Source organism: Podarcis pityusensis (assembly GCF_964106645.2).
Source record: "Podarcis pityusensis genome assembly, chromosome: 8".
NCBI classification, from domain to species: Eukaryota; Metazoa; Chordata; class Lepidosauria; order Squamata; family Lacertidae; genus Podarcis; species Podarcis pityusensis.
The window spans coordinates 21,261,339-21,331,236 of record NC_138033.1 but is presented as its reverse complement, the minus strand read 5'-3'; the positions used below and the strand labels follow the sequence as shown (position 1 = coordinate 21,331,236).

The 69,898-nt window shown below is 45.1% G+C and overlaps 1 protein-coding gene across 3 annotated transcripts; it reads right to left on the bottom strand.

Moving 5' to 3' along the window:
* Nucleotides 1–9,680: 9,680 nt before the first annotated feature.
* NKAIN1 (sodium/potassium transporting ATPase interacting 1) lies at nt 9,681–61,520 on the bottom strand (the record flags this gene model as incomplete). 3 transcript variants are annotated; one of them, XM_081015475.1, is made up of 7 exons in its annotated part: nt 60,701–61,520; nt 24,568–24,705; nt 23,135–23,215; nt 16,988–17,185; nt 13,855–13,915; nt 11,083–11,164; nt 9,681–10,269 (listed from the first exon to the last, which is right to left on the bottom strand). In XM_081015475.1, exons 1-7 carry the CDS (start codon nt 60,752–60,754, stop codon nt 10,260–10,262), a joined length of 624 nt encoding a protein of 207 aa, XP_080871601.1. In that variant the 5' UTR covers nt 60,755–61,520. The 3 variants fall into 3 exon arrangements, 2 of the variants coding, with proteins under 2 accessions (XP_080871601.1, XP_080871602.1); XM_081015476.1 differs by lacking the exon at nt 9,681–10,269 and having other exon boundaries at nt 11,079–11,164; XR_013989249.1 differs by lacking the exon at nt 9,681–10,269 and having other exon boundaries at nt 11,092–11,164; nt 16,912–17,185.
* Between the last annotated feature and the right edge of the window lie 8,378 nt (nt 61,521–69,898).

Here is a 69,898-nt window from a genome sequence, read left to right as displayed (position 1 = left end):
TGGCCCCTGCGAGGTTGCCTAAGAGGGAGTATGGCCCTCAGTCTGGGGAAAAAGTTCATCAACCCTGCCCTATAGATCTCACTGCAGTAACTGAGGCACAAATGGCAGATATGGGCTTAGTGCTGTGTTCTTGTCTTTGCTGCGACTGTATTGTATAATAAATATTTTGTAGGTGGGTGGGTGTGTATAGACAAAGCTATTGCCTTGTATCAGTGGATAGAATTGGCAGAGGCCATTTTTACCTTCCAAGTGCAGCAGGTCCAGAAGCACCATGAGAGGAACTCTTTAGGGAGAGATTAAAATGTAATAAAATCTGAGTAAGTTCAAGCCTGATGGCTAAGTAGCTGCCAGAAATAAGTGACAGAAGGAAGAAGGTGTCCAGAGGTTCCTGCTTCCCTACACGTTTTCCAGGGATAATTCCCCATCTTGGCTACTTTTCACATTGCAAAGATATAGCCAGGATGTCACACTGCAAGTTTGCCATGTCCATCAAAGTCTGGCAGGATCATGTAGATGAGCAGGGCTTTACAGGTACATTCTGCACAACATAAGATTTGTAGTGTTGGAAGGGACCACAAGAGTCATCTAGTGACTAGTCCACCCCTGCAATGCAGGAATCTTTTGCCCAATTTGGGATTCAAATTTGTGACCATGAGATTAAGAGTCTCGTGCTCTACTGACCAGTTTGTGGAACCCAATTGTTCAACAGTAGGCTTCTCCCTGCCCTATCCTGACCCCCTACATATACATTAAATGTGCTTCTAAAACAAAGCAAGCATGGAGTTGGGAAAACCAGAAGTAGATTTTTTGTATGGAAGGACTGAGAACTCATTTCTATGCATGTGGGAACCGATTCTATAACTCTACGAGCACATCTTATTTATTTATATAGAGTGGTACCTCGGGTTAAGTACTTAATTCGTTCCGGAGGTCTGTTCTTAACCTGAAACTGTTCTTAACCTGAAGCACCACTTTAGCTAATGGGGCCTCCTGCTGCTGCCGTGCCGCCGGAGCACAGTTTCTGTTCTCATCCTGAAGTAAAGTTCTTAACCTGAAGCACTATTTCTGGGTTAGCGGATTCTGAAATCTGAAGCGTATGTAACCTGAAGCGTATGTAACCTGAGGTACCACTGTACTTCATTTCTATACTGCCCTTCATCTGAGGATCACAGGGCAGTTTACAATATAAAAACACAAAAATGCAGTTTCCAGCAACTGATATTCAGAAGCACGACTGCTTCAGACTGTGTAGACAAGCCATTTTTGTGACTAGTAGTCATCAATAGCTAATGCATTAATTCATGAGAGGATTAATCCTGAGGCCCTTGAGCCTCAGAGAAAAAAAGGTGTCCCACCCCTTCTTGAATGAGGAAAGATGACCCTGATGAGTGTTCAAAATTAAATTTAAAATCCTGCATTTGGCACAGCTGGAGACAGAAGAATCTGAAGGGGGGAGTGAAAAAAATCACCCATTTTAATCAGTTCAACTGCACAAAATCAGAAAAATACACAAAATTCAAACAGCTATTGTTAAACATATTTGACGTGTTAGAGTTACAGAAGAAAGAGAAAAATAATATTTTGACATTACAAATACAATTTTATTTATTAAAAAAACAAAACAAAAAATGTCCAAGCACCAGTGCCAAAATCTGTGAGGGTATTTTTTTTAAAAAAGGAAAGAGGGAAGAGAGGTCCGTGTGCAAGGGAGAAATGGAGTTACTTTCTACCAAATTTTGAATTGTGGCAATTCCAAAATCATCCTTCAATAAACAAACATACATGCAGATACACATTTTTAACCACAGGAGATAGAGCGCATTTTCATCCAAAAACCCCAAAACAAAAACTGAAAGGATTTTTCACCCATGCTCCAATCTGGTTCTATGATCACAAACGTTCGTATAAACCATTACGGACTTCAGTCTTAGGCTCCACTTATCTGGGACTCCACCCCACCGAAAAAAGCAGGATGAAACATTGTATAGGATTAGGGTGGACTTTATGAAGGAGTTAGGGTACACTTCATGAAGCCTCTTCTTAAGGGTACCCATTTTTCCCCTCCCCCAATCGGGGTGGGGAAGGAAGAATCTCAATTTCTCTCAGTTGTTCATTTTTCCAACCTTAAGCACAGTTGTTCACAATTCTGCATTTTAGCATGAATTTCTCTAGATATTTCTGCAAGAAATTTCCCTAACATAATGCGTTTGTTGTATGTTATTTTCACTATTATATGCACTACCCCCTCAGTTTTGTATGCATTATTTGGTTGGAGAACTACATCGCAAATTTCGGGAAAGGGCGGGTTTCGAAGCACAGCTGCATTTCAATTCACACATTTCTCCGGGACATGCAAATCATGGAGTCATCCAAACCTAATCCCTCCCACATCCCTAGTAGTTTTCGTAAGATTTGCTAGTGTGGATGGGGGATGAATATAGCTCTGTTTCTGGTTATTCATCATTAATTATTATCATCATCAAGTTAAGCACTGAAAGCATACATTTGTGGAACAAGAGCCACTTGAGTCGGTCAGAATCCCAACAGCAATTATTTTTTATATATGAAGTAACTGCAGGAAATTAACAACAGGAAAACACAAGTGCCGGCCCTGTCATTAGGTAGAGTTGGCAAGCCACCTCAGGAAGCAGGTGCTAGGAGGCGAGCATTGGCGTCAGTGTCTGGGAGGGTACAATTACATGTGTCTGCCCTGTCCCTTCTAACTATAGGCCGTTGCCTCCAGATGCAGTAGAGGGCCACTGTCCTGGCACCCATGTTAAACTGATTGAAGTGTCGGAAGTGATTTGACTGACAATCCTGTTGGCTTCTGTATGCAGAATTGGTGGGGCAACCATCTAATTTCTTGCCTCGGGGTGTATAATGTCTTGGGCTGTCCTTAATAAATAACACAGGTCTTTTCGCAATTGCAGGTTCCTCTACAGCTGACCTAGCGCTGTCCTGCTATATTGGAGGGGAGATAAATGACAAATAAAGCCCAAGATGGTCTACATTGGTGATATGAAGCTCTGAAACCATATTGGGTTTGGATCACGGAATCATCTCCCTTGCTAGACTCCAGCTTGGCTTTAGGATGAGCACGGATCCATCCTGGGTTCTGTGTGGTTTTGGCAAGGTGTCCCTAGGCAGAACTCAGCCTGTCCAAGAATCAAGTGCTATCCCTGTGCACAGTTCTGTTGTGTAAAATCGGGGTGGTCAACCTGGAACCCTCCAAATGTTATTAGACTACAACTTCCATCAGTCCCAGCCAGCAGGGCCAATGGTCAAGAATGATGATGAGATGTAGTCCAACAACACCTGGAGGGCATGTTGGTTATCCCCCAATGCACACAAGGGTCTCAAGTTAAAGAATCCTCACATATCCAAAAAGCCAAAAAATATCACCCTCTCATCTTGGGAGCTGATGTATCTCAGTGGTTAGAGTTAGAGACTGCATGCAGAAGGTCCCATGTTTAATCCTTGGCATCTCCAGGTAGGATTGGCAAAGTCTCCTGTCTGAAACCCTGGAAAACCACTGCAAATGTGCATAAATAACATGCACATTCTAAAGGAAACTTCCTATGTTCATATCTTCCCCTGAGGCACTGAATCAGAATAGGCTCTTGGACCATTGTGCAAGTAAACACTGCCTCAGGATCCACTCACTCCCACTCATTCCCGTAACCCTTACAAAGGCACAACCATTGACCTGGCTGTCAGAGAGGAAGAGAGAAAGCAGCTCCATTGAAGTCAGCTTGGACCAATGGCTATTTGTCTCCTTGCCTCCCAGAACTACCTTGCACAGTGGCCACCTTCTGCCTTGTCATTATGGAGCTTTGAGCTAACATTTTGCTTGAAACAGGGCCTGAATTTGCTTAATCTCCTCTTCCTTTCTCAACACATGCTCCTTTTGTATCATGCCTATTAGATTACCAGCTGTCACTTTGAATTGGAAACCGCCTTCAACGTATTAGCAGAAATGGAGTATAAACAAACAGGTAACTTTGCCTTCCCGTAGCTGACACAGCTCTGCTGGCTGAGGCTAATGGAAGCTGTAGACCAGTGATGGCCAAACTTGGCCCTCCAGCTGTTTTGGGACTACAACTCCCACCATTCCTTACTAATAGGACCAGTGGTCAGGGATGATGGGAATTGTAGTCCCAAAAACAGATGGAGGGCCAAGATTGGCCATCACTGCTGTAGACCAAAACTTCTGGAGGGCACCAAGTAAGTAAAGGATTGACTAAAAGGTCTAGATGTACAAATAGTGTGAACCGGTCTAAGGCAGCTTTCTGTTCTCCTAAGGCACTTGGAGCTCTTCAGTGGAAGATTGGGAGACGCACAAGAATCAAACATAATAATACTATAAATATGCTACTGAAACAACCTGGGAAAGTAATGTGAAGGAGATTTAGAAGTCCAGAGAGAGGATATGATTTGCGTGTGGATTTGCAGGGAAATTTTCCTAACTTGAACTGGCTTGCAACGATTTCTATAAGGACTGCAACATTTGCATTAGATTGGGGATGGGAAAACCCATGTCTTTTAATTTATTTATATTATTATTATTATTATTATTATTATTATTATTATTACTATTACTATCATCAACGTCATCATCCCACCCTTCAGCCTAAGGTGAAACACAATGTTAAAAAAGGTTTAACACAACTATCACAGAAGAAAGGTGGGTTCTAACAGTATACAACTCAGGTGTCAAAAGCCAGGGTGAAGAGATGTGTCTCCAGCGATCGTTGTATAATGAGGAGGCCAGATGCACCTCTGTGGGGATGGAGTTCCGCAACTGAGGGGCTGCTGCAGACCACAAACACACACATCCCTGAGCTTCTGAGGTTGGTGGAACCAACAGTACAGCCTAACACCCAAAAGGAGGCACTCTTTCAGGTATTTGGGGCCTCAAGTCATTTCAGGCTTTAAAAACTAATGTGAGCACCTTGAATTGGGCCTAGAAATGAACCAGCAACTACTTTGTTGTTGGGTTCCTAGCATCATCAGCCCCAGTCTACCTCGAAAGAGGTGAGCAGCAGCTCTTCCCAAGCCATGGTTTAGATTGATTAAAAACTTTTGGACCAACTAAAAAACAAGTAGCCCTGATTAACCTGGCAGTTTTGTTTAAAAGAAGTATTATCATCTTTACTTGTTGGTTTCATGCTTGCTTCATTTATATTATGCTCCCTTTCCTCCAAGGAGCTCGAGGTGATGTTCTGTATGTAGTCCCCCCCCCCCCAAAAAAACCCTCCTATTTTATCCTGGCTGCAATAACATGAGGTAGGTTAGGTTGAGAAATAGAGACCAGCCAAACAACCATGGCCAAATGGGAATTTGAACCCTGGGTTCCCCAGTCCTAGGTCAACTGCACATTGACTTTTTAATACAAATACTTCTTGTTGGTGGCAAGAAGAGGCAATCCCTGTTCCTTTCACCCAGAAAGGAAAATCTCTTCTAATACAACAGCTGCATGGATAAAACATGTTTTTCCCCCTGCTTCAGAACTACTATTTTGCCACATATTCAAATTGAATCAACTTATTACTCAATTGACAAAACCTCCTGCTATTAATCAGTTAAGGATGCAAACCTATGCATACTTATTTGGGAGAAAGGCTGCAATCTGAATGAAATAAATGTGGTGCAAGACAGGTGACGGCTCTAATTTATGTCCGCCTTCCTTCCTCCCTGTCACATCATTCCCAGTTGTGAATCCCTTTTGATGTTAAGAAGTTTCAGGGGTGGTGGTTGGAAGAACAAGGTGCACAAGCATTGAAATTTTCAAACTGAAACTTAGCATTATTGCATTACAATTCATCAGTATTTGCTTTTTAAAAAGTAGCCCTCGAAGCTTTAAAAATAAAATTTATAATAAATTGTCCTAAAGTTGTTTCAAAAAGAAAACTACTGAAACGTTGCTTAAAAAATGTTATTTTGTGCATAATTAATGTTGGTTTCAGTATGCCAAAGAAGACAGGGGCTCCTGCACCTTTAATAGTTGCTTATGGAGGAAGCAATTTCAGCAGGTGTAGTTTGCATGGCAAGAAACAACTGCTAACATTGCACGAGCCCTGTTCTCTGTTTGCACCTGATCATCCTAGCTACATGGTGGGGAAACTGCAATAAATTTATCTCGATTATAAAATTCCTTCTCTTTGAGTTGGAGGGTGGGGGCAAGAGTATTTCCTTTTTTTCAGTCCTGAGAATGCTCACCTTGAAACTGATATGAGAAGCTGCTCTGTAACCAAAATTGCTGATAGCCAATAGGGTGAACTCTTCTGCCTCTTCCTTATTTCCATGCTTCACAGTGCAATCTTATGCATGTTTACTCAGCAGGAAGTCCCAGTGGACTCAGTGGGGTTTACTCCCCAGTAACACCTGTGATTGCTGCCTTTTTACAAATCAGATCGGTAGAGAGTGAAGGGACATGAATTGCAAATGAAAGGGAAATGGTTAGCTTGAGATGGGCTTTGGGGAAAACCACAATCTTTCATTCAAAAAGTAAGTCTTACAGCTGCCGCATCTTGCCCCCATATCAGGAGATTCCCACATTCTTTTGTCCAGTTCAGCAGGACAAAATTCTGAGCAGAGTTTTCAGCCAGTGGGGAATATATTACTAGAAGTGATGCTGAAAGCCTGTTCCAGTTGCTCAGCTTGCCCCAGACTGGCTAAGGCAGGATTCACTGCCAAGCATCTTATATCAGGTATATTTGGGTAATGGGGAAAAGAAACTGATGGCACATGGACTTTTCTTCCAGAAATACCAGTTGCAGGCAGGCAAAAGGAGCAGACTTCAGTGTGCGTGCACACACATACTTCGGGTTTATAGGTCCCCATTTATTGTCTCTATGTGCCATGCTCTAGATATGGGAGATATTCAGCATTGCAAAGAAAGGCTGGCAGTCAGCCATATTATTAGGCCACAGTTATGTTTGGTGCAGAATTAACCAGATGAAGTAGACACACCAACTTGGTGGCCTCCAACTCCTTTCAGACCCAGCCAGGACTGTCCACAGTTGGGAATGATGGAAATTGCAGTACGACAGCTTCTGGAGGGTACCAAAAATTGGGGGAAGGCAGGTCTAGAAAAGTATCTAGCCTTGCAGTTTCTAACCCAACTGCTTAGAATCTTTTTCAGTCTGAGGGCAGGCAACTTTATTGGTGTGGGTGTGGGTGGGTGTTGGCAGTGGTGGGTGGGGCATGAGGCCCAAAGTGGGTGAGCAACGGATGGAACGCCTACCTTTGTACAGTATGCTATGTTCCAGCTGCAAAAAAAAAATTATAGGTTCCTACATACCCAGCTCTCCGTCCTGCATTAATGCATTACGGCAGTTCAAGGCATTCCTGAGCAAGTACTGACTGCATTTCTCCCACTGTGGAATGAATAACTATTGCTCACACCATCACAAGTGAGATTAGGGGGGATACCTTCCAGCAATCTTTCTTGACCTGCTGTCCTCCATATGTTGTTGGACTGCGGCTCCCATCATCCCTGACCACTAGTCATACAGCCTGGGGCTAATGTGAGATGGAGTTCAACCACATATGGAGGACATCAGCTTCTGGAAGGCTGGCTTCAGGAGACAGAGCTTCCAGGAAAGGCTAGTGCCACTAGGCATCCTCAAGCCCCAGGCTCATCACTTTCTGGGTCTTAAGCACCTGCCCTATCATTCACAGTGTTTGTTATTTGGCTCCACTGATTTCCTTGAGTGGAAACACTTCTCTGAGAGAGAGGAATGGGCTCTATTTTTATTTAACCACAGGAGGTCACATTTTAGCTGTGTACAAACAAAACCTTACTGGAGTGGCTCAGGATGCACACTTGTGTTGGGGTGAGATGGACAATTCTCATGTGAGAGTTTAGTTCACAATTCAAGTGTGCAGAAGTTGAATGTGCACAGCATGGATTGGCTAGTACTTAAGCTATCGCGAATATATCCTTACTCCAACATCCTCAGAACAGCTTTGATATTTTTGTTTAAAAAAACCCCACTATATTAAAAAAGGAGGCAATGAAGGAACATGTGGCTGAATATGCAGAAATGGTGATATAAACCAAAAAAGGTAGACAGTTCATCCGAAGGGAAGGGGAAACTGATGACTAAATTGGCAGAATGTTTGTATGTCTGTCGGTCTTTTGCATAGTGAAATGGGAAGGAAGTCAGGCGTACGTAGTGGGTATTGAAATAGTATGGGGTGTATCCAATGCTAGTCCTACTCAGAGAAGACCCACTGAAAGTAATGACCATGTCTAAGTTAGGTCCATTAATTTCAATGGGACTGCTCTGTGTATTCAGCTTTACAAGAAAAAGTATGTGTGAAACAATAACTGAGGCTTCCAACCTCAGGATGAGAATTTTTGTAAATAGGAATACATGACTAAAATCGCAACTTTAATGTTGAAGAGCTAAAGGAGGAGAACTTTTTCCTTGGAAGCCCACACCTGGGAATATAATGGCATTATGAACATGGCTTGGTAGTGATGACTTTAGTTTGGAGTGACAAGGACTGGCAATGGTGGTCAGCACATGGTGGGAGTGGTGCTCACCTGACCTTCAGCTTAGCGGGAAGAAGAAGAAGGGCAAGGCGGTGGCAATGCCTGTGTTGTGCAAACACACTACTAGAGTCAATCTGGTGTTCTTTATTGGTGCATTTGCACTGCACCACCCTTACCGTGGCCTATGCCTGGTAAGATATAGTGATGCTGGTGATGGGAGGTGAGGCGAGTGCCACCAGCCACTACTGGGAACGGCCTGGTGTCAGAATGAGGCAACTGCGACCAATTCTGAACAAGCTTTTGTGTGTTTGGGCAGATAGATAGATAGAGGCTATGAAAACTTATGGCAGCCTTCCTCACCCTACCACGCTCTCCAGATGTTGTTAGATCTCCATTTCCACCAGTGGTCCCAGATGATGGGAGTTGTAGGTCAGCAGCATCTAGAGAGCACCAAGTTAGAGAAGGCTGCAGAAGTTATTGACCCTGCAGCGTACAGCACTGAGATGTTGAGAAAGTAGGTCACCTGGAGGGAAGAGGGTCCTGCATCACCAATTTACAGAAAGAAAATAAGAAAGAGAAACCAGCTGATGAGATTCTGGCCCTTTGGAAGGCATTTATCGTGTTCCCGGAAATGGTTCTTGGTACTCTCTTGGAAACAGTATGTCTCCCAGTGGTGGCTGGTACCATTGGGACTGTTAGGACAAGGGGACTAATGGTGGGCAGAGCCAGCCACAGCAGGCAGAGCCAGAGCCAAAGACAGCCACAGGCAACTAATTCTAGGTTTGGCTCCCGTCCCCCTCCTTGCTGAGTTCTACAAGGGGCAATACTGAGACGAAGGAGGGGCTGGCTGAGGGCAGGTTGAGGTTGGTGGGGCACCTCCTCTTTTGGCCTAATGGAATAGCTCCCACTGGATTCTCACATATAAACTTGGAATCATTGGGATGCAATACCAGCTCAGAAATAAACCCACACATTTGTCACAGTACGCATATATTCAATTCTGTCTCCATGATCAAAGAACTATTTTGTCTTCTCCTGCGGTTACCAGGAGTTGGATTTTTAACTGATGCTCATTTAAATAGTGAACGGGATTGGGAAGCCTTGGGTGTACGGGGGCTGGGAGTGGGAAGAACAGATTTCAGACCTAATGAAGCTTCCCCTTTCCAGATGTCAGATATATATCTATCTCACTCTTTATTGCAATGTATGGATTCTCTTGCAGCCTGTGCCACATTGCAAAGCCATTTGCTCAGAAGCAAATGGGACAACAGGAAGTGATCCAGAACAATTAAAAAAAAAAGAGCAACACTTCAAAACCTGAAAAAGGTCTTCCTTAAAAATAGGGCTTTTCCTTGCCCTCTCTGGAACGTAATATTGCCCTTGCTTGATTTTCCTTTTAAAAAAATTCGCTGGAGTTACCAGCACCACTACAAACACTGGCCAGCAGGTGGAGCGTCGAGCTTCTTTTTGGTTCCTCAGTCTTGAGCAGAGAGAACTTGTGCCAGAATCATCTTCCAGGTGCATGAAAACTCTCTGTGGCCACTCAAATGAAGGAGTTAAAGAGAAAGGAGGGGAGGAAATGAACCCAGGAAGAGTCACTGTGTTGTCTCTGGGCAGGATTTCAGGCCACACCAGATCTCCAGAGGAGGTGACTGCCATTTGGCTTTGGAATCATTTTATCATATTCGGCACCCTGCTTGCCTTGCGTTTTTTGCAAACGTCCCCAGGGGCCAGCTCACTGTAGTTAAGGAAACAGTTATCCAGAGCTAAAAGAACAAAACAGAGCAAAGGCATCAGATTTAGTCCAGGGCTGGCAACAAAGCTTCAGCAAACACCATTAAGGGCAGTGAGTTAAATTCAGAACCATTCAAAAAACCTGAATGAAACAGGGCCCATTCAATTTTTTTCATGCATTCATTCATTCTTATTTATGTACAATATTTTTATATTCTACAAAGTTCTAAGCGCTTTACATAAAAACTGTTTAAAAGATACACCCAATGGCATTCAATGCAATTTCCTAAAAACGGTATTAAAAATTAAGTGTCGTATCCAGCGCTAGTCTTGCTTAGAGCAGACCCATCGAAATTAATGGAGAGGACTCTGTTAGGCCTATTGGTTTCAATGGGCCTACTCTTGAGTAAAACTTAAGTTGAATACATCCCTAAGCGTCAGAGCTCAGGACTGTCTGTGTCAATCTATAAGAGGTGCTTAAAGGCTAACTTGTTTACAACATCTGATTTTATCAATAATTTGATATCTTATATACACTGCTTTTGATGATCAAGCAGTATATAAATCCGGTTTAAATAAATTGGGTGGTTGTGTTTACACGTCGCTTAGATTGCAGGTGGTTCAATATCCCACATACATTTCATGAACTGACTGATGTGCATCTCCTCCCCATTGAACATTTCACCCTCATATGGCAGCCCATAGTGCCAGTGGCAGGATAGGTGCAGTGTTTAGCGAAGGGGACACATACGGCTTCTCTCAACATGGAGGGAAGAGGATCTAGGTAAGGGCATTGTCTAGCAGCCCCCATGCATCCCTGATCCCCACAGATGAGAGATACTCACGTATACAAAGGCTGTAGCTGCAAGTGTGACATCTTTTGGGGTGCCTGGTAGCCATATGAATCAAATCCCCCAATGAAATCAACTGCCGGGTGAAAAACGAGGAGTAAGCATTCATATCAAACAGCTCAGGTTCAACAGACCAAACAACAAAAGCAGCAACACACAAAACGTGGCAGCGGAGGCTGCAGACACGCCATGCATTTTTAAAGCGCTTGACCCCTCCCAAAGAATCCTGGGAACTGTAGTTGGTTAAGGGTATTGGAAAGTATAGCTTGGTGAGTGGGGGCAAACTACAGCTCCCAGGATTCTTTGAGGGAAAGCCATGTGCTTTAAATATATGGTGTGTACACAAAGGACGTTACAGAAGTGTCTCTAGAGATTTTTGCTTCTTAACCCAACTCCTTGATTATTATCATCATTTTTGAGGCCCCTTTTCCACCTGGGGAGGTGCATTTGTCTCCCTCATTACTGTCTTTCAAGAGGAATTTAAAAAACATCTGTTTTCTCATGAATTTGATGGCTGAAAGACACTATTTCTGGCAGCCTTGACATTACAGTGGTACCTTGCTACTCAAACGCCGAAAACCTGGAAATAAGTGTTCCGGTTTTTGAACGTTTTTCGGAAGCCGAACGTCCGATGCGGCTGTTGGCTATTGTTTCCAGGGCGCCTGCATCAATCAGAAGCTGCGCCTTGATTTTCGAACATTTCGGAAGTCAAGTGGACTTCCGGAACGGATTAAGTTTGGCACTTTTGTTTTTGCTATTTATTTTGTGTTTTTCGTTTTTGAGACTCTTTTGGTTAATTTGTTTTTGTGACTGTGTGGAACCCAGTTCAGCTACTGATTGATTGATTGATTGATTGATTGTATGACTGCAGAAATAGATAAAAGCCCCCCATCCAAACAATAACGATCATCAGTGCAGGTAAGAAAATAATAATTTAAATTTTTATCATCTACAATACTGTCTTATTTATTTTACAGTCCAGTACAATGATTATTGCTTTCATAATGGTTTTGTTAGATAGTAAAATTCATGTTAAATTGCTGTTTAAGAGGTTGTTTTTAAAAGTCCGGAACGGATTAATCCGTTTTGCATTACTTTCTATGGGAAAGCGCGCCTTGGTTTTGGAACGCTTTGGTTTTGGAACGGACTTCCGGAATGGATTAAGTTTGAGAACCAAGGTACCACTGTACTGTTTTTAAAAATGTTTTGCAATATAGATACATAGATAGAGCAATGATGTCCCCCTTTCCAGCCTGGTCTTCTGACTTTCCATTCCATTTTGTGTGAGAGGCATTCAGAGCTGCTTCTGTTACACTTCTAATATTAATTTTGCCATAGCTGATCTTGAGTCTCTTCTTCTATAATGGACTGTCTGATTAGATTTGGAATTAAATGAATGACTGTCAAAGCCGAGAGCTCTCTCTGAAGTTTGTTAGGAAAGACAAACATGCAGGGAAGGACCAGCTTCCGCCTGTATTCCAAGCTCTGAGTAGGAGGATACGTATAATTTGCTGCTCCCTAAATGGGTTTTTTCATGTGTAAACTTTATTAATAATTTCATTTGTGTCAGATGCAGCCGTTTGGAAGCTATCAGGAGCAAATAAGCCTCTGCCAGCTTCAAATATATTCCAAGCAACTTATTACAATGGCTAGGCAGTGTCCTGTTTTACACAAAAGGTTTTAATTTTCCGCTACATCTATTTAGAATGTTATCTGAACATGAGCCACAGGCTGGCAGGGTGATTTGCTTGCAGAAACATTTTCGAATTAACCGTGCTAGAGGATACATTCATTGTTCTTTTGCAAACTGGGACTCCAGCCTTCCTCCGCAGGCATCGGAGGTGAATGGCATTGAACAGAAGTGGGGAAATCCAGCCCGTAGGGCTAATGTGGCCCCTCAGGATTCTCTGTGTGGCCCCCAGGACTCTCCCCAGGCCCTGCCGTGCTGCCCCAGTGGTTTCGCCTCATTGGAATGTGTCCTTGCTTGTCTGGATGGAGAGAATTGGAAGGGGAGGAATGTAGAAACCTTTAGCTTCTGCTTGCTGGAATGTGGTGTCTTTTTCTCTCTCAAAACCTACCTCACAGGATTGTTGTGGGGAGAGTGTGAGGGGAAAGCACCACAGGCACCATCTTGAGTTTCTTTGAAGGGTAAGTGAAGTATAAATGTAATAAATAAAAGAAGCTTTTATCTCCCTGTTTACGATCAACCCCACACGAATTGGTACCCGCAAAACACAGGGAGTCCATCTAGGGTAGCGGTCAGCAAACTTTTTCAGCAGGGGGCTGGTCCACTGTCCCTCAGACCTTGTGGGGGGCAGGACTATATTTTGAAGGGGGAAAAGTGAACGTGCCCCACAAATAACCCAGAGATGCATTTTAAATAAAAGGACAAGTTCTACTCATGTAAAAACATCAGGCAGGCCCCACAAATAACCCAGAGATGCATTTTAAATAAAAGGACACATTCTACTCATGTAAAAACACGCTGATTCCCGGACCGTCCACAGGCCGGATTTAGAAGGCGATTGGGCCACATCCAGCCCCCGGGCCTTAGTTTGCCTACCCATGGGTTAATAAGTATGCTGGATTTAAATTGGAAAGACCTAGGTTCAAAATCCCTGCTAGGCCACCAAGATGGCATTTGAACCATATTTGATTACTGCGTCATATAAACAGTTTGAGCTACATGCCACACTCCCTCTACCCCTAAATGGAGTACTCCATAGCCAAGTAATCTCCAATTATTTGTAGATGAAAGGTACTTACAGCTGTCTTCTTCCTCCATAAACACTTTGCTGACGTAGCAGGCGTAAACAAATCCGAAGAGCTTCAAAATATAAAATTATTTTTTTTAAAGAAAAGAAAAGGAAGGGGGGGAAAAGGGAGAAAAGCAAATTATTTGAAAGCAAGGAAACAGCAGCGGCAGTTCGGCGAGAATCAGAAATGGTCAAGATGAGGCTGAATAGCTTAATCAAATCACACACGCAGCCACCTTGGCCCTCAAGATCAAAACAAGATCAAGAGCAATACCATGATTGGGCTCAACTTCAAAGTGAAAGAGAAGTGAGCCAGTTTTGGAGTTCATTAGCACTCTTCCTCCGCTGGGTATCAGAAACAAAAGCCAGGGATTGGGGCAAGAAAATGCTGGCTGAGATGTATTGTGCTTACTGGGACCACATGTGGAGAATAAATCCCATTGAACTCAAGGGGGTTTGCTTCTGACTAGGCATGCATAGGATTGCGCTGTTGATCTAGTCCAGGAGAATCTTTTACTTCCATCCACCCACCCCCACCCACCATTTTTGTTGCCATTGTTTGTTTGGGCTTTTTGTTGTTGTTGAATAACCCACACAATGGATGAAGAGCAGTTATCTCCCGTGTGGACTACTGCAATGTGCTCTACATGGGGCTACCTTTGAAGGTGACCCAGATACTACAACTAATCCAGAATGCGGCAGCTAGACTGGTGACTAGGAGTGGCTGCCGGGACCACATAACACCGGTCCTGAAAGACCTACAGTGGCTCCCAGTAAGTTTCTGAGCGCAATTCAAAGTGTTGGTGCTGACCTTTAAAGCCCTAAACGGCCTCAGCCCAGTATATCTGAAGGAGAGTCTTTACCCCCATCGTTCAGCCCAGACACTGAGGTCCAGCTCTGAGGGCCTTCTGGCGGTTCCCTCACTGTGAGAAGTGAGGTTGCATGGAACCAGGCAGGGGCCTTCTTTGTAGTGGTGCCCTCCCTGTGGAAGACCCTCCCATCGGATGTCAAGAAAATAAACAACTAAACAGGCAGCCCTGTTTAGGGAAGTTTTTAATGCGTAATGTTTTATCGTGTTTTTAATATTCTGTTGGGAGCCGCCCAGAGTGGCTGGTGGTGTGTGTGTGTGTGTGTGTGTGTATGTATGTGTTTGTGAGAGAGAGAGAGAGAGAGAGAGAGAGTGTGTGTGTGTGTGTGTGTATGTATGTATGTATATATATATATATATATATATATATATATATATATTCATTGTTATATATTAATACTGTACTGAATTCCGAAGCTTGCTTGCTTCTCTGTGACTTTCCAATCAGCTTTAACAAAGGAATTGACCTGCAGATTACTATTTTGTGTGTGTGCATTAAATAGGCTGATATCCAGGCTCAGCTAAATCCTGTGCATTCCTCCCCACCCCAAACCCGAATCAGGTCTGCAGGCTGAAGGATGCTCCTTGACCTGTTGCTGCTTTTATAAGCTCAGGGGATGGCAACATCTGAGGGTGCCTTTTGCCAGCTATGGCCGGTACACCAGCCCGTGCCTCCCAGCTGATCAGGGACTCTGGCCTTGGGCTTCAGACAAGTTCTGCACAAGCCTGGCGCCAGCTGAGCACCCCTCTGGGCAAGTTAGGCGTCACCAAAATTACCTACGCCTTAAAAAGAGGCCTGGCCTGGTTTACTCTCATGTGCGCTAGAGGTATTGCAATAATCAAGCCTAAGGGTTACTAAAAGAACCTGAAAATTCAATGTCAGTCACAAAAACATTTTAAGTTCTTTCAAACTGTTTTAATATTGTGTAATACTGCATTGTTAAAATTAATGTTGTATTTTAATTGTTGTAACCTGCCCTGGGACCTTAGAGTGACAGGCAGGTAATAATTTGTAACAACAAGAACAATAACCTGATGCAGATCTTAAATGTTTGAGAAAGATAGATGCAGGAAATAATGGTTCTCTTTAAGCATCCTAGTCCCAAGTCATTTTCACCAGCACCCTTGAACTGAGCTCCAAGGTGCACCAGAAGCCACTGCACACTGGTTAAAAACAGGAGCTGTGCACTCATAATTTGGAGGAAAACAGTACGAGAGAGAGGATCAATGGCTCCTCCACCCCACCCCTCTTTCACTGATCAAACAAGGAGCCTCCACAACCGCATTTCGTAAGAGAAACAATATCAATAAAACATCTTCCAGCATAGCTAGCAGTTTGGCCTTAACCTCAAGGTTGAGTTCTGGGTCTGTTGCTTTTCATTCTTGCTTTCCATCCTCTAGGACATATGATTTGCTCTCTCAATACCAATTGTTTTTGCACTATGTTCATTTCCCTGTGTGTGTTTCCCTGTGTCTTTGCCCTCCTTCATTTGTCAAAAAAACCCAAAACCAAAAATCTTCTTGCCTTTGTGCTATTTCTTTTTAAGGATCTCCTTGCTTGTATTTTAAGGAATGTCAGCTCAGAAGGATGCCCCATGGAATACAGCAGACTTACTCCTAGGTAAGTGTGCAGAGAGGACTGCAATCCAATTGTTTATCCCGCAGTCCATTTCTCAACCTTCTGCATCTTTCATTCTAGACAGGATCACTGTTTCCTTTTTTTTCTCATGCGAGGAGTTTAGGAACTGAACTCAACATGACTAATTGGTCTAGAAATGCACTGTCAAGTGTCTGGTGAAGAAATTAATTTTATTTTGATGACTTTTTTTTTCAACTGGGGAATGGGTGGATAGGGCTTGAAGCCCCTCAAATTTATCTACACCTCCAGACTCACCTTCCCAGAGACAGGTTGTTGTTGCTTTTTCATTTCATACAAACTTGCAGGGAGCAAATTGGAGTATGCTAGTAACACAAAGTGCCAGGGAACTGAAATGGAATGCTTGGCTTCTTGGCAGATTTTTTTTTTAAGTCGAAAGTAAACAAATAAATACAGACATTTTAATATGCTCTTCCTAGCCAGAAGACCTCTCTAGCTCCCCGGACAAAAAAAAAAAAAAAAAAGGAATCAGAAGCAAACCCGTTCTATAAATCTAGTGTTTATGGGTGTGAAATTTGTTACACACGAGTGGGCAGAATCACCTTCAGTGTCTCAGTTGTTTTTTAGGGATCAGTGTGGTGGAAGAGTCAGCTGGAGACGGATGCTGGTACCACCTACCGCAAGGAATATCTGCATTGCACTGCTCACCACCTCAATATACTGATAATCAAGCAAGCACCCAGTGACTGTGATGACGTGATGGTCTTCGAGGGCCAGATTGGAGTTCATCACTGGGGTCACCAGGCAACCAGGCCCGTTCTCCATCCACCATGAGCGATGCAGCGATGTGTTAAAGGTCATGATGAAGTCTCGGTCCTAAGGAAGCAGGACACAGGAAAGCAAGCTAATAATAATAATAATAATAATAATAATAATAATAATAATTTATTTCTACCCCACCCATCTGGCTGGGTTTCCCCAGCCACTCTGGGTGGCTCCCAATATAATAATAATAATAATAATAATAATAATAATAATAAAAAGTAGATCAAACATTAAAAACTTCCCTAAACAAGGCTGCCTTCAGATGCCTTCTAAAAGTCAGAAAGCTGTTTATTTCCTTGAGATCTGATGGGAGGGTGCCACTACCGAGAAGGCCCTCTACCTGGTTCTCTGTAACCTCATTTCTCGCAGTGAGGGAACTGCCAGAAGGCCCTCGGAGCTGGACCTCAGTGTCTGGGCTGAACGATGGGGGTGAAGACTCTCCTTCAGGTATACTGGGCCGAGGCCGCTTAAGGCTTTAAAGGTCAGCACCAACACTTTGAATTGTGCTTGGAAACGTACTGGGAGCCAATGTAGGTCTTTCAAGACCGGTGTTATATGGTCTTGGTGGCCACTCCCAGTCACCAGTCTAGCTGCCGCATTCTGGATTAGTTGCGGTTTCCGAGCCACCTTCAAAGGTAGCCCCACATAGAGCGCATTGCAGTAGTCCAAGCGGGAGATAACTAGAGCATGCACCACTCTGGTGACACAGTCTGCGGGCAGGTAGGGTCTCTGCCTGCGTACCAGATGGAGCTGGTAGACAGCTGCCCTGGACACAGAATGGACCTGCTCCTCCATGGACAGCTGAGAGTCCAAAATGACTTCCAGGCTGCGCAGTTGCCCCATTCAGGACCAGGAAGTCCTCCATACCCACCAGCCCTCTGTCCCCCCAAAATAGTATTTCTCAGTACACAGTCTTCAAAACAAGGATCTATGCCACTGCCACCTAGAAACCTGAAATTCTATGCATGTGTAGGAAATGTTCTTCCGAGTTGGCGAGGCTCATTCGACAATATAAATAAGTAGTAGTAGTAGTAGTAGTAATAATAATAATAATAATAAAAACCCTTGTCAGAGCTTCTGTCCCTCCATCCCTAGCAGAACACAATATTGACTGCAGGGCTCTAGTGGCAGAAGGGATTTCTGCCTTGCTTTGTTTACCTGCCAGGACCTTCAATAACCAAGTCAGCCCAGCTTCACAACCAGCCAGCAGAACATATTACGAGACAGCTGTCCCTGTATGGCTGCCTCCTGGCACTGGCCTTTCAGAGGGAGCTTTCAGGGCGAGATGCATTCCATCCATCTGCCACGATTGTCCCGGAGCATTTAACAAAGGCAACAGAGGTTCTCATGACAAGCTGTGATTCCTAACTCCAGACTCCAGAAACTCAGATCAAATTGGCATGGCTGAGGTCGTTCTGACTCTCTGGAGCCACAAGGAAAAGTAGCTGGTGGCGGAAGTCATGGAGCGCATATGGAACAGTTTCCAAGTGCCCACTTACAACACCCAATGCATCACTGCATTCAGCAGTGTTATTTTCTATGGATGCTTTGAGCCTGCCAAAAAAAGAGCAAAAGCTGAATGTTGCATCAAAATTCTAGATGCATGAATGAATGTGCAAGAGACTATGAATGAAGAAACTATTATTCTCCTTGGGTATATTCTATTATTACTACTAGTAGTATTACTATTACCAATTACTATTACTATTGGACGTGAGTGGCACTGTGGTCTAAACCACTGAGCCTCTTGGGCTTGCCAACTGGAAGGTCAGGGGTTTGAATCCGTTCAATGGGATGAGCTCCCGTTGCTCTGTCCCAGCTCCTGCCAACCCAGCAGTTCGAAAGCACACCCGTGCAAGTAGATAAATAGGTACTGCTGTGGCAGGAAGGTAAATGGGCCACAGATTGGATAAGCAAATACACACACAAAACCCTCTTTCTTGCCTCCAGCAAGGCCTGGGGCAACTGTGGCTCCCTGGATGGAATATTACACACACGCACGCACGCGCGCACACACACACACACACACAGAAAGAGAGAGAGAATGTGGGAAAGGCTCGTTCTGAAATATGATAGAGACAGTAGTGCCAGTTTTGGGCTTCCTTCCAGGAACGGCTGGCTCTAATCAATATGTCTGGCCTGTTCGGCAAACTAGAATAGAAAAAAGAAGACGATTCAACAAAGGGCTTTCGTTTCACTTTCAAGAGCTGCTTTCATCACAGATACAGCTCCAGGATAAGCTCCATGTTTGAAATCTCTTCACAAAGGTGATTGTCCTAAAAGCTACAGTCCTTCTAAAGAGCATATGACACAAGCCGCCGCCCCCCCACAATCCAGAGGTGCATTCATGATTATTTGTGCTCATGATAGCACCAGGCTAGTTCTATGCGGTCCTGCTTTCCAAACTGTTGGTGCCTGCAAAGGTTTGGGGGCAGACACCCTGCTTTAATTGAAATCAGTGCATGTAGCTTCCTATTGAAGCCCTGCAACATTTGTTTCAGTGGCAGTGGTGAGTTGCCCCACTTTTCTTGCACTCTAGCGCAAAAAGTGCCCCCTGCAGATGGCAGCAATGCAGTAACACTGGGGAAGCACCACAGCACAACTAATGAATGTCTTGATGGTCCATCGCTAATGCACTATTATTACGTCAGTGGCGTGGTGCAGAATACACTGGTCTGGAGGGGTCCAGGGACTCTCAGAAGTAAGATGTTCCTGGGCACATGATAATCAAAAGTGTTCCAGTGTAGCCTCCCAAGTCACTGCTGCCTCCAGCTCTTGAGGCAGAGCTCAGCCATCATGGCTAATAGCCCTCTCCTCCATGAATTTGTCCTATCTTCTTTTAAAGCCATTCAAGTTGGTGGCCATCCCTGCCTCCTGTGGCAAGGAGTTCCATAGTTTAACTATGCATTGCATGCATGAAGAAGTATTTTCTTTTATCTGTCCTGAAACTTCTGACATTCAGCTTCAATGGGTGTCCACAAGTTCTGGTCTTCTGAAAGAGGGAGGAATTTTCTCTCCCTGTGCCATGCCAAATTTTATTAGCTTCTATTGTGTCACCTTTTCTCTAAACCAGGCATGTCCAAAGTCCATTTCAGGGCCTAGTCGATTTAATCCGGCCCCCATGGCAGTATATGTCCTGGGATAAAATTGTAAAAAAAGCTCAACAACCTTGGTCGGCCCTCAAGCATGTTCACTTCATCAAATCTGGCCCTCTTTGAAAAAAGATTGGGCATCCCTGCAAGTCTAAACTAAAAAATCCCCAACATTGCAGCCTTTCTTCATAGGGGAGTCTCTCCCTCCTCTTAATGATTTTGGTTCCCCTTTTCCGAACCTTTTCCAACTCTACAACGTCCTTTTAAGGCAAGGCAACCAGAACTATACACAGATCCACATTTTTAAGACCTTAAGTCTGCCTTCCCCAACTTTGTGCCTTCCAGAAGTTTGGAATGACAACTCCCATCAGCTGCAACCAGCCGCCACTCCAATCCTGCTAGCGCTTTTGCACCGCACAGCCTCTCTGCCACCTCTTCCTCCTTGTAAGCAACAGCTGCCCACCTTCTGAGAAGATAGTATAGTGTTTCTGTCCCCCACTACAAAGAGAACTGCTTCTGGGTTCAGCATCAGGTTCAGTCCCCAGCATCTCCAGGTGGGATTGGAAATGTAGCCAGTCCAAAATCCTGGATATTATCTGTTGGTCGGTGCAGGCAATTCTGAGCTAGATTGACCAATGTACTCACTTGGTTTAAGGTAGATTCTTATGCTCTTTTGTTGACTGGGGGCCAATTGTCTCCCCCCCTCTTTTATATATAATTTTAATCAAATTTTCTGTTTTACAATTTAGAATATTTATTTAGACGACCTTAATATATCAATGACTTCCATTCTTCTCTTTCCATGGTTCATTTTGCATATCATAGATCCCTGCATATTTTATATAAACTAAACCATTCAGTATTCCATTATTACTTCCATCAAAACTTATTTACACTGTTGAATTTATCTTAATGCTGCCAACATTTTCAAGTGTACACAATTTCCCCCCATATATTCAATAAACATTTTCCAATCTTCTTTAAATGAATGCTCTTCTTGTTCTCTTATTCTATAGGTTAGATCTGCAAGCTGCGCATATTCCAACAGTTTAAGTTGCCATTCTGGCCAAATGCCTTTCTGTGTAGCACTTTAACCTGTTTACAAGCACTGAGGACTGATGTCTGCCACTCCACAAAACATCAACCCTGTTGAAAATGACTTCCTTTTGCCAGCATTAAGTAGGGCAGATGCAACTGACTGTGTGATTCTGCTAAAGATCTAAAACACACAACAACATTTAGATATTTTGCCATCTGCTCAGTAACAAATGCATTGATCCCCTCAAGGAAGATACTCAGAAGGGCTTCTAAAGATTGATCAGGAAACCATCTTACATCCTCTTATTATGTGACTCTGGAGTGGCTACATGGACAGTATGTCTTACGTGGAACAGTGTGGTGTAGTGATTAGTATTGGATTAGGACCTGGGAGACCAGGGTTCAAATCCCCACTCAGTCAAGAAGCTCATAGGGTAACCTTGGGCCAGTTACTCACTCTTAGCCTAAACTACCTTGAGGGCTGTTGTGAGGATACAATGAGGAGGACTATGTACACCAGGCATAGGCAAACTCGGCCCTCCAGATGTTTTTGGGACTACAACTCCCATCATCCCTGACCACTGATCCTGATAGCTAGGGATGATGGGAGTTGTAGTCCCAAAACATCTGGAGGGCTGAGTTTGCCTGTGCCTGGTATATCCCATCTTGAGCTCCTGGGAGGAAAGGTGGGATGCAAATGTAATAATACAGAAAATATCTCTGTCCCATCCATACCCAACTTCCAGTGTGACACACTGGGGGTTTGGACTGGGCCCTAAAATTAATACGTGGTATTAAACTAAGTTTTACTCAGAGTAGACCCATTGAAATGAATAAGCATGACTATGTTAGGTCCATTAATTTCATAATTTACTTGTGTCTACTCTGAAGAAAACTTAGTTGAATTACCACCCAATAAACAGGTATTGATCCAGCACTAAGGTCCAGCAAGATTTTTCCTCCCTTCGACCCACTAGCATTCTCATCCCTTGCAAACCTTCTCAGCTTTCCCCTAAACACAGAGCAATTTGCTAAATAAAAGTGGAAAGTCAGCCGTTCAGCCCCTTTCTGTCTTCCTAGTAGAACAGCATGAGTAGACAAGGACAATAGAGATTTTTAAAAAGACTGGGAACCATTCATGTTGTATTTATGAAACGAATGTAAAGAAATGGACTCACTAGTAGGTTTTGACTAAACACTTATAACTAACACAGTAAATATAGAAACTATAAAGGTGAGTTTAAAATGAGAAGAATATAACAATATTTAATTTAAAGACTATAATATTGAAGCACAGTATTGCAAGCAGGACAAGTTTATATGGGGGAGAAAAAACCAGAAGGGGAAGTTGAGGGAAGTCATGGGGGGGGGGAGTGGGGAAATTAATTTGTTATTATTTGTTATGATATGATTGTGATAAAAATGTAAAAACCAATAAAAATTGTGTTTTTTTAAAAAAAGAACAGCATGAGTATTTTAGACTGGGGATTTAACCATTCATTCCTTGCAGCATGTTCGCATCCCACTAAAAGAAAGTCTTGCTCCTTGGGAAGGAAGGTGCACACGGTGCGAAAATATAAGAAAGAAACTGCCAAACCCCTCGATTTTTACTGCACGGCAACATTTTGGATTTCTCCGTCAGCCTGACAAGTCGATTCTGCTCAGCAACATCAGCACCAGTGAGAGGAGGAATGAATTTCCCCCAAATGGCCGTGGCACTTTCCTGACACGCAAGCCACCTCCTGAACTCCCATCTCTATTTGACTGAGCAATCGCAGCGCAAAAATGATGGATGGAAAAGCCTTGGGTTGTCAGGCGGATCAGTGGTTCGAGAAGGGCGTGCACTCGGTATGATTACAGAGGTAATTACCTGTGAAAGGTGTCCAACTTCCAGGTAAAAGCAGATGATGAATGCATTCCATCCAACCCAAAGCACGAGCCACACTGCATACTGGAGAGAAGGAGAGAAAGGGGCAGAGTGACAGTTAACAATATACTGTGGGGTGAGCTGCTCTAAAGACATGTTCTGGCTCTCCATCAGTCTGGTTTTTCGTGTGTGTTTTTTTCAGGGGGAGCCACCATGGTGTAGTGGTTAGAGCAGGGGTCAGCAAACATTTTCAGCAGGGGGCCGGTCCACTGTCCCTCAGACCTTGTGGGGGGCAGGACTATTTTTTTTTGGGGGGGGAGAACGAATTCCCATGCCCCACAAATAACCCAGAGATGCATTTTAAATAAAAGGACACATTCTACTCATGTAAAAACACGCTGATTCCTAAACCATCTGCAGGCTGGATTTAGAAGGCGATTGGGCCGGATCTGGCCCCCGGGCCTTAGGTTGCCTACCCATGGGTTAGAGTGTTGAACTGAGTCCTGGGAGACTGGGGTTCTAATCCCCACTCAGCTACAAAGCTCAGTGGGTGATCCTCGGGCATTCACTGCCTCTCACCCTAGCCTACCTCACAGGTTTGTAGCAACCGAAGATTGTGAACTTGGATAAGCTCAAGCAAGCCAGACTTCATCCATTAATGAACATCTGCCCCAGCCTTGTGTTGTAAGATCCAATGACCTTTCCCCGCTTCAAATCCCAAGACAGATTATGTTTCTCATGAAGCGGCTATTGGCAAGTTTAAATATTTATCCTATTCCTTCCCTCAGGATCCATTGGTACTTGGAACCAGAACTCAGTGATACTTTCTCTGGAGAGGAGAAACACATTTGTGTGGCTGTCCTCAGCACAGATCATGGGGTGACAGCACCCCCTAAGGAAAAATCTGCAAGGATTTACCGTATTTTTCACTCTATAAGGCACACTTTTTCCCTCCTAAAAAGTAAGGGGAAATGTGTGTGCGTCTTATGGAGCGAATGCAGGCTGCACAGCTATCCCAGAAGCCAGAACAGCAAGAAGGATCACTGCTTTCGCGGCACAGCGATCCCTCTTGCTGTTCTGGCTTCTGGGATTCAGAATATTTTTTTTCTTGTTTTCCTCCTCCAAAAAATAGGTGCATCTTATGGTCCGGTGCATTTTATAGAGCGAAAAATACAGTACTTCCACTTGAATAGTGAAAACTGCAATCCCAACTTTTGATTCCTCAACTTTCTGGGAACTGGAGTCCAAACCACTCTGAGGTTGTTGCTTTCTTTTTTTTTTACAGTCAGGAGATTATATATTTATTTCATAAAATGTATGTAACACCTGTAGCACCACATATTCCCCATCCTTGTTGTTGGGGCTGTTGGAAGTCCAAACAACATCAGTGGGAGTGGGTTCCAAAATGGCTATTCCTGGCTATCCATTGTACTTACCAGTATGAGGTATTTGGATCTGTACTGAATGGTGCCAAAGACGCCCAGGATGACAGCCATGATGTGTAAAAAATTAGCCAGGATGGGCACCCACTGGTAACCCAGAAAGTCGAATATTTGCCTCTCCAGGGCTGCGATCTGTAAGAGAGGGAGAGGGGAAGGGTGAGGACAGAGCAGAGACTTACTCATTCTGCGGCATTTCTCAGAACATGCCCCTACCACATACACACACCAAAAAAAGTAGCAAAGTTACAGGCACATAATTAATGAGAAATCCCACAGACTATTAGTTACAGACAGAGATGTTGGAGTGATTCATTGGCCAGTGTCGAGCAAATACATCACAGCGCAAGAGGATTCATTAGGAATAATCACGGTCTGAAAGGAGGTGTGAGCACAGGAAAGATATAAAAGGGTAAGCAAGATCAAAAGATGAGGGAAGCACTCCAATTACATGGGGAGGAAGGGAAGGAAATAGGGAGCTAATACTTTGTATCTTTTGTGGACCCCCCCCCCCTTAGCAAACGGCTTCAGAAAGCAACAGGGGATATGGCCAAATGAATTTCAGTCATGACAAATGTAAGGTTCTGCACTTAGGCAGGAAGAAGCAGCTGCAAAAATATAAGATGAGGGACACCTGTCTTGCCGGTAGTACATGTGAAAAGAATCTCGGGGTCTTAGTAGACCACAGGCTTAACGTAAGTCAACAGTGTGATGCAGCAATGATGTGTACTAAAGGGGTGTGGTCAGGACCAAATGTCACACAACATAATACAGTGGTACCTTGGGTTACAGACGCTTCAGGTTACAGATTCCACTAACCCAGAAATAGTACCTTGGGTTAAGAACTTTGCTTCAGGATGAGAACAGAAATCGCACGGCGGCGATGCGGCGGCAGTGGGAGGCTCCATTAGCTAAAGTGGTGCTTCAGGTTAAGAACAGTTTCAGATTAAGAACGGACCTCCAGAACGAATTAAGTTCTTAACCCGAGGTACCACTGTACTCACTTCTTCCAAAGACGGCATGGCAAGTTAGCTCAAAGCAGATGATAGCACAGGTTCAATATTTATTTAGTTAACTTGCTCCACTGAACATTTTCACAAATTATCTGTCTTACTGAATAAGATAGAACAGGTTGCATCTGCACTGGATTTGAAATTATTATTTTTACTTCCAGAAGTGTTTTCACTTCTGGAATTGTTTTCACTTACGAAATTGCTTTCAGTTGTATATGATATCTTCTTTATACATGAAATTATGCTATTGTTTTTATCGCTGATCCTTTTATTGTGATATCACTCTGAGATATCTTACAAAAAGCGAATCACAAATGTAATTAAATAAATAACTGAAGTCCAATTCTCTAGTCCTTCATTACAGAGGAAGAACATTACAAAGGAAGAACCAGAGGGCTGACCTTTATTATCCATAAAAGATGAATACGTCAAAACCCAAAATTTATCACATTCCATCGCCTCTACAACCTACCCTGCTTCTTAGTTGAATGGATTTCCAAGCCAGCTAAGGTAAAGGTAAAGGGACCCCTGACCATTAGGTCCAGTCATGGCCAACTCTGGGGTTGTGGCGCTCATCTCGCTTTATTGGCTGAGGGAGCCGGCATACAGCTTCTGGGTCATGTGGCCAGCATGACTAAGCTGCTTCTGGTGAACCAGAGCAGCGCACGGAAATGCTGTTTATCTTCCCGCCAGAACAGTACCTATTTATCTACTAGCACTTTGACGTGCTTTCGAACTGCTAGGTTGGCAGGAGCAGGGTCCGAGCAACGGGAGCTCACCCCGTTGCGGGGATTCGAACCGCCGACCTTCTGATTGGCAAGTCCTAGGCTCTGTGGTTTAACTCACATTGCATTGCCTCTACAACCTACCCTGCTTCTTAACTGAATGGATTTCCAAGCCAGCTAACAATATGATAAAACCATCAATATAAAACGAGCCAGCAAATCAAGAACAAAAACTCAATTCTAGTTCAGTATCACACACCAAACCCCAGACTCCCTAATTCAGCCTGGTAGCTCACTGGATGGCCTGGGACCAGTCAATGTCTCTCAGCCTAACCCACCTCACAGGATTGTTGTGAGGATAAAAGGTGGAGGGGGAGAAATATGCAAGGCCACCTTGAGCTACAAGGAAAAGAAAAGAAAAGCAACAGAAAAGAAGCCTGACAGATGGACAGAAGGGAGGATTTTCAAAGACAAGGTGCCAGGACTGAAAGGTTGCCACCTGCTTCACTTGAGAAGGTGGGGCAACGACAAGCAAGGCCTCCAACACAAGCAAGATGTTTTTGAGGTCCACCAGGGAAGAGATGCTTCAGGCAAAACAAGTCACCAGAGGCCACCCCAGGTCTCAGGTTTGGGTCCTGAAATCTCAAGGTCTTGGATGCTCCTGACCAGGCAACCCTAGGTACAATAATATATTTTAATAATAATAATAAAAAACCTGGGATCTAGTCAATGCACCAACTCTATACTATTTTATGATGGCAGAGACAAAACTGTCTATTTCCTAAGCTGGGTACCATTGTATCTGCTCCCATCATACAAGGAAAAGCAAGTTGAAAATTACATTAAAGAGTTTTATTCCAAAGCTCTGAATGGCTGTGGAGAGGGTGGGGGCATCTGGCATGGAGGTCTGTGTTCAATAGGGCCATTAGGAACCTAATTAGCCTAATCTGGAAGGTGAAGCCGCCTGCACCAGTGATTTATGGCCACTTGTCAAGCTGCTCTCCAGAGGATGGTTGGGTTAGAGGGGAGGGAGGGAGGGTACTTGGGAGATTCTGGTTGTCAAAGTGGCTTAATGCAGTGGGCTGTGATGAACCGATGACAGGGACCCAAGGATCTCCTTTCTGTTTATGGGCAATAATTTTAAGAAGTATCAGAAGAACTAGTAATATACAGAAAATTAAGGGTTGCATCCACTGCAGTGCCAACTGGGTTCTGCTGGCACAATGAGACTTCCGTTTCCTCACCTCCCTGTGCAACCCCCAAAACTGCTGCAGAGGGTCCCCAAACCCTCCAGACATGATTTTGATGGTGTAATGGGGGGCATCCTGGAGTAGATAGGATAGGAGCCCACAGAAGTCCTTTGCACCATTGCTGGATATGGCCAAGCGCTACGTTTGTCTGATAACAGCATCCAGGTCACTTATCCTTTCTAAAGTCTAGGCTGCCACTAGAGAGCAATGTATCTGCTATCTGCCTTCCAGATTTCACATCGACTGCCTGTGTCAGGGCTGAGCCCAGAGTCAGGAATGAAGAGCTAAGTCAGCACCAAAGGGGAAAACAGCAAGGTAAGGTCAAGGTGCATGCCAGACAAGGCTAGCACTAGACTTCAGGAAGCCCTCGCCATGGTGTTTGTTCTGCCAGCTTCCCAACCAGGTCAGGTATAGTCCTACCTCGACAATGGAACTATAAAATCAATACATTTCAAAGTTCTGTGGGCCGGGGCATTACACGTTGAGTAACTTAAGATGGCGGACAGTCACCAAGGATGAGAGCTGAACTTGGCTCCCCTTAAAAAATGGCACTGTTGCCCATTGCTGAAAAGCATCCATGACCCTGACCTAGAGGACAGTAGATTGGGCCTGTCAACTACCCAAACCATTGGTGTGGAGCCATTAAGTCAGAACCAAGGACACTGGCACACACCAGAAATCAGGAAGGCCTTGTTGCTCAGGTGAGGCTAAATTAAAACAGGAAGCCCTCTTAATGCTCCTTCCTGTCCAGAAGGACCCAGGAGGTCTGGTAGGTCCATGACCTGACAACACTTCACTGAGAAGCTGTTTCCTGCAGTTCAAAGGTTCGTCAAACAGTTCAACTGTCCACAGATTCTAGCAGCTCCTGACTGCAGACTTCCTTTGATACACAGCTTTCTACTGGTGGGCTTGTATTAGGACTCACTGTTGATGATCCACAGATGTCACCTTGTATCACCATCATCCTGTTACAAACTTTTGTTTACCGGTGGTCTGATAGCTAGATACAAATAAACGAATCTGATCTACTTGGTTACATTGTTTGTCTTTGGAAGAATCATTGCTCAGTTGAGCCACAATCACACCATGCATTTTAAAGCACTCTGATACCACTTTGAGCAGTTGCAGCTTCCCCCAAAGAATCCTGGGAACTGTAGTTGTTAAGGGTGCTAAAAACTGTTAGGAGACCCATATTCCCTTCACAGCTACAATTCCCAGAGTTCCCTGGGAACAGGGATTGATTGCTAAACTACCCTGGGAACTGTAACTCTGAGAAGCGAATAGGGGCCTCCCAACTCTCAGCACTCTGAACAAACTGCAGCTTCCAGAATTCTTTAGGGGAAGTCATGATTTTTTAAAAGTGGCATCATAGTGCTTTAAATGTATGATGTGACTGTGGCCTTAGTCTATCAATGTTTACATTTATATCTTGCCTTTTTCCCATAGTGGATGTCTGTGGGGTTCCCACTGAGGTGTTGATCAGACCTGCTTAGCTTCAGCAAGATGGCTGTGTCATTGTCCTTTAGACCACACACTGGGACAAGCTTAATACAGCCTTTAGGACAGGAGAGAGTAGAAAGTGGATCAGAATCTCCTGGTACAGCTCTGTGTAGTTTGCAGTACATAGTCAAGAGCTTCTGACCCTCAGTTGTTTAACAGCAGCAATGATAAAAAGCTTCCACCCTCTTTCCTAAATTAGCCTGCTGGAAAAAACATGGAGGGGAAAAACAGGAGTGGATTTCTGTAAAAGAGAACTATAAGCTTGGTTATGGGACTGAAAACTAACTCCTGTGTTGAACATGAGCTCTCATAGACACCATTCTGTAATTCTCTCATCCTTCTTTCTTTCTCTCTCATCCCTCAAGCAACTATTGTGCAGCTGGCTTTGATTGATAGAACTTGAAATTCTAGGGTGGGGGGAGCAAAACCTGCAAGGCCTGAAGTCTGCCTCTCATTGTTTAAGGATGTTGAAATAGACCCGGAGCTTACAACTTCGTAATTCACAATTTCATAAACTAGCAGTTAGCTAGTTTCTGTGCTTTGAAGGCATTTCAGGTCCCTGCAAGTTGACAGCTGATTGCTAAATGCTCCAGAGAGGAGAAGCTTAGCAGTTCTGCTTGGTGTAAATCATTGGTACCAGTATGAAGACGGAAGGTCAAGACAGATGTGAGTGAGTGTGCGATACAGTGGCTTCTACACCTGTCTAATGAGTTGCCCAGGCAGGCAGAAGCTCAGCTCAAACCACAGATTGAAAGAATGCAAAAAGCTCTGAAGTTAAGAGGTGTTTGTGTGTGTGTGTGTGTGTGTGTGTGTGTACATAAGTGTTCTGCTAGATCAAAGCCATTACTGCAACAAACCAGCTTCAGTTTCTGCTTACGACAGTACAAAATGGCCATACAAACAATAATTAGCAGAGTCCTGAGATAACATAGTATTGGCAGTGGGAACAGGGGAGAGTTGTAAACTACAGAAACAGAAACCAAGGGACTTTTAAAACAGTTGTTCACTGCTGGGATGCTTTGCCAATGCATTTCCATAATTTGATTTCCCAACACACCAGTTCTCAATGTTTGAAGACTGGAAGCAACATACATGAATGGAGCCTATGGGGGGGGGGGATGTTAAAGGAAATGCTAGATCCATGGCATATGGACTTTCTACATTATGGGTTGGACACAAAGATTCCCTTCTCCTAATTGAAAAAGGCCTCCTGTCAGATAAAGGAAACCCTCAAATTGCAGGACTCTGTTCTCGTATATATGAGAGTACTCCAAGAACAATGCTACTACAGATGAGCAGTAGAGAAAGAAGATGCGGACATCTCTACTATAGGGTTAAGGAACCTAGTGTTTGCCCTCCAGATGTTGCTGGACTTCAACTCCCAGCAGCCCAACCAGCATGGCCAATGATTAGGAATTATGGGAGTTGCAGCCCAACAGCATGTTGACTCCCTGGTACTGCTCTACAGTTTACCTAACCTGTGTGATTCTCAAGTCATAAGCCTGCCTTTGCATAACAGGCATACATAGGCCTTTGATGGAAGAGCAGCAGCTCATGTTTTGCATGCTAAACTGTACAAGGCCCAGTTTCTGGCATGCCCAGGGATAGCCGAAAAAGACGCCTGTCTGAAACCCCAAGCTTCTGCCAGTCAAAGCCCTTGATGCTGCAATACAGTCAACCAGCCACCTTGTCTAAAACTCCAAGTCCATTTGTTATTCCATGTCCATGCTATCGCTACTGCTCAGCACCAGAGCAACCTTGAGATTAATTGCACCCCAATGGACTATTATCCTTGAGCTGTGCTATTTCATTTGCCATATGCCTTGGGCTCGGTGGGGGATTTCATTTAATTAAACTGCACTGGAACTGACATTTCCAAAGCAACAAACCTTCTGGAGCCACCAAAGAGATGCCATGTGCAGTCTCAGCCCTAAAAACTCTGCTCAACAGGGGTGGCATTAACCCTCAAGCTGCCTCACCGGAGCCCAGCAATCTAACAGGAAGGAAGTTCACTAAGAAGAGATAGAACATGATGATATGCAAGCCCAGCCCTTACCCAGTCCTGTTCAATGTATACATGAGGCTGTTGAGCAAAATGATATGATTTGAAATGAGTTACCAGACTTTTAGAAGACATCTGAAGGCAGCCCTGTTTAGGGAAGCTTTTAATGTTTGATGTATCATAGTATTTTAATATTCTTTTGGAAGCCGCCCAGAGTGGCTGGGGAAACCCAGCCAGATGGGCGGGGTATAAATAATAAATTATTATTATTATTATATTATTACTGTGCTGATACATTGCTTTCCTCCTGAAACATCAGTGTCACACTCTTGGTTCCAGTTCTAAAGCAGCCTTCCCCAACCTAGTGCCCTCCAGATGTTTTGGACTACAACTGCTATCACCCCTGACCATTGGACGTGCTAGTGGGGGCTGATGGGAATCATAGTCCAGGACCTCAACCTGTGATTCCCCAAATGTTGTTGGACTACAACACCCATCATCCCTGAGCCTTGCTAGCTAGGGGTGATGGGAGTTGTAGTTCAACAACATCTGGGGACCCACAGGTTGAGAAAGGCTGGTCCAGGCCATCTGGAGGTCTGCAGGTTGGTAAGATGATGAAAGCTGAAGCTGAAACAAAGATCGTCAGTTCTTATCACAGGAGGCTGGGACTGATATTCATTAATTGACTTGGTTTGGCTTCTTTGAGTTTATCCAACTTCACAATCTGGGGCTGCTGCTAGGGATGAGCAAATCAGTTTTATAATTCTACTTTCATACTGACGTGAACTCTCTCAGCTTTACCACTTTTCACTAATGTTTTGTAAACGCATTTATTACATCTGCATATGATCACTTCATTCAGTACACTAGATGCCACTGTTGTGCATTCTGTGAAACTCTGAATGTACATCACAATATTCAGATGCCCCTTAGCTTATTTTTAATACATTGTGACCCACGCTGAGAACTGGTTTAACTGAGCACTTGGAAATAAACAGAGTAACAGTTCAATGTTCTAATCTGGCTGATATAGGCTTCCCTTTGTCAGCCTTTATAGAGGAGGTGATGTTCAGGAACCTCCAGCAAGAATTGAGGGGGTGAAACTGACCAGAATTCTGCTTTTGGCCAAACCTCTCTGTGACACCCCGAAGAAAATAGGAGGAGATCAGGCAAAACATGCTCACCCTTCATCACTCTTTTGAGTCCCTGTTAGTCAATGCCCCAGCTAAATATATTAAGGTAAAGGTAAAGGGACCCCTGACCATTAGGTCCAGTTGTGACCAACTCTGGGGTTGCGGCGCTCATCTCGCTTTATTGGCCGAGGGAGCCGGCATACAGCTTCCGGGTCATGTGGCCAGCATGACTAAGCAGCTTCTGGCGAACCAGAGCAGCGCACGGAAACACCGTTCACCTTCCCGCCGGAACGGTACCTATTTATCTACTTGCACTTTGATGTGCTTTTGAACTGCTAGGTTTTCAGGAGCAGGGACCGAGCAACGGGAGCTCACCCCGTCGTGGGGATTCGAACCGCTGACCTTCTGATCGGCAAGTCCTAGGCTCAATGGTTTACCCACAGCGCCACCCACGTCCCTGCTAAATATATTATGCTGATGCAAAAATACTTTGGATATTGCTTTTATTATGACACAATTAAAAGGCTGGGGGCTTCATTGTCACCCAAGCAAACGGAGAGTCCACGCATGTACACATGCTGCAAACCAGTTTTCTCAAAGCAGGAAATTAGGTTTGTCTGGCATGATTTGTTCTTAATAAATCTATGCTGGCTACTGATAATAATCCCTCTGTTTCCGCAGGGCGATTACCAGTTAATTGTTTTTATTTGCACTATCATTTTTGCAACGGGGTGTCATACAGCTGGTTCGTACATGGCGTTAAACGATCTTTTAATATAAACTATGCTTTAAGCAGGGACGCGAGTGGAGCTGTGGGTAAAACCTCAGTGCCTAGGACTTGCCGATCGCATGGTCGGCGGTTCGAATCCCCGCGGCGGGGTGAGCTCCCGTCTTTCAGTCCCAGCTCCTGCCCACCTAGCAGTTCGAAAGCACCCCCAAGTGCAAGTAGATAAATAGGTACCACTTTATAGCGGGAAGGTAAACAGCGTTTCCGTGTGCTGCGCTGGTGCTGGCTTGCCAGAGCAGCTTCGTCATGCTGGCCACGTGACCCGGAAGTGTCTCCGGACAGCGCTGGCCCCCGGCCTCTTAAGTGAGATGGGCGCACAACCCTAGAGTCGGACACAACTGGCCCGTATGGGCAGGGGTACCTTTACCTTTACCTATGCTTTAAGCAAGCACGAGCGCTCTGCTTCTCCCTTGGCTCTTGACCGCTTCATGCAAGAGAGGAGAGGTGAAGCTCCTGTTTTGCATTCAGAAGGTCCCTGGTTCAATGCCTGGTATCTCCAGGTAAGACTGGGAAAACCCTGGTGAGCTTCTGTGACTCCTGAGCCAGAAGCCACCTAGAGTGGCTGGGGCAATCCAGTCAGATAGGCAGGTTATAAATAAATTAATTACTATTGTTATTATGGAATCGGAGATCACTGTTTTCGTGGGAGAAATGTTGGGAGGGTATGGAGCTTGCTGCCAGTCAGCATTTATAATATTGTACTAAATGGTCATGAGTGGAAGTCACCCTTGCCTTATGCTGGAAAGACCCTCCCAGCAGGAAGATGCAAACGGATTGCTTAATTTGATTTAAATTAAGGTGTCTATATTTCCTGGTTATCGCTTTCTTTAGTAACTGCACTTAAGCCGCTGACAATTAAGCTTCCCTTAACTTGCAGGTGACTTTTTTCATGCATGAATACTAATGTGCTCATGCATTAATGCAACGGGTCCTAGACAAGCAAGCAGCAAGGATGCTCCCCTCTTTCACCTTGAGGCCTCAAGTTGAACATATGAAGCTATGTTATACACTGAGGTCCATTTTTATCTATTCATGACAGGCAAGTAGATCTCCAAGGACTTTCTAAGCCCTGCTACCTGTGACCCTGTGCTCAGGGACAGGGCACCTGTGGCTCTCCAATGTTGGATTACAACTCCTATCAGCCCCAGCCAGCATGGCCAATGGGAGTTGTGCAAGGGCTGCCAACATAGCATCAGTGTGTCTACTAGCACCTCCCATGGTGCAAGCAAACAGTCTCTTTCGATATCCCCTCAGAAATCCAGGGTGCACAAGAGACTGAATGCTCTTCTTAGCTCCCATCTGCACTGGTTCAGCCTCTCCCGCATTGAACACGTGCCCCTAAAGCAAGCCCACATCGTTTTGTGGTTCTGCCATGTGGTAGCCATTTTGTGGTACGTCTCACACATACACACGTCAGCCATTTTGTGCTGCGCCACAGCCTATGCTGGGTTGGCAAACCTCCCACTCTCGCCTCAGCAATCCCACAGCACTTCCCACAACAGTTGGCTATGGCAAAGTTTAAAACCAATTATTTGATTAAGGTAATTACAATTTATGCTCTCATTAATCTTGTCAATGGAGGTGGGGTTTTTTTTTTAACCACATCCTTTAAATTTCACAAGCTATAACATATATTTAAAAACTACTACTACTACTGGTAACAGGCACCACATCAGAAGAGGTATTCTATGCTGTGTGAGAGAAAATGTGTTCCTCTTCTAAGGCTACCTCCACACTATATATTTAAAGCACTATGATACCACTTTAAACACTCACGATTTATGCCAAAGAATTCTGGGAGCTGTAGTTTAAGAGAGTTATTGGGACACCCCTTGTCCCCTCACAGCGCCACAACTCTCAAGAGTGCATTAGCAATCAATCCCTCTTCACAGGGAACTCTGGGAACTGTAGTTGTATGGGGGGAATAGAGGTCTCCTAACAGCTCTCAGCACCCGTAACTAACTACAGTTCCCAGAATTCTTTGGAGGAAGCCATGACTGTTTAAAGTACCATATTTTTCCATGTATAACACTCCCCCATGTATAAGATGCCCCCTATTTTTGGGCACTCCAAATTACGAAAATGGGGGGAGACTGCCCAGAGTTGTTGAGCTTTTTTAGGGGGGAATGCAGAAATTCGCTCATCCACTTGACCTGCGCTGCCACTAGCACGCATCGTAATAGCCGCTTATCATCTGGCCACTCATCGGCAGAAGCAGCCAATCACCCACCAAATTACCGCAGCAACAGCCAATCAACACCAGCCCTTGACGCAGCCACCAATAACACGCCCAATAGCCACTGACAATCTCCGGCTCATGGCAGCAGCCAATCACACGTGTCCCCTATGGACTAGCCCGTGTATAAGATGACCCCAAATTTTGTACCTTATTTCTAAATAAAGAAAACCTCATCTTATACATGGAAAAGTACGGTAGTGCTTTAAGTGTTTTAAATGAATTGTGTGACTGCAGTCATAAGCCTCAATCCTATACCCACCTTGTTCCTTGTGGAAATAAATGAAATGTGTGTGTATTGGTGGGGGGCACATTCTGTGGAAAAAATAAAGCCCTGGGGGGTGGGGGTGGGAGGGAATTCCTGCTTGGGAAGTTGTCCACTGTCACCACCCCTTCACTGCGCCTGACGATACTGACCCGTGGTACCAGCAAGCATGTGTACACACACACGCACTTGACATCGACGTGCAGACAAAAGCCCTTTGTGTGCTCGAAGAAGTGGGCTGCAGCCTACACACTCCAAGTATAATGATCAAAGGGCTCCCGGCTCCCCCTGCCCCAGCCATGTCTGCAGAGGATCCGTGCCCTCTCTGCTGCCTTTTGTTCGCCTCTTTGAATTAAATATAATTAGCTGCGGCAGCCTGCAGAAAGATATTCGGTTTGTATTTGCACAGGGAGATTCTTACTGATCCAGCCCTCCCTCCTTCCCTCTGAAGTAAGGTGTGTGTGTGTGTGTGTGTGTGTGTGTGTGTGTTCAGCCTGCTTTTCTTCCACAAAACTTTGGTGAGGTCTGCCCATATCTGTCCTGGCATTGATGCCTGGCATTGAGTCAGACCATTTGTGCATGCAGCTTAGTTTTGTCTATGCCAGTCGTCTCCAACTGGTCCATTCTCAAGATGCACCTCTGACTCACAATCTACAAAGTGGGACTCCCTTTTCACATTTTTCATTTCAGTTTATACTTACCGTATTTTTCTGTGTATAACATCCCCCCATTTTGGGGGACTCCAAATTTAGAAAATGGCGGGAGATTGCCCAGAGTTGTTGAGCTTTGGGGGGTGGGTGGGACACAGAGCTGTTCAGCTTTTTTAAGGGCAGATCGTATCATATGTCCCCTCGCCGACAGAAGACACCAATCGCCCACCCAATTGCCGCAGTGACAGCCAATCAACATCAGCCCCAATAACATGCCCAATAGCCACTGACAATCTCCAGCTCGTGACAGCAACCAATCCCACGCCCCCCCATGCACTATCCATGTGTAAGACGACCCCCAATTTTTAACATAATTTTAAAAGAAAAAAGCCTCGTCTTATACACTGAAAAGTACGGTAATAATGCTAATAAGGCACACTGTTAATCCTAAAACGGCAATTCACAGAGCAGTGTACCTTAGGCATTACTACTAAACCAAAAGGAGCAGTTTTACACTTAGCAGACAGGGTGAAATGCTACTGGAAACCAGTGGTTTTGCCTTCTGGAAGAAGTCTTTAAAGCCATAGAAATAGACTAGAAAGTGAACAGAGTGCCCTTGCTACATATGGAGCTGTGCCTTTAGTGAGGCATCAACACAGGAATGTGGGGCATGTGGTTGGCCAGAAATAAGCATTTTATTTTTTAAAAGGCCCATGCCTTTCTCCTGCCATATTGCAGCACTCAGGGAAAACGATAAAATTAGTGTTTCACCAGAACACGTCATAACCCAGACATCACGTGTAGTTCTTCTCCTTTGGTCTAATCAGCTTTAGCTGGAATCCAAGATGGCAGCAAAAACTGCACTGCAACCCACCTGCTGTAGCTTTGCTACCCACTTGTGTGTCCCAACCAACTGACTGAAGACTTATGGTCTACACCAATTGGCAGTGGCTCTACAGGATTTCAAACAATATTCTCTCCCAGCCCCACCTGGAGATGCCTGGGATTGAACTTGGGACCTTCAGCACGCAAAGTAGATGCTTTGCCACAGAGCTACCGGCGTTCTTTAGTGAGCATTTGTTCTAATTTGTTAGTGGGGAGGTTATACAACAAAGAGCGTTCATTCTTATTTGCCTGCAGGGGGTTTATTCATTTTCCCATTAGTTATCCCACCTGTTTCAAAGCATTTCCCTGTCACTTTCCTAACTGCAGAAAGTCTGTCTGCTTTTAAAGTGGACTTAAAAAAAAAAAAGCACTTTGATCTACCTTAACTGTACAAATCTAAATTGCCTAGTATAAACTTGAATCCCTCCCACAAAATACTGACACATGTGGAGACACCCAATACCATTAGGACCCATCGGAGCATCTCTGAGTAAGCAGAGCCCCGTGACATGCATTCCCACCTCACAAGCCTTGGGAAGATGAAAAGCTTTGCTGTTTGGCCCGTCACACTGAAGATCAGCTTTTGCACGGCTCATTGGACAGTGCTGGAGGCAAGTGCTGGCTAAAGGGATGTGTTTATCTCAGCTCACAACTATCTAAGCTTGTTTTAGAAGCTGGTTGTGAAGAGAGAGAGAGAGAGAGAGAGAGAGAGAGAGAGAAGGGAAAGCTGTTAAATGTGGACAATATTTGCCCTTCTCTGGATAGACACACACACACACACACACACTGGTAAGCTTCTGGTGTGTTTGTTGCTGTTCAGGTGAGGTTATCAAGATGAGTGATGGGGGTAGGGAGAGAAATCTGCTGGAGAAATTTCACTCTCAATGCTTCTTTTACACCCCCTCCCGAGCTCCATGCAGTGCATTCCCACAGAAAATCCACCTGTCTATTTGGGCCTCCTCTGGTTTTTGTTTGCCCTTCAATTTTGGCAATTGCTCACAAGACCCTGAATGCCTCCATGCGCTGCTTTTCTTTTCTCAGGCAAGGTTCTTCCTGTCCAATCATTGGCATAAATAGGATTCTCACAGCATTTGTAGCATTTGTTAGCAGTAGTAGTACTTCTTACTTGCCCTTCAGTCTGAGATCCAAGGGTGAGTTACATCATATAAAGGACACAACTAAAGCAGTAAAAATTTCCCACCCCATCCATAATGCCAAAATGAACAATCCATACAACACAATACAGGAAGGAAACCAGGATCAATTTTCAAAGGCCAAAGTAAACAAGTGTGTCTTCAGCAACTCACAGTAATTCTTTGAAATTTTATTCCATTAATTATTATTATTACAGTGGCACCTTGGAAGCCGAATGCCTTGGCTTCCAAACAAATCAACTCCCGAAAGATCAAAACCCGGAAGTGAGTGTTCCAGTTTTCAAACGATTTTTGGAAGCCAAACATCCGGCGCTGCTTCCAATTGGCTGCAGGATGCTCCTGCTGCCAATCAGAAGCCGTGCTTTGGTTTTTAAATGGTTCCAGGAATTGAAAGGACTCCCAGAATGCATTCTGTTTGAGAACCAAGGTACGACTGTACTAATTTATGAATTGGTTCCTACGAATTGGTTCCTCAGATTTCACAATACAGTAAAACATATATGAAACAATGTCGTATATAAAAGCACCATCAAATCTAGTACAGGAAGGGTGGGTAAATTCCAGCTCTCAGGCGACATTTGGTCCTCACCATTTGGCCTGAGAGGTTGTTTCAGGCAAGTCACGCCCACCTGCCTTACACCTGACATCAGGACTTTTAGAAGGACTATTACTGAGTGGCAAACCACAGCTCTGCATGCAGAGGATCCGATGTTCAGTCCTTACCATATCCATGTAGGCCTGAGAGAAACCACTGCCTAAAACCACTGCTTCTTTGAAACAAAGAGGCAGGGCCGGCCCAAGACATTTTGGACCCAAGGTAGATCTGAAAATGGCATCCCGCCCACAGGGAAGAAAAGGTGAGGGAAGATCTACACCAGGAACCAGGGAGCAGGGAGAGACTGACATTGGGGTCTGCTGCCCCAGTGGATCCTGCCGCCTGAGGCAGTTGCCTCAACTTGCCTCAAGTGAGGGTGGGCCAGCCCTGCAAAGAAGAACATCAAAAGCTATTTCTTCACCCATTATGGGTATTTGCTGCTTAAAGACATGAAGTTTTAAATCCCACTGGGCACGTCCATATCCTTTTAGGGGAGCCCAGAAGTAGCTCTTTGGATTCCGGCCTAAGAGTCTAATTTACAATCCTGGCTCACAAAACACTCCAGATGCTGTTCTGAAGGGAAGGCTCGCTGAAATTATAAGTGAGAGTGGATGAGAGTGGCTTTTTCCTTGATGTAAATTTAATCCAGGATGTTCATATTTGAGTGATGCAGATACTTACTAAATGCCTGTCAGAGGTTAATGGGTTGAGAGAGAGAGAGAGAGAGAGATTGAGAGATTTGCTCAGTTGACCAGTCAAATGTTTTGTTTTGTTTATTTATTGCATTTATTTCCTCCCAAGGAGCTCAAGGAAGTAGACATGCATCACCCAAGTTTATCTGCACAACAACCATGTGAGGTAAGTTAGACTGAGAAACACTGGCTAGCCCAAGGCTGAGCTTTGAGCCCGAGTGGGGATTTGAACCTTGGCCTCTCAGGTTTGATGCTTTGCAGGGTTGCTTAGAAGATACAATACTGGGGGTGGGGGTGGAGAAGAACCACGTATACCACTTTGTGGAGGGTGGGACATAAAATGTAATAAATGAATAATAAACTGTTTCTGGGTTTGTCCCTGACGGCTACAGGACTAGGAGGCAGGCAGCCCTTGCTCTTCCACTTGCTAGCAAATGATATGACAATGACATTAAAAAGATAAGCTGCCCCATACACAGGGGCTTTCTTGGTTTCATGGAATATGTGGCATAGCAGGCCAGAGGTGGAAAACCTTTTTCAGCTCAAGAGCAACATTCTCTTCTGAGCAACCTTCTCAGTTGGGGGTGGGGCCAGAGGCAAAAGTGGGTGGAGAAATAAAATATAATATAATAAAATTATTATTATTATTATTATTAATACCCTGCCCATCTGGCTGGGTTTCCCCAGCCACTCTGGTCGGCTTCCAGCAAAATATTAAAAAACAACAATTCATCAAATATTAAAGGCTTCCCTAAACAGGACGGCCTTCAGATGTCTTCTAAAAGTCAAATAGTTGTTTATTTCTTTGACATCTGGTGGGAGGGAGTTCCACAGGATGGGCACCACTACCGAGAAGGCTCCCTGCCTGGTTCCCTGTAACTTCGCTTCTCACAGTGAGAAAACTGCCAGAAGGCCCTCGGCACTGGACCTGAGTGTCCGGGCTGAACGATGGGGGTTCAGTGTACGAAATTAGCAAGGGCCAGGCACGTTTTGTGACTGTGCTAGTCCAATTGCAACCATGTGGAGATCTCTGGATACCAGGATGGCGACTGGGGAAAGCAAAATGTCCCTTTGGGAAGGATTTGAAATATTTCCCTTGAAGCTTGCATTAGTTTTATTCTGGATTGTTTTATCTGATTTTTTAATGTGCTTTGAGATTTGTTCTTTAAAATATACAGTGGTATAGAAATGGAATGAACAACAGCCACAACAAATCCAATGGGGGGCAGGAACAGCTCCTAGACATTCCATTATGGTGTCTGCAGCCTAGGTTTAAGGTGCCATTTGGCGATTAGATCACCGTATATTTTGCTCCATAAGACGCACTTAGTTTTTAAAGGAGGAAAACAAGAACAAAAATATTCTGAACGAAACAGTGGATGTATGATTTTTGTGGTTCGTGCTGTGGCCACAGATATGTGATCTGATGGTGAATTTGGGGTGAAATTGGGGTGACCCAATGTAAAAATCCTGAGGATCCATGTGGATCCGTGCTTTGTAACCACATTTTTGCACCACTGCATTCCCAGGAAACAGTGGGTGCGTGATTTTTTTGGTGCAGGCTGTAGCCATGGACATTGCTATGTGATCTAATGGTGAATTTGGTGTGGCCCAATGTAAAAATCCTAAGGATCCATGGGCTTTTACCTCCCCCCTCCCAGGCAGCCTCCGCTAGCGTCAATTATCTCTCTTCAGATCCCACCAATCAGCTGTTTCCTTTCAACACTCCCTTCCCTCTTGTTTGCCTTAGTGTCTTTTCCTTAGCTGGAGCAGTTTTTTGCTCCTCCTTTTCTTCTAATTTCTCTCCTTATTGCTTTAGTCCTCCTGTCCCCCTTCCCCGCCTTGCAAGTTTGCTGTCTTTACCTTCCCCCTCCCAGGCAGCCTCCTTTATCTCTAGCATCCCTTATCTCTCTCCCCAATCAGCAAACGATCAGTGGTGGCTTTGTTTCAACACCCACTTCCCTCTTTCCAAAAAAAGAAGAAGCATGATCTGCTTTTTGCCCCTGGGCAATTCAGCTCCAGGGACCACGCATTCGCTCCATAAGACGCACAGACATTTCCCCTTACTTTTTAGGAAGAAAAAAGTGTGTCTTATGGAGCAAAAAATACGGTATATATCTGAGTTTCTAGCACTGACCAGGTTCTATGCATACTCACACAGTCCTCCCGAATCCTCCATTCAGACAAGCAAGAAGCATGGTTGGAGTTCAAGGACACATTCCAGCCAGGCAAAAATATTTGGGGTATGGAGCAGATCCAGCAAGGGGCATGGCTTGTGTATAGAGTCCTGAGGTCTGCAAGGCCACATTTGGCTCCCAGACCTGAGGTTCCCCCCACCAGAAGTAGGCGGTCAAATGACCAGTCCTCTGAGAATGCATGACCAGTCCAACAATTGGCATGCCAACCCTATGTGAGGGATCAGATACAAGATTGCTTTGACTACAGATGGGGTGGGGGAGATAGTGAGAGCAAGGAAGACTGGAATAAATTATCATTGTTTGAAGGAAAAAGAGATCATTAATTTAAATTGCTCTGAGAAATAGTATAGACAGTTGCAGCTGGTAAGGTAGAAATGAGATGATCTTAATGTGCATGCAGTAGAGCAGAACTTTGCAAAACAGCTATTCTTGGGAATAAGGCAGATAAATTACGGGGATGTCAAAGAGAGAAAGAGAGAGAGAGAGAGAGAGAGAGAGAGAGAGAGAGAGAGAGAGAGAGAGAAATTAAATACTATACCTAAAGTGAAAAGACTGGGATGATAATTATCTGTACAAAATGATGCAGATTATAATACAAATTTTACATGTAACCTTGTGCATCAGAAAAATCCATCTCAAGAAAAGATTGCTGGTTTGTTATTTATTTTTATAAAACAAAAAAACCGCTCTCTGATGTGATAAGAGTTGTTAATACAACCAAGCTGAAGATAATTCAGCTATCTTATTACTTTTGCATGCCCGAAAGGCCTTTAATCTGGTGGAACAGAACTTTTAACAGAGTTGTCATTGATACATTTGCACAGCAACGGTTCCCATTGATTTATTGCTCCCCTAAGGTGAGAGTTATGATCAACAATAACTCCCGCTATTAGCGAAGTGAGGTGCTGATATTAGCTATGCAGCCAGAATGGAGCCGCTCAGAAATGAGAGCATGCTTAGAGGTTCCTCTTCTGCCCCCCCCCAAAAAAAAGAAAAGAAAAAAGAGAGAGAGCAGCCGAATGAATGTTGAGCATGCTGAATGACCACAAAATGCTGAACTTCCTTTGATGTGTGGGCTGGGCGGGGGGCGGGGAGGGTGGACCTGGATGGGGTTATGGCATCAGCTATCACAGAATAAGTTATTGTGTTACTGGAACCACTGATGGGTGAATCTGTCAATATAGGCTTCCTCTTGGTTTTGCATCTCCCCCTTCTTGCATATATATATATATATATATATATATATATATATATATATGTACCTTGGAAGCAGAACAGAATCCATTCTGGAAGTCTGTTCGACTCTGAAAATGTTCAGAAACCAAGGTGTGGTTTCTGATTGGCTGCAGGAATCAGAAGTCCTGCAGCCAAACAGAAGTCGCAGAAGCTATGCCAGACATTCGGGTTCCAAAGAACATTCGCAAACCGGAGCAGTCACTTCCGGATTTGCGGTGTTCAGGAGCCAAAACACTTGACTCATAAGTAGTTCGTCAACCAAGGTACAACTCTCTTCGCGTGTGTGTGTGTGTGTGTGTATATATAACGCTTACTAGAAGAAGACCTCTAAGCTGTTTACAGTAGACGAAAAATACCTAATACACACAAACACACACACACTCTATATGAGAAACATTTTGAAACATCAAACAAAACCAGTAACCTCGTAACACTGATACTTGCTAAAATCACATATAAAAATTAACACACCTGGTTAGGATGCCAGCCCAATATTGATGGACAAGTTGTTTCAAAGTGTTGGTGGTACCACTCTAAAGGATCAACTTCTTGCAAGTGTGGAAGGATCATTATGCGGCACTTGTAAAACTGCCACTTCTGTAGATCTAAGCAGTCTGGCCGGAACATTTGCACATCACTTTTAAAAAATGAAGTCCTCATGAAATATAATTAATGTTTTAGTCTGAACTTCTCCCAGTAAGCACGTTTGTATTCCTTTGTATGAACACTTTACCCTACTATATACATTTTGGAACACATTACTTGGCTGGAGAACTGCACTGTAAACTTTAGAGAAGTGTGACTTTTAAAGGACAGCTAATGGATAGTCCTTAAAGTCCTCATAAAAATTCTTCAGCATTTTAGTTCAAATTTCTTCTAATATACACATTTTTTTGCATACAATTTTGCAAAAGATGCTCAATTTTTGCAAAGCAAGTTCTCCAAAGTTAACACATTTCTGCATGTTACCTTCACTAATATATGCATTTATATGCAAACTTTATAACTTAGCATATCCATTCTTTTACACATTATTTGGCCAGAGAACGGTGTCGCAAAATTCAAGTAAGCGCAAATGTTAGGTTCATTTGCTAGCTTGCCTCTAATTAAGAACTGAAGCAAATTTCCCTGGGGCCTATGCTTTTTTAACAGAGAAATGTGATTGAGTGAATTAAGATATTGGAAAATAAATCCACATTATAAAATGAACGCACAATTGAGTTGAGCAGATTTTGGGTTATCAGAAAGATGCAATCTAACCAGAATTTCTACATGGCTCCAGTAACGCTTTCTTACAGAGAAATACGAGATAAAAATAAGCAGAAAGTTTTCGTGTTCTAGAAATCAAGCATTTTTATTGTAACTGGGAATGCGTTCGGGTATTATAAGGGATGTTACTAAATTTGAAAGATCAAAGGTTCAATATTTTCTTAGTGAAAGGAAGCCTATTGGTGGTGGTGTTAAAGTAGCAGCAATATTAAGGGCTGTGGCTTGCCAGCTAACCATGCAGGAGAATCTGCAGGAATTACTGGGGTTGCTGCAGGACAGCAATCACAGGAAGACACCAAATATTTTTATTTACTCATTTAATTTATATCCACCCACCTTCCTCTCAGAGGAGTGCAGGTTACTCCCTTTAATCAAAGCTTATTCCAGACAAGGTAATTTGATCTGTACTGAGTGAGGTTGCACTGTTTGTAGTTTGGAAGTGCCATAAATAATAAATAATAATAATAATAATAATTTATTATTTATACCCTGCCCATCTGGCTGGGTTTCCCCAGCCACTCTGGGCAGCTCCCAACAGAAAATTAAAAGCACAATAAAACATCAAACATTAAAAACTTCCCTAAGCAGGGTTGCCTTCAGATGTCTTCGAAAAGTCAGAGAGTTGTTTATTTCCTTGACATCTGATGGGAGGGCGTTCCACAGGGCGGGCACCACTACTGAGAAGGCCCTCTGACACTTGTGGCTTCCCCCCAAAATTCCTGGGGAGTGTAGTTTGCCAAGGGTGTTGAAAGGTGTTTGGAGACCCCCAAAGTGGTTTAACAATAAATCCCACTTCTCAGGGAACTCTGGGAACTAACAATCCTGCAGAAGTCAAAGATCTAACCTCCCCGCTGCAGCTCTTCTTTGACACGCCCCCCCAACAAGGCACTTGCAAATCAGCTGTTGTGCAAAACCATGGTTTTTCTATGTCCCAATCAGCAGAGAATGCATGCAGTACATGCAGCATGCAGTGCAAAAAGAATGTCAGCACCATGATTCCCAGCAAGGGATCCTTGTGGATTTTCATGGCATACCCTTCCCAAAGATTCCATTCAAACACAGGCTACTACATCCTTCTCCGCAGGTGGTTCACAAAAATGGTGCCCTCTCTGCGGAACACCCTCCCTTCGGATGTGAAGGAGATAAAGAGCTATACCCGGACACTGAGGTCCAGCGCCGAGGGCCTTCTGGCGGTTCCCTCACTGTGAGAAGCCAAGTTACAGGGAACCAGGCAGATGGCCTTCTCGGTAGTGGCACCCGCCCTGTGGAACGCCCTCCCAACAGATGTCAAAGAGAAAAATAACTGCCAAACTTTAAGAAGACATCTGAAGGCAGCCCTGTTTAGGGAAGCTTTTAATGTTTAATAGGTTATTGTATTTTAGTGTTTTATTGGAAGCCGCCTAGAGTGGCTGGGGAAACCCAGCCAGATGGGCGGGGTATAAATTTATTATTATTATTATTATTATTATTATTATTATTATTATTACTTTTAGAAGACATCTGCCCTGTTTCTAGAAGCTTTCAATGTTTGATGTTTTATTATGTTTTTATATATGCTGTAAGCCGCCCAAGGTGGCTGGGAAAATCCAGCTAGATGGGTGGGATATTAATAATAATAATAATAATAATAATAATAATAATAATAATTTTTTATTTGTATCCTGCCCTCCCCGGCCAAAGCCAGGCTTAGATAGGCTAACAATTAAAAATAGCACAGTGTACATAAAATCACACAGTCAATTAATTAAAATACATTCTAAAATGAAGTCAGAATCAACCACTGGGTTAGCGTTCTGTGAGGATTACAGAAGGAGAGAGGGGGTCATACTGTGCCTTGGCCAAAGGCCTTGCGGAGCAGCTCCATCTTGCAGGCCCTGTGGAAAGATGTCAAGTCCCACAGGGCCCTAGTCTCTTGCAACAGAGTGTTGCACCAGATCGGGGCCATGGCCAGCCTAACCTCCCTGTGGCCCGGGATCTCCAAGGTGTTTTTATTTGAAGACCATAAGGTCCTCCGTGGGACATACAGTGGTACCTCAGGTTAAGAACTTAATTCATTCTGGAGGTCCGTTCTTAACCTGAAACTGTTCTTAACCTGAGGTACCACATTAGCTAATGGGGCCTCCCGCTACCGCTGTGCTGCCGCCACGCGATTTCTGTTCTCATCCTGAAGCAAAGTTCTTAACCCGAGGTACGATTCCTGGGTTAGCGGAGTCTGTAATCTGAAGCGTATGTAACCCGAGGTACCACTGTACCAGGAAAGGCGGTCCCGTAGGCACGAGGGAATAATAAAATCATCATCATCATCCTCACACAATGAATGCTTCCTGAGATAGCCACCAGAAAAATGTCTAAACAAAATTTTGAACCCGATCAGTTTGACTGGTATTGCACAATGTTATGAAAACAAGGCATTTTCATAAATGATCTCTGTGGAAAAAATATAGTTGTGGGAAATTCCGCAATCATCACCAGAAAGCAAGTGCAACAGGAAGACTCTCTTTGAAAGCTGCAAAACGAAATCCTGAAGACTATTCAAATCAAGAGAAATAGCATCCGGCCACCACACGGCCTCATTTCTGCGAGGCCCACAGGGAGCCCTTTTTCTTCTTCATTTGAGCATCTTGAGACAACCCAGTAAATCTTTGGGTTGACAGCTCTGGCAAACTCTCAGACCATATTCAGTGCAAGGAATGGGGAGACAATGAAGGAAGATAGCCAATTGCTCAAACAGGGCTCTGACTAAATCAGCCAGCATGGCCACAGGAACAGGCACTACTAGCAACAGATTGCAAAGGAAGGACAGCAGGGATGCCAAACATTGATCCAAATCAGCCATCCCACTTCTCATACCAAGATGCTGAGAGATCCAGCAAGCATCCACCACCAGCAGTTAAAAGCACCTTTGTTCATCCAGGCATATACTGAAACTTAATTGCTTTTTAGGTTAGGCCTTTTAAGGTCTCATGTACGCTGCTTTATTGTGTTTTAAAATGAATTTTCAAGTAGTTGATCTTTTGTAGTATGCTGCCTTAATTCATGTGTGCAAGGGAGCATATACTTTTTAAAATATAAGACAAAGATACTTTAAATTTATTGATTATTATGAATTAATCAAATTTGTATACCGCCCATCAACCAAATATCACAGGGCAGTTCACGACATAAAAATGCAAAATGAGAACAAAACATAGGTAAAGGTAAAGGGACCCCTGACCTTTAGGTCCAGTCGTGGCCGACTCTGGGGTTGTGGCGCTCATCTCGCTTTATTGGCCAAGGGAGCCGGCGTACAGCTTCCGGGTCATGTGGCCAGCATGTCTAAGCTGCTTCTGGCGAACCAGAGCAGTGCACGGAAATGCCGTTTACCTTCCCACCGGAGCGGTACCTATTTATCTACTTGCACTTTGTCATGCTTTTGAACAGCTAGGTTGGCAGGAGCAGGGACCGAGCAACGGGAGCTCACCCTGTTATGGGGATTCGAACCGCTGACCTTCTGATCAGCAAGTCCTAGGCTCTGTGGTTTAATCCACAGTGCCACCCGCGTCCCTGAACAAAACATTTACCACCCTATATCCGGAGGTCTCAGGGTGTTTCACAGGGTTAATTTGGCACAGACTGCTTCACACCCACTTTGAGTCAGAGAACTGAGTAAGAAGCTCGCTTAGGAAAATCTAAGGCCCACATATGGGGGAAGGGTGGCAGTTTGGTGCTAGAGCATCTACTTTGTAGGCAAAAGGGGAGATCTGGGATAGCTCACTCAGTGGAGCACGAGACTCTTAATTGCAGGGTCATGGGTTCGAGTCTCACATGGGGCAAAAGGTTCCTGCATTGCAAGGGGCTGGACTAGACGACCCTTGAGGTCCCTTCCAATTCTCTGATCTCAGGTTCGATCCCTGGCATCACCAAGTAGAGTTGGGAGAGAATCCAGTCTGCAATTCTGGACAGGCACTGCCAGTTTGTTTAGAAAATATTGAACTAGGTGGATCAATGGTCAGTATAAGATAGCTTCCTAAGTTGAGGCTTGATGTCTTTCCCTGTTGATTTGCACAGGGAAATGAGAAACTGGCTACATCTTTATTATTCTCATTCTTATTGCTTAAATGGAACCAATGGAGGGAAAATTGAAAAAATATTATAATCTTAGAATATCTAACTGTGAAGATACATAAAATGAAAGGGTTTCAGGTCAGTGAGGAGGAGGAGGATTGGTTTGAGAAGATATTGAATTATTTGGGCAGGTTTGAACAATTTGGAGCAATTAAAATGTTGAAAGTCAAATAAACCTTGTGGAGGGAGGAGTGTTAAGAATTGTACATATGGTCGATTTGAATATATTGTTATTGATTATGTATACCCAATGTATCAGCTGCCTGGGGGGGGGGTTCACTGTTTGTTTTCACTGTGTTTTGGTTGTTGGTTAAATAAATAAATGAATAAATTGCTTAACAGAATTAGATTCGATTTCCCCGCAAATTCTGTCGCCTTCCAAGGGGATAGAAACCCACCAAATTTCAGACAGATAAGGATAGCAACTTTCCTTGCACTTTCCTGTGCAAGGAAAGTCTTTAGGTAGAAAGATTTGCTCCCCTCCTAGTGTTTGGGAAGAATAAGCATGAAAATGGCATACATCATACAGACATCCCCAGGTAAACAACTTGCAACATTTCGGCTACACAGGTGCGGAGCTTAGGGAACTGTGATGTACAAAAAGCAGCCTGCATATTTGTTTTTGTTTTCTGCTCAGTTGACAGCAATGGATCCGTTCCTCCAACATCCCTCCAAACACAGAGCACTGTGATCAGAAGTGAAAAGAGCCCCCCACCCCACCCCTCTGTCAAAGTTATTCCCTGGTTGGAAGCTAGAGCTGTCAGTCAAAACCAACACTATCCTGGAGGAAAAGGCATCGATTTTCACAGGCACACTATTGTCACTCAGAATTGGGGTGTTTCCAGGCAGCCACTATTTTCAGGCAGGATTCAGGCACATACCTGTACAAGCATATTCAAGTTGAACAATTATAGTTGACCGGGAAGTCTCATGCAACAAACCTTCTCCAAAAGATTGGTTGCAGGTGGGGTCTCCTGGAGAGGAGGGGACTTAAGACGGCTGTAGTGAGGTGAGGACTTACAGTCTCGGCAACTGATTCATGGGGTAAGACCTACCACAGATGAGCTGCTATGCTCATTACACCTGACACACTGCGAAGCCGGTGAAGATCGTATCTTTGCTAACAAAGAGTTAACTCCAACTTTCAACGGTGTGATTTACTGCTGACAGAAAGTGATGAGAGAATGGAGTGGAAAGGATAAGACAGCACTTGCAAAGATGCAACATTGTTTAACTTCTCTGCAAATGAATAGAAATGGCTGGTCATTAAACAGCCAATGTTGACTAATCTCCCTCCAAATAAATCAGAAGGAATTCTCAATAGACAGGTGTCAGGCGGCAGAAGAACCAACCCCCACGGCAGGTTGCCAGGAAAGGATAAGACAAGGAAAAGTCCTTACCACCTGCTTTTTATTCAATATTTACAGAGAGAGGATTGGGAATGCAGCCTCTTAGAATAATGGTGTTGTCTCTCCCACTTCCTCATTCGTCACTTCTACAGGTGCTGCTACATGCCCTCTGCCTTTGAGCTCTTTGCTCTCCTACTTTCAAGGCTCGCCGGGTTCTGGGAGAGAGGGGAGGTCTGGAATGCTTTCTGGAGATACTGTGTCCATCAGCTGTCACCCCTGGTGCTTCCATTTCTTCCTCCTTCTCTCCCATAATTTCCCAGCTTTTCTCCTCATCTGCCTCTGAGCTGTGATCTCCCTCAACCCCCTGTTGTAATTCTAAACCGTCTTCTTCTTCTCTGGTAGGGTCAGGCTGGGGAGGTGGCCTCCACCATTCCTCCTCTGCCCAGTCCCTGACAAGAGGTTGCATGGAAGCACCTTTGTCCACAAAGCTTGGGGAAGAACCCCAGGTTGGCAACTTTGGAGGACATTCGTGTTACTTCAGAGTATTCCAAAGCAGCACACTTCAAGTTTGGGATTCATCCAAACACTTTCCCTTCTCTCTGTGGATTTCATTGTCATGTACAACTAACAGCTTTAGACATTTGTACCCCTCAAGGGATATACAGGTGTTCCAGAGGAATCTGCTTATAGCAGCGATGTCCAACAGGTCAATTGTGATTGATAGGTTGATCCTTGAATGACTGCGGTCCATTGTGGTCGATCGAGGGCTCCCTTATCATCACTGGCTCCACCTCCCGCTGCTGCCGGAATGTATTGCTGCACCTGCTTGTTATTAGAAGTATAGTTTTACAGTGATTTTAGCGCTCCTCCTACCCGCAAAAAGGGGAGTAACTCTAGCCTCCCCTCAAAAAAGCTCAACAACTGTGGGGTCCCCTAAAGAAAGCTCAACAACTTTGGCCTACCCTAAAAGAAGCTCAATGTCATGGCCTGGGTTTCAGTCTCGGGCTCAGGACCAGAGGAGTCTCAGTCCACACCAGATCCTTTGTCTCAGGCGGCATCTGAACCTACTCTAGGGCCTGATTCTGAAGAGCCCCAGTCTGCACAGGTTCCCCTGCAACAAGCACCAGCTGGGCCGAGTCAGGGGCCTGAGCCTGCCCTGGCTCTAGATGCGGGGATTACCCCGTTGCCTTCAGCTGGGCAATCACTCACAGCTGCTCCACTACCATTTGGGTCAGGAGAGGCTGAGGAGGCCTCTGGGTCCAGTAACCCACCGACATCTCCCGAGACTAAGGTCTGAGAGTAGGAGAGACCTGAGTACTCACAGGAGGGGTGCTCGCCTTTGGGCGAGACAGGGAGGTGAGTAACCGGGGGATCAGGACTGGCCATTACCCCACAAAGATAAAAGGCTGTCGGCCCCCACCTCAGGTTGCGGGAGCAGCATTGCTGTATGCTAGATCCTGCCTGAGACCCTGTGCCTGACCTTGCCTGGTTTCCTGCCTCGTGTCCTGCCTTGGCCCTGTCGGACTGACTCCTCGCGGTACCCTTGGATTTGGGACCGGACCTGGACCGCGTTGCTCGGGTTACCCCCGGGCTCAGCACACTCAACAACTTTGGTCTCCCCACCCCCCAATGACAATGGGTAGATCACTGCCAGTTGTTTTATATTGGAAGTAGATCGCAGTCTCTAGGGAGTTGGACGTGCCTGTCTTATAGGATCTAAAACACCCACCCTAAACAACAACTTCCTAAATATCTACTAGCCATGATGGTTTTGCTCTTTTAAGTGGAGATGCAGGGCATGCAAGCATTGCTTCAAACGCAGCACAATGCTAAACCATGGAAATCGCTCCCACAAGAGGCAGCGATGGCCACCAACTTGGACGGCTTACAAAGAGGACAAATTCACGGAGGATATAAATGGATACGAACCTTGACGACCAAAGGCAGTGCACTTATGAATACCCCTTGCTATGGAATCACAAGTGGGGAGAGTGCTGTGGTGCTCAGGTCTTGGTTTGCGGGCTTCCCACGCAGACAGCTACCGGAAGAACAGGATGCTGGACTTGGTGAGTCATTGGCCCAATTCAGGGAGGCTCTTCTGACCTTCTTAGGACACCGCAGTTGCCACCACAGACCCCACAGCCAACCTTCTCCCTCCAGCAGCTGCAGCTTCCCCCCTACCCAAAGAAATATCGCGGCCTTCCATCCCGAGTGCCGTTTGTCAGCTCCAAACATGATTTCCATGGCAACCATGCAAATGTGGAAGCATTCCATAATCATTAGGGAGAGGGGCTGAGCAGTATAAACAGTGACTGCAGTAGATTACATGCCTATTATGAACAGTCGCGGCTCCTGAGCACTGGTAATTATACCTAATTGTGCATTTAATTGTGTAATTGAAAACTCACATATAGAAGAATCTAGGCTCCCTTCTCTCTGCCCCAATCCCCAATCTATGGAGAAAGGCAACTTGACCCAATCTCTTGGCCTACCGCCCTGTTGTCCTGCAGCAGCTGCTACAAATTGATACAGATATTGCAAGAGGTTGTCTTCTGCCTGCCTAGCTATTCAGCAATCACTATAAATAAGGATGGAGTTTCCATGTCAGGAGCACTGAGATCATGGAGGTCCATGACCAGGTCACTGAGATCAATGGACAGACTCTGTTCAGAATATGACAAAGTTTCCTGGAGGAAACTAGCCACCTTGGCTGTGCTTTGACTCCACAGCTGGAGGTGATGATGCTTCTGAATGCCAGCTGCTGGAAGCCACAGGAGGAGAGAGGGCTCTTGTGCTTGGGTCCTGCTTGCAGGTTTCCCACAGGCATCTGGTTGGCCAATGTGAGAACAGGATGCCCTTGGCCTGATCCAGCAGGCTCTTCTTAAGTTCTTAGGGGGAAAAAGTTATTGGAAAGAATAAGCCATGTCAGAATGAAAATTTTCTTCTTGGATAGTACAGGTGACACATTTTGAAAAGGTCACCTTGGCTGCGCCACGCAACAAACAGCAACATTATTATTGCCATTGTCACTAATATCTCTGGGTACCACATCTATGCAGACATCAGCACTGGGGAACCTCTGGTCTCCAGGCCTAAGCCGAGACCACCCCCATCGTTCTGCCTGGACCCTGAGGTCCAGCTCCGAGGGCCTTCTGGCAGTTCATTCCCTGTGAGAAGCAAAGTTACATAGAACCAGGCAGATAATAATAATAATAATTTATTATTTATACCCCGCCCATCTGGCTGGGTTTCCCCAGCCACTCTGGGCGGCTTCCAAAAGAATATTAAAATACTATGATACATCAAACATTAAAAGCTTCCCTAAACCAGGCAGAGGGCCTTCTCAGTAGTGGCACCCGCCCTGTGGAATGCTCTCCCATCAGATGTCAAAGAAATAAACAACTATCTGATTTTTAGACGACATCTGAAGGCAGCCTTGTTTAGGGAGGGTTTTAATGTTTGATGTTTTGTTGTCTTTTTAATATTTTGTTGGGAGCCACCCAGAGTGGCTGGGGAAATGCAGCCAGAAATAATTATTATTATTATTATTATTATTATTAGTCAAATCATGCCTGCCTGCCCTATACCTGGCTAATAAAGGCATAGCTTCCCCTGCCAAAAGTAGGACTTGCATGCACCATCTTTGCAAGTGCCACCATGATCATGGACATGTTGCAAGAGGTGACTTGCACTGCTTGCAAAGGCCTATACCTGCACCTGCATGGTTTGAAATCAAATCCCGAGGGCAAAGAAAAACAATGCTTCACCCAAAATCATGGAGAATGACAGATGGATGGGTTCAGCTGATTGACAAAATGGGCTGCAGGGACTGGGGGACCGAAAACATCTAGCCCATTGGCTAGAGATATAAAATGTGAATAATGTAAAGTGGGGTATTTGTTGTAAATATTTTAAAACATGACAACTCAACAAGTATTTTTAAAAAGCAATTTCCAAGTAGAGCATTGATTTGGTATATAACTTAAACCACACTCAGTGGAGTAGCATCAGAGAACAGGTCTATCATTTCTGAAAGATGGGGTGAGATGTAGATAGGCTGCACTTGTGTTCCAGGTTCCCCACTATCCCTTCTTTCTCAGTGAATAGACCTGCTGTAAGTTTGGTGAGATGATGCTTGGGGAGTGTTTACAATTTTATTCAGATTTTGGACACACTGCAAATGATTAACACACCAGATTTAGCATGCCTGATGAGCTGTGCACATAAAAACATTTGCTTCCCAGGGATAGCCAACTGCAGAAAGTTAATTACAACTTGGACTTTAGATCTGACTGGTGTTACATCCAATTTCAATTGCTCAATTTCATTTGTACAGCATCGATCCATTATGCTAGCAGTTTAATTTTATGAGACAATGCACTTCTAAAAATGGCAGATTTGCTGCGAAAAAATATAGAGCAGGGGGGATGTGTCTACGCCACATTATGGTTCAGAAGCATGCACAACAGACTGTAATTTCAAGATGCAAATGACAACAGATTTAAAAGGAACACAGAGGGGGCGTTCCACAGGAGCTGTAGTGAAAATTTATCCCATTTTTCCTCCAAGGAGTTAAGGGCACCATCAAGTGTGCATTATTCCCCACCAACCACCATCATGCTCTCAATGAGACTGTGCATGGCTGAGATTCACGCAGAAAGCTTCATGGACAAATGGGAACTGAACCCATGTCTCCCCAGTCCAACTTACTAACCATGACCATAGTGGCACTCCTTAAAGGCAGGATTTAACATCCTGCACGTCATCCGACACGTAGGAAGTTCAATCCTGCTTTGTGCATTATTCCCCCCCATGCTGGTGGGCCAACTTTGATAGGTGGGTGGAACCAACCACCTGCCAATCACCTGGTGCCAATATGACATCAGATTGAGGACACGTGGGTGATCCCCAGAGCAAGAAGAACTTCCCATCAGTGTTCAAAATTAGCATTTTGCACTTGGCTGTCGACCACTTGCAACAAGTGAAGATGTGTGGGCACCTGACATCACTACAGTGGTACCTCGGGTTAAGTACTTAATTCGTTCCAGAGGTCCGTTCTTAACCTGAAGCACCACTTTAGCTAATGGGGCCTCCTGTTGCTGCCACGCTGCCGGAGCACGATTTCTGTTCTCATCCTGAAGCAAAGTTCTTAACCCGAGGTACTATTTCTGGGTTAGGGGAGTCTGTAACCTGAAGCGTCTGTAACCCGAGGAACCACTGTATCTTGGGATCATTGGATCTTGACTGCTTTCACACACATTAATACCACATCCTGTAGAATTCTATCAGTTATATTTTATCAGTGCAATTGGAATGAATTTCTGGAACCAAATTGCCTTTTCTGTGTGCAGCCTGAGCAGGAACAGTCACCATTAAGGCAAAGAGGTCGGAATATGCCAATATATATGTGATTAAGTGGCTTTTCTTCTTTAAGTTCTCAAAGCTCAAGGTTGTCATCTAGCCAGATGTTTAACTGAGAATCAATCACATACGGCTCATTGTTTGAAAAACAAGACTTGCCCCAAAATGGCAACTAGACATTCCATTTTGGTGACTGCAACCTTGGCTTAAGGAGCCATTGGATGCCTACCTTATATATCTGAGTTCCTAACACAACTTCCCATGTGACTAGGATAATATTCCAAGGGTCCCAAAATGGAGCATTTATTCAGCAAAGAGCATCCAAATCATTCAGCACCACCCATTTGAGGTGCACTAACGTTTAAATCACGCAACCCACCCTCACCCCCTGCAAAAATACACACACACACACAGAACACCAGGGCAGTGATCCCGAGACGTGAAACACAGTGGTGTCAAGTGGTGTGGTGTGGTATAGAAGAACAAGGACTGAGGATGGAGTGAGTCAGCTGATGAGTCACAGAGCACATTTAAGACACGACATAAGAGGCAGATCCAATTATCAAGCACAGCCAACATCAAGGCAAAGAGGCTGCTGAACTGACAACAGCCAGCCACAAAGGAAGCTTCTGAAAGACTGCGAGAGCCTGAATCACATGGTATTTGGGAGATAAGGGTCTTCGGCATACGAAGGGCAGATGTAAAAAATGATCACGTCGAGTGCATTTGCCACAGCAGTCCATCACTAAAGCACCTCGGCCCACCACTGTGTGTACCCTCTAGGTTCAGGAGGAGTGTGACTCTGAATACCAGGAGCAGAGTAGGGGGTTGGGTGATGAGCAAACTCCTTTGTGCCCTGCTAGTGGGCTTTGCCAAAAGCATCTGGTGGGCCACTGGGAGAAACAGAGAGCTAGACTAGGGGGACCTTTGGCTGGATCCAGCAGTACTACTCTTACAGGACATGAAAGTCAAGGGAAAGGTTCCAGTATTGAGGTGTGTGCCAAGACTCTCTCCTCCTGCTCTGGGATACTTCCTAGAGTTAGATCTCTGTCAATTCACATGTGAACTGACCTCCTGGATGGAAATGCGGATCAGAATGTAATTTATTAGCCTTCCGAATCTGACCTCCTCCAATTTTTGCAATATGGACCACAGATTGATTGATTGATTGATTGATTGATTGATTTAAGACATACTAAATGTGTGGGGAAAATCAGCTTGAGTGTTTTAGGACAAAATATGTTTAGAAATTCACCCACTGAGGCAAAACAGCATTGTCTAAATACGTATTTTGTGATGAAATGCTGATTTAAATATGAACATTCAGTCAGCACCTGGGATAGTTCAGTTGGTAGAACATGAGACTCTGGATCTCAGAGTCATGGGTTTGAGCCCCATATTGGGCAAAGGATTCCTGCACTGCTGGGGGTTGGACTAGATGACCCTGGGGTCCCTTCCAACTATGATTTCTTTAAATCATAGACAGAAAACTACGATTTCTTTAAATCATGGACAGAATGGACACATAGGTAAATTGACTCAAACTGGAAATAGAGGGATCCCTTTACCCCTCCTCCAATCAAACCTTCCTTTTGCCAACGCTCCAGTGGTAACTTCAGGACCTGTGAAATGGTGACCTGCCTTCTGAGGCAAAGACAACAACTTAAAAACAATAACTGAAACCTTCACTCAGTGCAGAAAAACAGCAAAACCCCGAAATGTAAAAACAGGGCCAGGATACTGTGGTATCATGTATCTCGGGGTAGGTAGGCTTGACCAGAGGTGGAAAAGCCAGAGAAGGAAAAACAGCTTGCACCCAGTGCCCATTCCCCATGGCCTCTTGGGCATTCATCCACTGTCCCCAATAGCATGGTGGTGCTTTGGTTTTGTTTTAATAAGTTTTCAAAAACAACAACATACAAACAAAACCAAGGGGGGGGGGGGAAACACGGGGCCTTAAGTACCACCTGATTCCGTATGTTCCATCATAATTACCCAGGATCCTCTGGTGATTTCTCAGCACTAGAGACTGAGTGTGGCGGGGCTTCCCCTGTGGAACTCCCTACCAGCAGAGGTTCAGCAGCAACCATCCCTCCTTTTGAAACCTTTTGTGTTTAGATGCACCTTTGCAATGTGAATTTTGTCACAGTTCAAGGACAACATTCCAGCCAGGCAAACACACTTGAGGATAGCCCAGTGTAGTGCTGGTGAGGGTGTGATGTAGCCTGGGGAGAGGGGTGCAGATAGGGGAGAGTCCTGAGGGCCTGACAGAGAGGCTTAGAAGGACCATGTTTGGTCCCAGGGCTCAAAATTCCCCTTCTCTGACCAACACTATGAGAGCAGAACCTGGAATCGTTCCAAATATTGCTGGACTCCAACTCCCATCCCCCTAGACCAATGACCATACTGGCTGGGGCTGATGGGAGTTGGAGTCCAGCAAGATCTGGACAGTCACAAGTTCCCCACTCCGCCCTGAAGCCACAACCCTTCTCCAGTTTTAAATAGGAAAGGCTACCCCATTTTCATCTATGTGCATTAAGCTGTTCATGTGGATGCATTTGAATGCTCTCTGTATACATGAGCAGGGAAGCTAGAATCAGTGCAACAAGTGGGCAAGGCTCTGTGTGCTCACTTCCCCCTCCATGCATTCGGCTAGAATCGAGAGAGATGTTTCATTTGATCAAGTCCAAGCAAGGGGAAAATCAATGATGTACCCAGCAGCAGTAATTTTCTCTGTACCCAGAGCAAGTTGTGCAACTCGACTCTGACCATATTTACTAATGCACCAGCTTAAAGTGGAATTGCTTCCAAGCAAATTTACTTAGGGCCGCAGTTTTAATCTCCCTGCAAAGTGTTGAAACATACTCTACAAGCAAGTTTCAGCACAAAGAGCTGTTCACAATTTCTCTTTCTTACGCTTACTAATGATGGGGGAAGGTGCTGACAGTCTCCTCCTCCTCGCCTCAGTCCTCATACAGTTGCAGGAATGGGCTGCACAAGCTTAAAAGTGCCTCACAGAATCACAGAAATGTAAAGTTGGAAGGGACCCATAGCTGTCAACATTTCCCTTTTTTTAAAGGGAAATTCCCTTATTCTGAATAGGATTCCTCACAAGAAAAAGGGAAAGTTGACAGCTATGAAGGGACCACAAGGGTCATCTAGTCCAACCCCCTAAAATGCAGGAAACTTTTGCCCAATGTGGGGCTCAAACCCACAACCCTGAGATTAAGAGTCTCACATTTTACCGACTGAGCTGTCCACTAGTGCGGATTTCACTCTGTAATAAAAGTTTCCCTGGGTGCATACATTGAAAGGCAACAGATGCAAAGCATACTTGGACAGATCCGCTCCAGCCCAAAACAGCTATAAAACCTTTCACAGGCTCTCTTTTTCAAAAGACAGGATGGTGTAACAGCTAGAGAACTGCACTGCAACCAAGGAAAACTGGTTGTAAGACTCCACTCGGCCATGAAGAGCTGTAGGTAACCTTTAGCCTGTCATTCACATGTGAACACTATACCAGGGGTGGTAAACTTCAGGCCTGGTGGTCAAATGCGGCCTCCCAAACCTCTTGGGACTCTGATAGGCCACACCCCATTTCACAGGCCACACCCTTGAGTGCTTCTGGTCTAGCCTGAATGTGTCATTGAACTGTGATAATAATGCCTCTTGCCTGGAAGGAGGACCGGCGGGGCGTGTGCGTGTTATCCCTGGGAATCTCTGACTTAGAAACATAGAATTGTAGAGTTGGAAGAGACCCGACTTCTGCATGCTTGGAATGTAACCTGTTGCACAAAGCTAAAACGTGCATCCATTGGCCTGTCTACGTTTGCACCTGGCCCCATTGTGTAACCCCCAGGAGGTTTCCCACAAGGGAATGTGGCCCTCGAAAAAGGTGTAACCAGGACCTTAGCATGGGGAGGGGGGGAACCTGTGGCTCAAGAACTGCATGCAGCCTGCAGCATATGGGGGGGGGGGGGCAAAGGGAAAGAAAGGGGGCAGGAGTTGCAGGAGGAGGAAGCAGAGAGAAAATCCAAAATGGGTGGAACAATGGAAGCAGGAGTGGGGAGCCCTCTGCAAGCCATTAGTTCAGACCTCTGGCAAGAGTGATCTTCCCTTCCCCTGTAGTCAGCTGTGCAGGGAGGAAGATCAAGAGTAGCAGGAGAGAGAGGGTGGCAGAGAGAGATGCATGTTGCTCCACTTTGGGTTTTGGCCTCACCCATCACCATCTTGTGGCCCATGAAATAATAATAATAAAGGGTTCTACACCCCTGGATTAGCAACATGTGCAGACAAGCCTTGGGCTCATGTGTTTCTCTCTCTTCTTCAGGCACAGCCACAAGGAGATCATTGGCTTTCACTTTTGTTTTCAGCTAAATGTGGAGACTCATGCTCACACCCAGGTAAACTGTGGCCACCGTGCGCACAATGAACCAAGACAACTTCAAACCACAGTGAACGATTTCTGACACGTTTCACTAAACCACAGTTAACACTAAGCACAGATCAGACATGAACAGTAACCACGGCTGGAAACAGGAGCAATGCATGCTGTGTCTTGTGGCTGTGCTGGAAGAGAAGAGGGATCACTCTCTCACGTCCGTCAACGCAGACTAAGCTCTAGCATTACGTAGAAACCAGGTGACTCTCTCAGCCTAACCAATCTCGCAGGGCCATTATGAAGATAAAATCATAGAGGAGATAACATATATGCTGCCCTGAGCTGGAAAAGTAGGATAAATACAATTGGCAACTGGCAATACAGATATGTGCCAAGCGTTATGCACTCCCATACAATTTTTGGAAGCAAATTGTTTCATGTAAGCCTGAGCACTGATCAAGACAGGCCAGGCAGCTAATGTATTTTGCATGAGAAAGAACTAAAGAACTTTCATGCAAAACTGAAGTACAAATAGCAATACACCTTTTGTTGGATCTCTTGTTGCTGCTTTGCTTTTTAAGTTTACATCTGGCTTCCAGGCAATATCAACGTTACACAATATCGACATTACCCAAGTCTCATTGATATTCCCCATAATAGAAGCATGAAATCACAGCATTCCACTTTTGCAGAGGCATTAACCCCTGTAATTCCTGTATAAATAGGAAGATCAGCCTTTCTAGAATCATAATCGACCCAAGCATTCCTTTTGTTCGTTTGCTTGTAGGCTGTGGAACCGACCGGAACCGACTTTTTAAATGACTGCTTCTGTGTGCATTTCCTCATCCACTCCAAAGCTAGTTAAAGTTTGAGTTCTCTCTTTTGCCTTTTCCCTCCACTCTGCCGGTGCCTTGACTTTTCCTTTTTTCGTTTGTAAACCCGATGGCAAAGCCTCCCTCTTTTGGATTGACGCGAGCCGCTTTGGAGGCGGACAAAATTGTAGGAAACCCACAAGTTCCCTGAAACAAGGAACCCCAACGCCCCACCCACATCACCATCCTTGGCAAGCAGACGACCCCTTCGCCCCACTCTTGAACCACCAGCAGCGCCCTCTCCAGCCCACACCTCTCCAAAACAGGGCATAGGGGGTGGGCTGGAGGAAGTACTTTCCGCCCTGGCCAGCCCCTCGTCAACCTCCCCACCGCCGGCCCGGGGGGGGCTTGGCAGCAAGGTCACCCACCCAAAGAGGAAGCAGCGATCACACACAAACACCGAGAAGGTAGCACAATAGAGGAGCGAGAGTGGGGAGGGCGAAGGAGAAGGGGCCGCCCTCGCTCCGCCTTACCAGTTGCAGGCAGCAGAAGCCCACCAGCGTGCAGCGCCCGTTGCATTTGCCCATGGCCGCGCTGGCGCGGAAGCCGCCCTCCTCCGGTTGCAGCAGAAGCGGCGGCGGCAGCAGCAGCAGCCCTCGGCCTCCCGTTGCCAGTGACAACCTCACTCAGAGGGCGCCCGAAAGCAGCAGCCGGCAGCCATCCTCGGCCATTGCGCTTCAAAACCAAAACGGCCGAGCCTTGTCCTTCCCTGCGCCTTGGCGAGCCTCCCCGACGCCGACGCCTTTTGTCTGGGGCCAGCCTTCGAGTTTCCAAAACAGCAGCCCCCCCCCAAAAGATAAGGAGATCCAAAGGGGCGTTTTATCTTCGCCCAGCGCAGCACTTCCGAGGCTGCTGGAAGCTGGAAGCCCCTCGCTCCATTGTAATGCGCGCGGCTAGGCGTGCGCGCCTTTGCTCCCTCTTGGATCAGAGCTCGCCCTCCATCTCCCGAGAGGGGAGGGGGTGGATGGAAGGGGGCGGCTCGGGGTGGGCAACACGAGCCGTCCGGGCTTTGCCCAATTTTGCATGGGGTGGGGGGTGGGAGTGCAGGAGCGAGGAGATCCTCTCCCGGCGCGCTCTCAACGAGCCCTCCTCGCCATTGTTTGCCCTCCTCGCCTCAAGACACACCCACGATTCCCCCTTGCGAAACAGTAACACTGAAAAGCGGCGTTTAAAAAAAAAGAGGAAACGGGAAAAAGAAGGGAGAATCCGCGCCGTCGGGAAAAGACAATCGAAAGCGGCAGGAATAATACAAACCACCCGCACCCCACCCCCCGCACTCCCACAACCACGTGGCTCTCTGGCTGAGCTCTGGGCGTGGAGAGCCGAGAGATTCTAGCCCCACCACCTGAAGGGCCGCCCCACCTCCTCCCTCCCGCCGTCCAATAAAGAATAGGGATGTCCTTTATTACCCAACGAAGCCCCCGCCCCCTCCTACAAGCTTTGTAGCTGCTGCTCTAAGAGGAAACACTGGGTGATGGGAAGCGTGTGCGTAAAGTTGTTGTGGTGCTTATGTGTGATCCATCTCCCCATTTCTCTTTCCGAGGAACAGCCCTCAAGTAGTAACTAACTAGGGTCTAACTTATACATTTATTTATCTGTCTGCCCATGTACAGTAACTAGCTAGTACAGCGTTAATATTGCCTGTTATTATTTAATTACTTATTCATATATTTTTAAGTTACAGATAGGTAGCCGTGTTGGTCTGCCATAGTCAAAATAAGAAAAATCCTTCCAGTAGCACCTTTAAGACCAACTAAGTTAGTTCTTGGTATGAGCTTTCGTGTGCTTGCACACGAAAGCTCATACCAAGAACTAACTTAGTTGGTCTTAAAGGTGCTACTGGAAGGATTTTTCTTATATATTTTTAAAATATACAGTGCTATTTTTCTAGAAAAAGAGATGTCAGAACTCACCATGATCATCTCCCTCATTCTCTTAGAATGGCAATGGCGCCCACCTGAGAGGTGCTGGAACTGAGCTCTGGCTGAAAAAAGCCCTGATTATATATCTAAAAAGTCAGAGCACTTTACATCCATCATACATGACCTGAGTTGGAACAAAGTCTCCACCCTTTAGCTAGCTCCTGTGGTTACTTTCATTTTCCTGTGTTGCCAATTGGATCAGTAAGCTGCCTCTTTGAGTCTGGACCTGGAAAGCAAAAGCAACCTTGCTTGATCGTAAAAAAGAATGGAGAGTCTTGGGAAATGGGAGGATATAAATGTAACCAATGAATGCAATTCAAAAAGCCACCTTTGGACAATACAATGTAGTTGACCAACCAAACTATCAGAACATCAGGTGCAGCATTTTGAGTTCTCCAGAACACGTTAAGATAAGTAAAGAGGGAAAGCAATGTGAGGGAGCAAAGTGATGGTGATAGACGCTCTTTAACATTTTCTAACAGGTACCCTGTGAGATAAATCAAAATGAATAGATAAACAGCTTCTGGTGACATGGGTTCTAGTCAACAACAGTTCATGCCATAGATTTGTTGGCTTTTAAAGTATTGCAAGCTTCTGCTTTCAGGCTTCCCATGGACCACTGTGGGAAATGGCATTCAGGATTAGATAGAGACCTTTGACATGATAACACTCTTGTGTTCTTGCTTTCGCTGCTGCAGACCAGCACAACTACCCCTTCCAAATCTATCTTCAGGAATGAAGAACAAGTGGCCCATCAGATGTTGTTGTCCTACAACTCCCATCACTTCTGAGCACTGGCCATGCTGGTCCAACAGAAGCCATCAAGGCTAGAACTAGGGAAATGGATCTCTAGGCAGAGCTGTCCCATGAGCTTGCAAGGCAGCAGCTGAAGAAGGTGCAAAAAGGGTTTTCTTGTGTGTGTGTTTCGTTGTAGCTGATTAGCTGCTCTCCCTGTGCAAAGGTCAGAGGGGGCAGGGTTTCTGTTGAGGCAGGTGGTTAGCTGTGGGAGGAGCTTATCAGAGCTTGCAGGGCAGCGGCGCGCACCTAGTGGCGTGCGGTTTGATCCATCTTTTAGATTTAGGGGAGCTAGTCTCAAACGTTTGTTGGGGGAGACCTAGGTTTTTTTTGGGGGGGGGGAGTTATTTGTCCTGTCTTCACGCTTTTTATGATGGAGGACCGCTGTAGCCACCCTCAACGACACGTTCTCAAGATGGAGGGGGAGGGAACAGCTGCAGTCGCCTGCGGTTCCTGCGCAATGTTTGCCATCTTGCCAAAGGTTGCAGGCAGCTTTACCTGCAGCAATTGCATGTTGATTGCCCTCTTGGAAGACAAAGTCCAGCAACTGGAGGAACGTGTAGCTACGCTCCAAAGAATTAGAGAGCTGGAGCTCTTCTTGGAAGCAACAGAGCACACCGTCTCCACCAAGGAGGAGACAGGGGACTCCCCTGAGAAGGAGGCTAGTTCACCAACACAGGAGCCAGATATATGGAGAAACGTGACTCAAAGAAGCAGGAGGCCCAGGGTTCGCTCTGGTTGTTTAGAAATACACAATCGCTTTGAGGTCCTCTCCCCTAGCATGGAAGACGAAGAGCAGACTCCATTTGAGGATCTCTCCCTCATTACAGTCGATCAGGTATATGAAGACAAGCAGCAAAGTCAGTCCTCAGGGAATGTGCAGGCGACCTTGGAACGGACAGCTCACGGAAGAACCCCGACCAAACCTAAGAGGAGGCGTGTAGTGGTGATAGGGGATTCCCTACTGAGGGGAACAGAAGCAGTGATCTGTGGGCCTGACAAGATGTCTCGGGAAGTGTGCTGTCTCCCCGGGGCTAAGATCCAAGATGTAACTGAACGACTGCAAGGAATCATAAAACCCACTGACAAATACCCCCTCCTCTTGGTTCATGTGGGAACCAATGACACTGCAAGAAATAGCCTCCAGAAGATCAAAAGAGACTACGAGGCTCTGGGCAGGAAATTGAAGCAATTAAATGCACAAATTGTCATCTCATCTGTCCTCCCAGTTGAACGACGTGGCCCAGGGAGAGAGGGAAAAATAGTGGAAGTGAACAGCTGGCTTCGCAAATGGTGTAAACAGGAACGGTTTGGATTCTTAGATCACGGACAGCAGTTTCTTGAAGATGGACTTCTGGCAAGCGATAGGCTGCACCTCACAACGGTTGGGAGGAATGTTTTTGCCAAAAATCTCAGAAACCTCATCAGGAGGGCTTTAAACTGACTAATGTGGGGGAGGGAGACAGTGCTCCTGAAGGTAGGAGTCTATCAATTGATGAAGATGATCATCCAAATGTCATAGACCAAATGGAGCAAACAGCACGCAGACCTAGTGGTGGGAGGAAAAAATCCTTAAATAAGGGTCACGGGGGAATGATTAATGGACTTCAATGTCTGTACACTAATGCGCAAAGCATGGGAAATAAACAAGATGAGCTTGAGCTCTTGGTACAGCAAACTAAATATGACATAATAGGCATCACTGAAACCTGGTGGGATAAGTCCCATGATTGGAATGTAATAATGGAGGGATACAATCTATTTCAGAGAAACAGACCAGACAAGAAAGGAGGAGGAGTGGCGTTATATGTCAGGGATGTGTATACCTGTGAAGAGATCCAAGACTTAGAACCTCAAAGCCAAAGTGAGAGCATTTGGGTCAAAATTAAGGGAGAGAGGAATAACAGTGACCTCATTGTGGGAGTTTACTATAGATCCCCAAGCCAAACGGAGGACATAGATGATGCCTTCCTGGAACAGATGGCCAAGCGTGCAAAAGGAAGGGAGATAGTAGTAATGGGGGACTTCAATTACCCGGATATTTGTTGGATGTCAAACTCAGCCAAGAGCATAAGGTCAAACAGATTCCTCACTGGCCTTGCAGACAACTTCATTGTCCAGAAAGTGGGAGAAGCAACAAGAGGAACAGCCATTTTAGATCTGGTCCTAACCAATGTTGATGACCTGGTTAGTGGGGTAGAAGTGGAAGGATCATTAGGCATGAGTGATCATGCTCTTCTGAAGTTTACTATACAGCAGAAAGGAGCAGCCAAGCATACTAGGACTCAATTTCTTGACTTTAAGAAAGCCGACTTCATAAAACTTAGGGAAGTGCTGGGTGAGATCCCATGGACAGTAATACTAAAAGGAAAGGGAGTTCCTGATGGCTGGGAGTTTGTTAAGAGGGAGATAGTAAAAGCACAACTTCAGGCAATACCAATGAGACGGAAACATGGAAGGTGCCTAAAGAAGCCAGGGTGGCTATCTAAAGAACTTTTAACTGAGTTAAGATTAAAAAAGGATGTGTACAAAAAATGGAAAAGGGGGGAAACCACCAAAGAGGAATTCAAACAAATAGCCAGCACGTGTAGACACAAAGTCAGAAAAGCTAAAGCACAGAATGAACTCAGGCTTGCTAGAGAGGTTAAAAGCAACAAAAAAGGCTTTTATGGGTATGTTCGTAGCAAAAGGAAGAACAAAGAAACAGTGGGGTCACTCAGAGGAGAAGATGGTGAAATGCAAACAGGGGACACAGAAAGGGCTGAACTCCTCAATGCCTTCTTTGCCTCAGTCTTCTCCGATAAAGAAAACAATGCCCGACCTGAAGAATTTGGAGCAAATGATTCAGCAGAGGAAACACAGCCCAGAATAACTAAGGAGATAGTACAAGAATACTTGACTAGTTTAGATGTATTCAAGTCTCCAGGGCCAGATGAACTGCATCCAAGAGTATTAAAAGAACTGGCAGATGTGATCTCAGAACCACTGGCAGTCATCTTTGAGAATTCCTGGAGAACAGGCGAAGTCCCGGCAGACTGGAGGAGGGCAAATGTTGTCCCTATTTTCAAAAAGGGGAAAAGAGAGGACCCAAATAATTACCGCCCAGTCAGTCTGACATCAATACCAGGGAAGATTCTGGAGCAGATCATTAAGCAAACAGTCTGTGAGCACCAATAGTCAGCATGGATTTCTGAAAAATAAGTCATGTCAGACTAACCTGATCTCGTTTTTTGACAGAATTACAAGCCTGGTAGATGAAGGGAACGCAATGGATGTAGCCTACCTTGATTTCAGCAAGGCATTTGATAAGGTGCCCCATGATATTCTTGTAAAGAAGCTGGTAAAATGCGGTCTTGACTATGCTACCACTCAGTGGATTTGTAACTGGCTGACTGACCGAACCCAAAAGGTGCTCATCAATGGTTCCTCTTCATCCTGGAGAAGAGTGACTAGTGGGGTGCCACAGGGTTCTGTCTTGGGCCCGGTCTTATTCAACATCTTTATCAACGACTTGGATGATGGACTCAAGGGCATCCTGATCAAATTTGCAGATGACACCAAACTGGGAGGGGTGGCTAACACCCCAGAGGACAGGATCACACTTCAAAACGACCTTGACAGATTAGAGAACTGAGCCAAAACAAACAAGATGAATTTTAACAGGGAGAAATGTAAAGTATTGCACTTGGGCAAAAAAAATGAGAGGCACAAATACAAGATGGGTGACACCTGGCTTGAGAGCAGTACATGTGAAAAGGATCTAGGAGTCTTGGTTGACCACAAACTTGACATGAGCCAACAGTGTGACGCGGCAGCTAAAAAAGCCAATGCAATTCTGGGCCTCATCAATAGGAGTATAGCATCTAGATCAAGGGAAGTAATAGTGCCACTGTATTCTGCTCTGGTCAGACCTCACTTGGAGTACTGTGTCCAGTTCTTGGCACCACAGTTCAAGAAGGACACTGACAAACTGGAACGTGTCCAGAGGAGGGCAACCAAAATGGTCAAAGGCCTGGAAACAATGCCTTATGAGGAACAGCTAAGGGAGCTGGGCATGTTTAGCCTGGAGAAGAGGAGGTTAAGGGGTGATATGATAGCCATGTTCAAATATATAAAAGGATGTCACATAGAGGAGGGAGAAAGGTTGTTTTCTGCTGCTCCAGAGAAGCGGACACGGAGCAATGGATCCAAACTACAAGAAAGAAGATTCCACCTAAACATTAGGAAGAACTTCCTGACAGTAAGAGCTGTTCGATAGTGGAATTTGCTGCCAAGGAGTGTGGTGGAGTCTCCTTCTTTGGAGGTCTTTAAGCAGAGGCTTGACAACCATATGTCAGGAGTGCTCTGATGGTGTTTCCTGCTTGGCAGGGGGTTGGACTTGATGGCCCTTGTGGTCTCTTCCAACTCTATGATTCTATGATTCTATGTTGCGAGTCAGATCACTGTCCCATCTAGCTTTGGATTGTATGGTGCAGATGTTGACAGCACTGGAGAAAAAACATTTTTCTTATAGCTGTTATAGCCATAACAAGAGGCTTTTGGACACGCTGTTCACCTGAGTCTGGGTTGGCTGGAGTCTTCTGCCTCTTCCATCCTTACGGTCTTCAGCACGAAACACAGGAAGGGCTGCAAGGTCATCAAGAGAATTCCGGAAACTAAGAGCATCCATGAGTCTCTGAGGAAGGATCATTCTGACATCTTTGCCAAGCCCTGCATAGGTCATGTGAGGCTAGTCATTCTCCTGCCTGACAGCATGATGGAAAGAGCATGGAAAGAAACCCTGAAATTGGTCCATTGGCCCTGCCACGGTTGTGGGGACAATGAGAGATCCCACTGTTGCTACAGAGGAATTATAACTTGCACAGCATTAAGGAAAGTGACTCTAGGCATCTCTCTGTTAAAAATGTATACTCCATTTCTCTGTCCCACCCACAGGACCCACCTGGGCATCTGGTATACAAGAATTTTTAAAAGGGAACAAATGTGAGATGTTCAGAACATTGTGTTTCTTTAAAAGTGGAACAGCAGAGCTCCCCACCACCATCACAATATAGCCAAGGAATAGGAATTCAGCTGTCAGACGTGCTGAAACGATATGGCTTTTTACCTGGCCTCTGAAGGAGAGAGGCCAACTAAGGCTGCCACAAGAATGCAAGAAGAGCCTGCTGGTCTATCTAGTCCAGCATCCTGTTCTCACAGTGCTCAGTCAGAGTACTGTGGGAAGCCCACAGGCAGGACCTAAGCGCAACAACACTTGCCTCTCCTGAAGTTTTCAGCAACTGGTATTCAGAAGCATACTGCCTTCTGCTGCGGAGGTTAGAACACAGCCATCGGGGTTAGTATCCAGAGAGTCCTGAGGCATATGATCCCATAGTCCAGTGATCCAAAAGGGACCATTTAATCTCACTGTCACAAGGCCACCTACCACATCTCTGCCAGAGGTGGAAGGAAGTATGATCTCCATCAAAGGTCTGAATAGCAACCTCCCCATGCTCGGAACACTCTCATTTTTTAAAATTTTGGTGTATTGTTGCTGTTGGGGTTTTAAAATATGCATTCTTTGTTGCTATTTCAGGAAGGAGTTTTTCTGATCGTGGAATGCCCCCTCCTGTGTGCTGTTATGGGGGTTCTCCTGTTCCTCCAGAGTGGATTTGAGGGAGGCACTGAGAGTGGGTAGGGAAGGAGGAAAGCCCTATTGCGCTAGCAGGAGCCCTTGTGATGGGTTCTGCTAGCACGCCAAGTTATTTCAGTTTGGACCACTTCTATTGTTTTATTTATTAATTTGCATTCATTATTGCTGTTAGCTACTGCGGGCATGATTCATGGGGAGATGGGGTATAAATCTTCCTGCCACATAAAGTATTTGCACTTTGACTCGAGTCTAGCAAACCAGTCAGGACTTGGGAGAGAATAAGGCCAATGTGTGGAAACTGGAGGAAAGAGGAGAGAAGGGATTTTATTATCTTCCAATGCATGCAAAAACAATTATACCGCTTAGCGGTAATGATGGCCGTGGAAGTGAATAATGACAGGCTGAAATGAAAGTAAGTGTGTGAGAGACACAGAACACAAATGTGCCCGCAGCCGCATTTTCAGTGCCATCGCCATCTCATCAGCACAGGCAAGGGTGTGTGTGTGTGTGTGTGTGTGTGTGTGTGTGTGTGGTGTTGGTGCCTCGCCCAGCCTGCTTCAGATTTCGCACATGCTAACTCAGTCCTGGCACTGAAAGTCATTTGGTGGGGAGGGGAGGGTCAGTTCTTGGATCCCTTCTAGGCACTGATCCTGTATCCAGTAAGGATTGGAATCTAGTTGCAGTGGAACCTGCCAGATTTGTTCAGATAATAGCTTCCACTGGGCAGTTAAGTGCTCCCATCAGCACCTCAAAGAGGTGTAGCAATTGCTACAACTATCTGACATTGTCCCCCCCCCCTTGCCTAGCTGATAAGCAGGGGGGGGGACAATATGGAGATGGATTCAAACTCTGTGCTGGACCCAAATCCATGACTAATGGAGAAGCACGATCTTTTGTGATGTAAATTGCCCTGAGCCGCTGGCCTGTTGTTGTTGTTGTTTAGTCATTTAGTCGTGTCTGACTCTTTTTCCGTGACCCCATGGACCAGAGCACGCCAGGCACTCCTGTCTTCCACTGCCTCCCGCAGTTTAGTCAAGCTCATGCTGGTAGCTTCGAGAACACTATCCAACCATCTCGTCCTCTGTCGTCCCCTTCTCCTTGTGACCTCCATCTTTCCCAACATCAGGGTCTTTTCCAGGGAGTCTTCTCTTCTCATGAGGTGGCCTACATGGTGGCAAGTCAGTATGTCAAGTCCAAAGTTCAAAGTCTGGGGGTCAATCCACACAAGCAAAGTCCAAAGGTCAGGAAACACAGTCCAGGGTAAGCCCAAGTAAGCTAAGCCTGAAGCCCAGCAGTCAGGATACAGTTCAGAGTCAAACCCA